The sequence below is a fragment of the Nicotiana sylvestris genome, chromosome 11, assembly GCF_000393655.2.
Source record: "Nicotiana sylvestris chromosome 11, ASM39365v2, whole genome shotgun sequence".
Taxonomy (NCBI): domain Eukaryota; kingdom Viridiplantae; phylum Streptophyta; class Magnoliopsida; order Solanales; family Solanaceae; genus Nicotiana; species Nicotiana sylvestris.
Genome location: NC_091067.1, coordinates 132,987,159 through 133,059,247, shown reverse-complemented (window position 1 = coordinate 133,059,247; position 72,089 = coordinate 132,987,159). Strand labels below are relative to the sequence as shown.

Here is a 72,089-nt window from a genome sequence, read left to right as displayed (position 1 = left end):
ATCGGGGTTCCACTTCTCGGAGAACGGTAGTTTCTCCTCTAGGATGAGGTCGCAGGTCTGTACCCACACAAACCGGCTCATCCAACCCTGATCCTTATCCTTATTGAGGCTTACGAACAAGGCCTTTATCGCTCGGCGTTGGAGCTTGATCAACCCTCAAAAGAGACGAGGTCGATATAACCGTATGAGGTGGCTAAGAGTGAACTCTAGCCCCTCGGCCTTGCTGGAAAAGAAGCGGAGCATGATCACTATACGCCAGAATGAGGGGTGAACCTAGCCGATGGTGACCTGGTACCTCTTGCAAAAGTTGACAATGACTGGGTCGAGAGGACACAATGTGAAGGGGTAAGTGTAGACACTTAGAAACTCCTCCACATAGGTGGTAATGCTCTCTTCAGGAGCGAGAATTTGTACCACGACCTCGGCGCCCCAGTTACAATCTCCCTTCACAGCCTCGAGATGGCCCACTGTTATTGATCAGATGTATCTCGACACGTGTTCACATCGGCCAGGGATCGATGGAGGGTTCTCGACTTAGAAGTCGGATTTTAAGACACAAGGGTCTGGAACATACTCGTGAGGGAGCATTTCCACCGGCGTTTTGTCACTGGCCGGTCGGGAAGAAGGGGAAGAAACTTTCTACTTCTGTGGGATGGTCTTGGAGGTTTTCACCATTGATTCAGGTAGAAGGAAGCGGAGAAAGGTGAAATTTGGTATTTTTAGTACTAACAAAGTTGACTCAATAAGTGGTGAAATATAAGAGATGGAGAGAGTAAGAAACTTAGAAAACTTGGTGGAGATGAAAGTAAAATTTTGATTCAACCAAAGAGCCTGTATTTATAGATTCACGGTGACGGTTCGGTGGTGCTAGTGGCCGACCGTCCACTGGCAAGCATTAATAGTTTGGGGAACTGTACCGACGGGACGTTTCGGTCACCTCGATCGCTTACGTCACGGGGATGACATCATCATCAGGGTCTCCAAAAAATCGCGACTCAAGTCAAGGTCGAGACCTGGCTCGCACACTGATTTGATTTATTTTATTCTCTAATTTATTCATTTATTTTCTTGCTTATCAATAGGTATTGGAGGAAATCACATATCCTTAAAACCACAATATAAGTTTAATTATTATCTGAATTTGAGGGTAAACAATATATTCTCATTTAAAAATATAGGCTTTTACCAAGTCTCGGGCCGACCTGAGCCAATGCGAGATCGAGCTCCAGAGGACCTCGGAGGAGAGGAATGCTTTGAAGCTCCTTTGCGGTCAAAAGGATGAAGAGCTCAGGGATCTTCGAGCAGACTTGGACTAGGCTCGTAAAGAAGAGGATGAGCTGAACAAGCAGGTAAATGTCCTTTTGAGAACATATAGGCTTGACCCAAGAGTGGAGGCTAACACCTCAATGTCTCAGTTGCAGCAAAAGATTGAAAGGATCGAGCTGTTCTGGGGGGGAGTCGATCAAGTTAAAGCTGACTACAATCGGTGGAAAGAGAATATGGACCGCCTAGCTACGAAGAAAGAGATTGCCTTGGTGCGACTGTCATCAGCCGAAGTTCAACTTCGGAGTGCTAAAGATAAGAGCTCAGCCCAAGCCAAAAAGATCGAAGAGCTCGAGGCCGAGCTTGCTGAGGCCAAGGCGGAGGTCGGAAAGGTGAAGGTCTTAGCTGACAAGTCCATAGCCGTGTACCTGGTTGATGCCGAGGCTGCCCAAACTCAGCTGAGGGAGGCCGCCAATCGAGCGCGGTGGAGTAATGATCTGGCCAAGTGCCAATCTCAGATGGAGACCCTCGAGGAAATCCATGCTCGAGGTTTTGACCTCTCCAAGGAGATAGCTCAAGCTAAGGTGCTTGAAGCCGATGCCAGGTTGCTTTCCCCCTTCGATGATGACGATGATGATGAAGGCAGTCTAGGCGGGTTTGATAACGGCGAGGGGGCCGAAGGAGAAGCTTCCCCCAAGGGAGAAATCAGCCTCGGGAATAGTTAGGATTTTATTTTTCATTTTCTCTTTTGTAAGACCTTTGTCGGTCCCTTGTACATATTTTTGCCCATATATATAAAGAAATTTCTCCTTTGGATGCCTTCTCAAAATTTGTCTTCAAACATATTTCGTGCCTTGTACGATTTTAGCACATTTTTATGCTTCAACAATATGTTCGAGGTTTTGGTTTCAAATGACTTGATCGAAGCTACAATAATAATACTGCTTTTATAGCCGGATTCGAGTGAAACCTGAATTCGAAGCGAAAAAACCACCCTTAGGTTTGTTTTGAATGACATAGGATCCTCGATCTGTAGTCGAGTAGGTTCCTGTTCGAATTCGGGATAGTGAGTCGATCGTGGCGTGAATCTCGGAACGGATCAATCCACAGTGGTTAATTAGATGTTAATATGGTTTTCTACTATAATTAGAAGTGTACCTAATTTAGGACTCCTCTATTATATAAAAAGGGATCCCATTCATTTGTAAGAATCGTCATTGTTCATTAACAAGAATATATACACTCGTTACTTTCTTGCTATTTCACTTATTGTTCGTCAGAGTTACTTTATCATTACTATTCTTATTATCCCACCTCGAGACTACCCCAAGTCAAGGTCGAGACCTGGCTCGCACACTGATTTGGTTTATTTTATTCTCTAATTTATTCATTTATTTTCTTGCTTATCAATAGGTACTGGACAAAATCACATATCCTTAAAACCATAATACAAGTTTAATATTATCCGAATTTGAGGGTAAACAATATATTCTCATTTAAAAATAGTAAAACATATTGGAAGGTGCAACCATTTAGTAAGCAAGTATCAAACGGATGACGTAATTCCTGATTTACTCATTTGAGCCATAGGGATTGAGTTTTTCGAGGACACCATATCGCGATTGGTGTATTTTATTTTAATAATAAAGAAAAGAATTATTATTATCTTTACGAGCAGTTATACTGGAGTTTAAATTTCAAAAAGAATTCTATAATAGGTCGAATCTTCATTCTATGTGGGAATATAAACGAATATAGCCAAGAGAATAAGTACAATGAACTGTAAAAATTTACCACGTGAGAGTTCAATCTCACGATATTTCCTCAATAAATAAACCATTAATCACAATATTATTATATTTTTGTATAATTCTTAGGTGTTAGTAAGGTTCTCCAAAAGCAAATCGTTTGCTGAACAAAAGATATTATTATTAAGCGACACAGGAATCAGGCACAATATCTTTTTCTTATTTTTTAACTAGATATATGGATGCCCGTGCTAAGCACGGGCCCAACGGTACAATCTACATGTTTGAGCTCATGTGAGCATGATATAGTTAAAGGATTTTTACCTATCTATACCATATGTCAAACATTATTACCAAAAATGTTCATAATTTGTTATTTACCCCTGTAGTCCACACTTTTACTACAAATTATATACCAATCCAAAAATAGGTAGATTTTGCCATTAAAAAAGCCCTAAAATGAAGGCACCAAATCTGATGTGATTCTGTCAAGGATTTTATTCCAATTTTGAAATGAAGGCGATTTTCATTCCTGATGAAGGCACCAGTTGCGTAATTCTCTCCTTCCTCAACAGAAAGAGATTTCACAAAAAACGCAATCAAATTGTACAATTACTGAAGAGAGACTATATCTGTTCTTCGTCTCAAATTGTACAAAATTGCTCTTCGTCGATATCAGTATTCAAATTGTAGAAACTATATCTCTTCTTCGTCTTTTTTCCTATCAACTACACGAAATCATGTCAAAAATCCCAATAATGCTGAAATCGAATGGTAATTGGGATAACTATGGCAGATTTAGAGATTTTGAAGTTGATGCCATTGTGGTAGATGATAATGCAAACTACGGAATTCTCAGTTCTACAATTGCAGAACAATTATCGATTGATACATCGGATAAAATTATAGAAATCAAATACATTGTGAACGAGAATTGTCCTCCAATGGAGATTAGGAATGATATGGGGGTTCGTGCTTACATGGAAACCAAAAAGGAGAATAAAAACTTAGGTTCGTATCCTTTATGTATAAGCGTAAGAGATTTCAATATGGAATTGGCAATCAACAATGAAAGCACCAGTGCAGGTATGTTTGATTCGACATTGCAGAGAGTTATGGTGTTACTATGTTATCTACAATATTACTACAATTACCTACAATTAAACTACAAAGCTCACATAGTACTGAAAAGGATAAAGCAATGTTGCTTTCAAAATTATCTACATAGAAACTACATTTATGAATTTATTGTTTGCAGGTTCGTCTGGATCCCTAAACTTACTTGAATTTCCATCCTCACCAGCTATAGAGGAATATCAAAGTGAAATAATAACTGAATCTACGCAAACATATATTGAAGAAGGACAAGTTTATCAGGACAAGCAAACAGTAGCTGCTGCAATGAAGAATTATTCAGTGATGCACAAGTTCCAGTTCAGAGTAAAAAGATCCAGTTCATAGAAGGTATGTAGTTATTTGTGGATAATATATCAGCAAAATCAGTGTATGATTGAAGATAGGTGGGTTTTATAAATTGTAGTTAAATTGTAGTCAATTTGTAGTTAATTGTAGTTTTTTCATAAATTTGTGTAAATATTGTATTTCTTTTGTAGCTACTGGCTTATATGTGTTGCTGAAAGCTGTAAATGGCATTTCAAGGCAACGTCAATTAATGATTCGGCAATGTTCAAGATAAGAAGTTTCAGCCGTCAACACACATGCTGCCTAATGGACGAAACATTCATACAGCGCAAACGTACTGCAACAGTACTTGGTAGCATGGTCGTTCCAAAGTATTGTGATCCTAAGACTGTTTACACACCAAAGGACATACAAACTGACATGTTATCCGAACATGGACTGAACCTAAGCTACATGCAAGCATGGAGAGCAAAGGAAAAAAGCTTTACAGTTTTTGAGAGGGAATCCGTGTGACTCCTACAACAAATTACCCAAATATTTTTATATTCTTGAGAAGAATTATCCTGGTTCTGTTGTTAAATTGAAGAAGGCAGCAGATGATTGCTTCTTATACGCATTTGTTGCTCTTTGTACATCAATAAATGGTTGGCAACATTGTAGGCCGGTAGTAGTGGTTGATGGGACATTCTTAAAGTCAGCCTACAGGGGGATTATGCTGACAGCAAGCACCATGGATGCAGCAGGTAAATAATGGAATAATTTTGTACTTATTTGTAGACAGTCTTTAAAATGCAGTTAAATTGTAGTTATGTTGTAGTTATTTTGTAGTTATATAAAAGAATGTAGTTAGCATGTCTATATTTCTCAATATATATTGTAGTTGTTATTTAATCATATTTTATGTCTTAAAAATGTAGGTACTATTTTTCCCTTGGCATATGCTGTGGTTGATTCTGAAAACGACGCGTCTTGGAAGTGGTTCTTTGAGCAATTCAAGGAGGCATATGGTGAAAGACCTTCAATGTGTGTTGTTTCAGATAGGCATGAGAGTATACTGAAGGCAACATCAGTTGTCTATCCGGGATTGGCACACTACTCTTGCATGTGGCATATATGGACAAATATAAGGTCAAAATTCAAGAAGGGACATCTACAATTACATGAATTGTACTTTGCTACAGCACGGTCATACACTATGGATGAATTTAATGAAAGGATGTTGAAGATTGAAGAGGTAGACCTGCGTGTAAAGTCTTACCTATATGATATTGGCTATCATAGATGGTCAAGAGTACATGCAACGGTAAATAGAACTTTTACTATGACGTCAAACATTGCCGAGTCGTTGAATGCTGTAACAAAAGATGCAAGAGAGCTTCCAATATTTGATCTATTTGAGTATATGAGGACTCTTCTTGAACGTTGGACAAAAGAAAAGTTATCGAAGGCAAAGGGTACTTTCACATACCTTGGTCACAAATACAACAAAGAATTGGAAGACAACAGTACATTATCTCAGAAACTAAGGGTAAGATATTTTTTTTTGGTGCAGTAGAATCAAAAAAGTACTAGCTGCAGTTTTTCCAGATTGTAGTTAAACTGTAGTCAAATTGTCGGTAATAATAGTTTGTAGATGAGCTGTAATATATTTGTTGCTGATTTGTAGGTAAATTGTTGATAATCCATTTTAATGATTGATGTATTATTATTTCTGTTTGGTCTTCAATTGTAGGTGAGGGCTTCAACAGATCATATACATACTGTGTTAGATGGTGTGAAGCGGTACATTGTGTGTCTAGAAAACAAGAAATGTAGCTGTGGACAATTCCAACTTGATGAACTTCCATGTGCGCATGCTTTGGCAGCATTAAGGCATAGGAATGAAACATACGAAAACTATTGCTCTCCGTATTACACAAGGAAGAGCCTTCTGCTTACCTATGAAATGCCAGTAAATCCTCTTCCTGATGAAGGCAAATGGGAAGTGCCACAACATATTTTGGATGAGGTAGTAAAGCCACCGGCGGGAGATAAAAGGCAGCCAGGGAGACCTCACAAGGAAAGATATAAAACATTTGATGAAATAAAGTCAAAGAAATACAAGGTGTCATGTGGTAATTGTGGAAGGTGAAGGGCATAACAAAAGAACTTGCAAGAATGCGCCGAAAAAGAAATGAATATCATGTAGTTAGAATAGTTATTCAAAATAAATGTTAGTGAGCTCAAATTATCGGATTTTCTTGTCTAATTGTTTAAGTTTTGAAGATGAATAAGAAGTATAAACATTAATTTGTGTATCTGCACTATTTATGTTTTTATGTATTCTGTCAAGCATCTAAAGTTGTCTTTTTTTTATAGAATAGTTAAACTTTAATATTTACTGTATACAAAAAAACTGATATTAATAAAGAATGCATTCAACGTAAATTGTATCCAGATTGTAGTGAATATGTAGTTTAACTGTGTTAGAACTGTAGTCCTGTTATTCATATGTAGAGGAGTTGTAGTTAAAATGTAGTTTGACGTAGTTTAAATGTAGATAAATTGAATTTTTTTGATAAACCTTGTTGATAAAAGAATGGCTAAATTATTTATATGATTCCTGTATTTATTTTATCTTTCTGTTGTGTAACAAATGACAGTTATATACAGATATTACTTGGCACTTGAAGGTATTTATAAAAATAACTTGAAGATTAAAGTCAAATTGTAAGACAAAGTTGTTGCTGTAAAAATGTAATCAGAGTACTAGAGTATAATGTAATCAACAAAAAGTGTTGTAGAAAACCAAAACGACATATTTCCTACATTGTTTTCCAATTCAACTACCAAATTTCACAGACCAAACTAGGAACACAATAGTCTATTTCTTCTTTCGTTGCACTCTAGTCCTCTCGTTTTTTGCCGGAGCACCCTTCCTCCTTGCTAGCCTGCCAGTAACCTCACTCTCACTGATTGACCCATCTTCTTGCTTCTTTGTTGCATAGTCCCACAGTAGAGCTCCATAGCGTCTACGGTGTTGGTCAATATCAGAAAGATCTTCCTTTGGGATTGCCAAATCTCCAAGGCTAACATACTCCGCAAATGCAGCCACAAATACACCACAATCGCTGCATAAGATGAGAATTTTTCATTATATAACAAATGATTAAAATAAAAAAATTAAACATATAGAAAAGGAGATTATTTTTTTACACTGAGCCTTCCTTTTGTTGTGGAATCTCAGCAATCATCCATTGTATGTCGAGAGGGTCCGTAACTGGTTTTTCGATGTATGCCTTTGTGCTCTTAAAGTTAATGTCTTTACGTTTACCATAGAAACCAGTGCATGACAAATACAGAGGGATAATGATTGAAAACTTGTCAACCAATGTCTCTACTGTTTTATGACGGTTTGCTCTCACCATGGAATCATAAACATAAAGTTGTCTGTCCTTTATGTCAAAAACTAGCAACAACCAATGGAAGTTCTCTACAAGGTTCACAGGCATGAGCACATAGTCAACAAGATCCCAGGCAACATTAGCAAGAATTCTGTACCCAAGAATATATTCTCCAACATCATCCTCGGGTTTAACAACCGAATACCTTTGTTCCGGTGGAGAACTTATGAACTTGTCATAGATTCTTTCAATCTTTGTCTTGAACAAGCAATCCGTGGTTGTGAACCTAGTATTATTGTTGGGGCCATATTTGCCTCTTTTTCGCAGATAATACATAATAACATCAATGTGCTGCCAAAATAGAATAAACATATACAATAAGGTACGGTGTAACCACACTTGTCTACAAGACAGCTACAGATTAACTACAATTTGAATTTATTAAAAACTCTAACAGATTGCTGCAAATTAGCTACACTATAACTACAGAAATATAACAGTTAGTCCAAGTTCCTCACAAAATGTAATTTAATTGTAGTTTGTATGAACCATAGTGAACAAGTACTATATGTACAATTGACCCATCAGACTACAAAACAACTACACATTAACTATATTTATGCACTGTCTACATTTATTCACTATACAGAGGAACAAATGAAACATACCACCTAACTTAAGCTCCCAAAAATCAGCAAGTTCAACCTACAGTTAATATTAATAGGCACAATCACAAGCTCTACAATATTACTACAAGGTAACTACAGTTGTGGTACACGGAGATTCCAAGTCAGTCAAAAGTACCAAAATTCCAGTTTGTACATACAATCATCATCACATATGATACATAAGGTCCATAAAAAGCAAAATTTCACAGCTGAGACATAAATATAGTAACATATATATGTTGTCTACAATATTACTACAATTACACATCATAGCTGAAAATAAACTACAATTACACTACACAGCTGAAGACAAAACAGATATTGTGAATGATTATGTTCTTTATACTTACTGTGTTATTGATGACTTGTCCGGGGTGAGCAAGGTCATAAAACCAGTCCTTCTTATCAATCTTTTCACAACCAAAATCCAACCAAGGCTTGATTTGGTTATCCTTCTTGGAAAAGTAATATTTCCTCCTGTAATAACAAAAAAAAGATGATCAAATACAAAAAATTTACAAAATGAATTACAATTTTAAAGTATAAAAATGGTGAACAGACAGTGTAAAATGAAGCATTCATACCTCCTAGATACTTTATCACTACGAATGTATAACCAGTTGGTGAACCTTTCTGTCAATTCAGGATCTACATTTTCACCTATGACACTTGTGAAGGGGTGTTTGAGGTAAAAATTTTTAGGTCCAACAGATGTGCTGCCTCCAGAACTATACAAAGATGTGAAAGGTGATCGTGCATGTTTTCCCGGTTGCCTTGTTCTACCGGGATGAACAGGGGTTGATTCATCTCGTATGGGCTCGCCATACATGACCAACTGTGATAAGTTTTCTGGCAGCTCAAAGTCATCCAATGTCAAACCTTTGTTTTCAATGCCTTCAGGAACAACTTTTTTATCAATGCCTTCAGGAACAACTTCAGTCACAGTCACACCGTGAATTGGCGACTGTGGAACTTCACCTTCTGTAGATAAGTGTAGATCAATGTAGATATGAACAGTATTATGGAGTTATAGAGAATATAGAGAATATATTACCTGCTTGTTGTGGCTCAGCCACTTCATCAATTACTGGTTCTTCCTCAATATTTCCTTGTAGATGTTCTGGTGAAACATCAGCTTGAATGAATAATTGGGAATGAGAATTGTAGATATATGTAGGAATATGTAGTTAAGGTGTAAATTATTAAAATTTTGCATAAAAACCTTATTGTAATGAAGGAATGGTTCTGTACCTGCTTTATATGCCTCAGCTGCTTCTTGGAAGTCAGGATATAAGTCAACATGTGGTTGAAAATGTTCTGGAGAAATTGTAGCTGCAACACATAGTAAAAAAATGATTAGTATAATTTAATAATGCTGTCTTGAAATTTGTAGATATGTATGCAGGAATTTTGTAGATACCTGTATTGCTTGTGCTTCCATGCAGTTGATCACCAGCATTGAACTGGAATTGCTGGTTGTTATCTCCTTGATGTTGGTAATTATTTTTTGTTGAACTACCAGCAAACTACAATTTTGGGGAATATTTGAGACTACTTTATTCATATGTCTTAATTAGTCTTAGTACAAAATTATATGTAAATTCTTACCTTTGACTCGTCCAAATCAAACCTCTTGTTTATCACATTCATAACACCCTTCAAAGATTGATCTATGAACTCTCGAAGGCTTGAGAGTTCCTCAAAAACATCCTTCCTATAGGCATCTAACTTTACATCAACCTAAAAATTAAATATATAATTAGTTGGTAATCTTATTCTAACTGCTACAGTTACACTACAATTCAACAAACTATAATTGTTATAGATTTATACCACAAATTAACTACAATGTATAACATACTATAATTGTTATGTAATGAAGTCAAAATGTAGCAAATTATGTCAATATATTGTAGTTATTCATAATACCTGCACAATCCCCTTTTCCAACTTCATGAGCTTGCTACTGACAGATTCAATGTCCTCTTGACAATCTGTATATTTGGGTTCAAATGATGGAGAAGCAGCAGTTGGAACATGTGATGGTTGAGCACCATGTTCATCTTCATATTGAATCTTGTCTGGCAGATTAAGCACTCCAAGCTCTTCTCCAGATTCAATCATGTTTGTGAACTGAATGATGAAAATAACAGTTAATTCAAGTGACAAAAAAATGTAGATTCAATGTAGTTATTATGAATGTAATTGTAGCATCATACAAAAGTGGAAAAAAATACCTTGATCCACTCAGGCTTGATCATCTTCTCTTCAATTGCAGTTAACCAAATCTGCCCCTTTGTAGCTGACCATCTTAAAATGCGAGGTATAGATTCAGAACATCTCGTAGCAAGCTCGGTGCTGACGGACGAGCAACACTCATATAGCCACACTTGCAAGGCTAATGAGCATCCCCGTATCAGATAAGAATGTACATGGGGATTAAGACGATGTCGGACAGATTCAATAACCTGCTTGAAGGATTTGATACCCCATGGGTATGACTCAAAATTACCAGACTCTATTAGAAAGAACATAAACTTGTCTATGAAAGTCACATGGTCTTTATCAGAAGGACAAACAAAAAATTCCAACATATAAAGAATGCACAACTTCACCGCATCCACATCGTTTGCCCATGCTTTATTAGTCACTACTTTTTTCAAATGCCATTTCTCAACCCTTTCTTTGTTCGGAAAATATGTATTCATTAAAGGGCTAACATAGGTGGAAGTGTAACCATAGTCTGAAAACTTATTCACACAATTAAGACCAGTTATCAACCCAAATTCTCTCAAGGAAAAATTCAATTTTTCACCCTTAAATAGTACTGAAAAATATGAGTCAGTAGACTTTGTCAATTCATACTTCATCAGAAGATGAAGTGTTTGGTTTTGCATACAGATTTTGGGGAGACCTAATAAGTAACCAAAACAAGTTTTTCTGAAAACCCTTAAAGCATTCGGAGAGAGTAAAGCTTGTATCTGGCTAGGTATGCTAGGATCACACAAACTGTGGAATCTAAGCACACCATAATCAACATTTTGTTGTACAAAGTAAGGTCCATTCTGTAGAAAATATAAAATTAATGAACATTAGTAGTTTGCATAAAAAGGAAACAATAATCTACATATAACTACATGACAAATACAAAATATAACTAGAAGAAAAATAGCCTACCCACACCTATAACTACAAAACAATAACAGAAGAACAATGCACGTGTAAACATTATCTACAGGATGTAACAGTTACTTCAAGTATGTCACATAAATGTAGATTAACTGTAGTTAGAATGAAGTTAAATATATGAGCTATACAGGCTACAATAAAAAATAACATATCTACAATTTAACCATCAGACTACACATCAACTACAAACTAACTACATTTATACACTGTCTAAGAGTCACAGTTCCAATTAAACTACAAAATTGAGACAAAGAATCTACAGGATGTAACAGTTACTTCAAGTATGTCACATAAATGTAGATTAACTGTAGTTAGAATGAAGTTAAATATATGAGCTATACAAGCTACAATAAAAAATAACATATCTACAATTTAACCATCAGACTACACATCAACTACAAACTAACTACATTTATACACTGTCTAAGAGTCACAGTTCCAATTAGACTACAAAATTGAGACAAAGAATCTACAAAATTAGGACAACACCACATTTTACCAAAATACACTTGAACAATCAAAGAAGAACAATGCACTTGTAAACATTATCTACAGAATGTAACAGTTACTTCAATTAACTCACAACATGTAGATAAATTGTATTTAGAATGAAGTTAAATGTAGCAGCAATACAGGTTGCAATGAAAAATACCATCTCTACAATTTAACGATCAGACTACAAATCAACTACAAACTAACTACAGTATACACTGTCTAATAATCACAGTTCCATTAAACCTACAAAATTGTGAAAAATAATCTACAAAATTAGGACAATACCACATTTGGCCAAAAAACACTTGAACACTAAATTAACACTTGAACAACAGATTTTTACAACCAAAATCAAACTACAAAACAGTGAGGAAACATAAATAGTGTTTACCTTTATTGAAATTTTTTCCTTAACCAATTTTGGTACTTTTTTTGAGGGTTTCTTCTTCTTTGGTTTTGATGAAGAAGGAGAGACCTTGTGTTTTTTCACAGATTGAACTTTGGGAGAATCATCTACAAAATCGTCATCTACACTCAACTCTTTCCCCTTGCGTTTCAGTTGATTGTCAACTAGTTTATCAACTCTACCAACATCAACATCGTGCAATTGCTTCTCATTTCCGCACGAATTTGTCTAGGAGATGAAATACCAGTAGTTTGTTTACTTGCATGCGTCGTTTGTGGGTTTTTTGGTGGTGATTTTGGTGTTAAAACACCCAAATCAAAGGTTGGAATATCAGCTAATATAGCTTTTGATGATTTTTTTGGGGAGTGTTGGTTTTTTTCATGATTTAGGAGTTGAAGACAAAGATGGAAGTGAATTCAAATCGTGGGGGATACTATCAACTGAAGGTAATTAAGTGGAGAAGAAAGTGATGGTAATTGTGGGTGAGAAGAGATTGTACGAGAATGGAGGAAAAACTGAAGGTAAATTGTGGGGGCGGGCAACTGAAGGTAAATCGTAGGGGGTGTGGGGGGGGAGGAGAGAGGGAAAGGAAAGAGAAAGTGGGAAGATACAGTCCTATAATTATGCCTAATAAAAATGAACCCTTAATTATATCCCTAATTTGAATTATGGTATAGAAATGGTAATTTGGTATGCTTAAATGTAATAAACACAAACCTTAAACATTGAGGGTAATAAGTTTTGATATATGGTATAGATAGGTAAAAATCCCTATAGTTAAGCCTAATAATTTGAAGAAAACATACTGACTTTATAACAACGTTTGAAAATATGGTCATATTGAAATAACAAAGGTAATTGATCTAAAACAAAAAGGAAACATAACTAATTTAATCAACTGATTCAACTATAAGGATGGAATCATGGAAACCATCCTCTACGTGATCTTGCTCAACTCCAAATCTAAATCGAGAGTATAGAATCCAGAATACCAACAAATATGATAACAATTGATTTTGAAGATTCTTCTCCAACTTCCCCCCTTCTTCTAAACCACGTTAGTGTTGCTTTGAAAGAACTAAATCAGCATACCCGTTTATTGCACTTAAAGATGTAACCATCTCCAACATCCAACCTTCAATGAAAAAGTTGATAATGTAACACAACTTATCTGAGATATTTCAACTTCTTGAAAACAGTTAATAGACATTTTTTCTCATATAATACAGGTGTAAAATCCTGCAATAACATTCATCCATATGGAGTCGCGGCTTAATCTACACAACATTAGAAGGTGAAACAACAAGTCTCACGATTATTGGCACTCTTGATGAATAAACTGACCTATATAAACAATTCACAAAGTAATTCACAGAGATTTTCTTCTTTATTAATATGAATTGGATGCAACATGACCACTTTAATAATTATAATAAAGACATTAAATCCAGATTCAATTCTCAAAGGTAAGGCCACAAACCATAACTTTTCCGCCATAATAGAACAATCTGAAAGGTATTTTCTGGCCTTGTACTCTCTCCATACTTCTTGTGCGTAAACTGACGACTCAGTGAACACATCTTCTCCAAGAATGAAACTCTATAACTTCTATAAGTTTGGCAAGTCAGAATAATGAAGTGTAATTACTTGAGTTCATAGTCATTACAAATTATTTGCAATGACTTCCATCTACCTATCCATCCTTCTTTCCATCTTCTGTCGACATATACTTAGATCAAAGATAGAAGTAAAAAGGCAAGTGAAAAGTAACTTGATAAACACAAAATAAGACAGTTGAATTTGAAACTTGAAAACCGAAACTTATGACCATTCAGAATATCAATGAGCACTTGCATGGTAAAACTCGATAAGTAAATCTCTGTTGGCAAAAGGAAATTGCATGCAATAGAAAAAAGTGCATAAATGGAAATTAGAGAAAGTCACATATAAAAGAACCAAGTGTAAAAGAAAAAAAAACTCCTTGAATGGTTATTCCCAAACTAAAAGTTGCAAATTCCATATAAGAAATTTGCTATTTTTTTTTTGTGTAATTCGAAAAACATAGTTAGTCCTTTCTACAACTTCTCTTTGTCATAAAACTTCTCTTTCTCAACATAGTTCGTACTAATTTAATATGTCAATATATAGAGGACCAACGTATATTCAACAACATATTTCGAACAGTAATTTTGTCACTTATGTTGATATTAGTTTATATGCAAGCTCAATAACATATTCACACCTTTTATCTACATCTCTAACCAGCAGTCCTAAACCAACCTGAAGCCTAAAGTCAATAGATACTCTTCTTATTATTCAACGTAAAAGAGACACATATAACCCTCTTCATTTCAACAGGGGGGAAGAATAATGAAAATAAATGAGATAAAGCATTACCTCCGTCTTTGATGCACAAAATGTCCACTTCAGGTGTTCAACATATGATCCCTTACATTACCCCTGCAACATCTGATGAAAGAATCATCTTTCAGGCTGCTCTGTAGGTACTTGTTTGTGCCCTTTCTTGTGATCTGTAAAAGTCTCTATTGTATTGCACGATTCATTAACTTCATGCATTTTGATCCTTCTTTTTGTCTCCAACAAATCAGAACGTCTTCACTATTCCCTCCTTCCCTCCCTAGAATGGATCAATGGATATCCCTTTCTCATATTGGAGTTATACATTCTGTATGCCTGAAACTATACAGTTGAACAGAATCAAGCTTGAACTGGAAAAAGTAATGCTCAATGCCTCAAACCATAGAGAACTTAAAACTCAAATTTAGAAATTTGACTATTAGACCGGTGAAGCCCACAGAGAAGAATAAACTAAGGATGAGGATACTGAAAACTGATCTATCTAAGATTTGGCGCAGGTTCTAGCTTCTGAAAAGGTAAATCAGTATAAATGAATAAGGAGACACGTATTATAATGCATAATATATGTGTCTTTATGATAATGAATGATTTGTTTCTACATTTATCTCGATATTAAGTTTCCTCAAATTGCCAAACAGAAACTCAATCTAGTAAAATCACCTATGTAGTACCAAAATTCAAGAAAATTAATTTTGGGTGTAAAAGAAATTGAAATTATGAGTTTTAAATGAGGAAGATTTATAAGTTATAGTTATCAGGAGCATCAATTGACCATATCTCAAATTTCATTCAGATTTATATGCAGTGTTTCAGTTGTAAGATGCCCCCTTGGGTTGAGTTTTTTTATAAACTTTCTTGACAAATACACACACACACACACACACACACATATATATAGTCCTTGGAGTGAACAAACATGGGCAGAACACCTTGTAGTGTATTAGCGCTGGTGGAAGAATACTTCTGTTTAGTTCTTTCGGTCCCTTTACAAAACTTATTTGATTACTGATAGAGATGGAATGCCTGAAAAATGTTGTCTAATACAAACGAATATTTCCAATAAAAATATAATATTCTATATGCTTGCATGGAAGTCTGAAACATGAAATAGGATGCAGGGAATAGTACAATCATGGTGCACAAGTTACAAAATTTCAGTATGTATCAGTCAAGCATATTTACAGGAAAATCACTATGAGTTATAACACCAAACAAAAATATAGAATAGCTATATTATCAGCGTACCTATTTACATGTTCCCACATGTCCAACTCCATATTGTCAATATTTTTTCTTCTCTGTTTCTTCTTCTTTTAGGTTGATGTATTCAAATTGCCAATGCTTAAAAAAAGCTCTTCCGTTATCACTTGCCATCCATGAGCAAGAGATGTCAGTGAGGATTCCTGAAAACAAATATCAAACATCTTATGAATGAACTAAAAGGATAATTTCTCAATTCAGCTTTTAGTATATCATATTGATTCCCTGATTAACTGTCACTTGCAAGGAAGAGAGTTGTTTACAATATTTTACTACAGTCAATTATCTCAACTTTTAGACACATATTTTTCATTTTCTTTCCCTCCTACTTTCTATATAAGAATAGTCCTTTTCTTCTCTCCCATTTTTATGGGAGGAGAGGGGCAAAAGTAGTGCAGCATAGTTCCATTTCAATATTGAGATGAACATTGGATCCAAGAAATACAGTGGACTTTAAACTACCAGCAACGACAAAGGAACAGAGAAACAATATTTCAAGTCCAGGTAACTTCGATAAAGATGGAAAACCAAAGCAGAATGATATTAAGGAGGTGAAGCACAAGATAAACCAGCAAGCATAATCTCTAAATTGTCCCTATTTTCTGATGAACTTGCAGCCAAAGATGTAGTAAATTATATCTCAAATCAAGAAGGAATTGTTGTCTTCTAAAGCAGCACACACTATGAACTATCATATTAGATCAACTGTAACAAGAATCAGTCAATAAAAGTATTTTGAAATCATTTAAGTTGTACCTCTGTTGAAGTACGTCTAACGTCATTATTTTCCTTCTAGGGGTTGACTATATCTTGTTGCTTTAGTTGAAAATACAGTAATTTTGAAAAAAACAATTGACATTCTCTTAATAAAATTAGTACTTTGGAAAAGAATCATCTTGTTACTCTTAATAGAAAATTTGCTCTTAACAGTTAACTTCCCAACTCTAAAAAAATTTCAAAGGACAAATCCATCTTTTTTTTCAAATGAATTTAAGACCTATTTTGGCCTCTAAGAAACCATTTTGCAATCCACAGTTCTATAATTCTACCTCATAGTTAACATAATGTTTCATTAACTGATGTAGTAACAGGGTATCTGGCACCGATGTTTTCAATGCCTTTTATAGCCACATACTCCCTTTGGAACAACTACAGTATATACCTTCTCCGTCAATGTTTTTTATTGCTCCATATGGATACCATGCACCATTAGATACTGGAAAAAAAAGAATATTTAATCGTCAAGTTTCTTCAGCAGGTTTTGGTTAATAAAATAAATTTGTATTATATAGTGATCCCTTTCTCTTATTTTTTTCTCCTCTTTTATCTCCTTAATCCTCTTAATCTCTAACTTATCAAAAGATCCTCTTTGTCTCTATGCATCAACTGGCTGTTACAGTACACATCTACAAATTTGTTATATATTTTTTTTAAATGTCATCTTTTATAGCCTAGTAGCTAAAATAAACCACCTATGAAATCTACATATATATATATATATATATATATATATATATATCATTTTTAACAACCTAATAACCATAAGCAGACGCCTTATGAAATCTATCAACTTGGTGCTACAAATTAAAAGACACGTCGTTCATGTACAATTCACCAGACTTGAAGACTCAAATCAAAGTAGTTGAAGTAACAATAGTTATTGAATAAAAATGGCTCTTTAAAATTTTTTGTTCCTCCAAAGAAATGCACCAACCACATAAGTTAGACTATAAATCTTATAAAGCGGTATAATTACCTCCTTAAAGACAATAGATTACTTCCGTCCAAGGAATAGTAACATTTCAAGCTTTCTTACAAATTTTTTAGCCATAAGCTCCTTTTTCGCTTCATGGTCTTTCTCGACGCGGATGACATAGTCCTAATTGACGAGACACGACGCGGCGTAAGCGAGAGGCTAGAGGTTTGGAGACATGCCCTTGAGTCAAAAGGTTTTAGGTTGAGCAGGACGAAGACGGAATACCTCGAGTGCAAATTTGGGGCCGAGCCGACGGAAGCGGGAGTGGAAGTGAGGCTTGATTCTCAAGTCATCCCTAAGAGGGGTAGTTTCAAGTACCTTGGGTCAGTTATTCAGGGGACCGGGGGGATCGACGAGGATGTCACACACCGTATAGGGGTGGGGTGGATGAAGTGGAGGTTAGCGACGGGAGTCCTATGTGACAAGAAGGTGCCACCGTTACTGAAAGGTAAATTTTATAGAGCAGTGGTTAAGCCTGCCATGTTGTATGGGACCGAGTGTTGGCCGGTTAAGAACTCACACATCCAGAAGATGAAAGTTGCAGAGATGAGGATGTTGAGGTGGATGTGCGGGCATACAAGGAGGGATAAGATTAGGAATGAAGATATTCGAGAGAAGGTGGGTGTGGCCCCCATGGAGGACAAGATGCGGGAAGCAAGACTCGGATGGTTCGGGCACATTCAGAGGAGGAACACTGATGCACCGGTGAGGAGGTGTAAGCGACTGGCTATGGTGGGTACGAGGAGAGGTAGAGGGAGACCTAAGAAGTATTGGGGAGAGGTGATCAGGCAGGACATGACGCGACTTAGGGTTACTGAGGACATGACCCTTAACAGGGAATTGTGAAGGTCGAGCATTAAGGTTGTAGGTTATGGGGAAATTGTGAATATTTCTACAACGCACTAGAGTGACACTAGCCAGTTAGGAGTTAGTCTTAGAATGCTACTGATCAGCTACTGATGATGGGCTTTATCTGTTGGTTATTAGTATACTTTACATCTTTCTCGTATTTCCTATATTTCTTATATTGCTGTTATTTTGTTATTTTATGTTATGTTATGGATTTTATGTTATTTTATGTTATTTTATTATGAGTCTATTGATAGTACTAATATAACGTCTCTTGTTGCTTTCTTGAGCCGAGGGTCTCCTGGAAACAGCCTCTCTGCCCCTCGGGCTAGAGGTAAGGTCTGCGTACATATTACCCTCCCAGACCCCACTTGTGGGAGTATACTGGGTTGTTGTTGTTGTTGTTGGTCTTTCTCGATTAGGACCACGGTTTGTATTGCTGTTCTGAATTCTCCCTCAATTTCATACAATTTTTCCCTGTAACCATGCAACATAGAAGTATCTGTTTTAAATCTCGATGTTAAATCATTAACATTAAAAGAAAATTAACCATTCAAAAAATAACCAAAACCCAATACAGTTTTACCCAAATCAAGAAATGCAGATGAAAACAGTGGAATCTAATTAATTAGAAAATAATTAATAAGAATAAGATGAGGAGATAAAACCAAAAATAACGGAATTATATATGGTGAAGATGCTGACAAATCTCATACCAACTTATCAATCAGCAAGATCAGAGAGACGGAGGGAGAAACAGTGACAGGGTAAGTAAACCAAGACAGAAAAAGAGAGCCAAAAATTCATACCAAGATGAACATAGAAGAGAAGCAGAGAGCACGCCCAAGGTTTTGAGGCACTGCAAGGAAATAACTTGATACGTAGTGGCTTATGCAGACACACATATGGAAAATTTCTGAAGTTATATTTACCATTTTACAAATTTACGAAAAGAACAATAAATTGAGAGCTAATCTGCTATTATCCAAAACATGCAAAAATAATAATAATCTAAAATTAGCATTTATTCCCAAATCAACCAAAGAAATGCAGAGCATAAAATGAGAAAAACAGAGGAAATAAAAAAGAAAAGGAGGAAAACATACATCCACAATCCTAGCAAGAGTCTTGGGAGTGAAGAGGAAAGACGATTCTTGTAGTTAGACCCATTTGGGTTCAAACCAATCATATTCTAAGTTCCAAAACCCAAAAAATTGCAACAAAAAAGACAGTAGAATGAAATTAAAGAGAGAAATCACCAAAAGATAACCCATTCGAGAGATAAGAGGAAGAAGAATCGTTAGAAAGATAACATCATAAGAATGAATTAGGGCTCGAATTTTACTGTGTATAAAAATACAGTGACCATCTTCAAAAGACCCCAAATATATCAAGAGAGTTGAAAAAGAAATCAAAAAATTAAAATAAGAGCAAAAGGGAAAGAGGAAGAAGAAAAAGAACAACTTACCAGGAAGAGGGATGGGCTCTGAAATGGTAGCTTTCATCGGATGGAAGAGAAGCCATAAGGGTGAACAAAAATTAAAGCCACGTGGTGTTTCCAATAGGACACCTGTAAGTCATTATTATCACCCCTGACTTTCGATTTAATTACGAAAATGCCTAACCTCTTTAAAACAAAACTCTACGTGTGATTGTACTTTGAACAACCATCCCTAACCCCTTTGATTTGTAGTTGTAAATCTATCTATATAGAATAACACGAGCAAGGCTTTCAAGTGGAACACCCGTTATGGTAACATATGTAATAAATTAAGACAACTCTTCAAAAAAGTTGGAGTTTTTTTCTTCTACCTACAAATCAGCTAAATCAGCAAAAAAAATTGAAATAACCAGCCAATACTCATATCTTTGCCAATCCTCCCACGATTTTAGCTTTTCGGTATTTTTTCCCCTTAATTAACGTGGTTGTTATTAAAAACAAAACAACATGTATCTCTACAAATCAGCAAAATCAGAACAGTTAATACTCCCACATTCATCCCACGATTTTTGGTTTCCAGAATTTGTTCCCTTTAATTAAACTTGCTGTTATTAAAATCAAGGAAAAGATTCCTCCACTTTGTAAGTTCCCGTGTTTTACTCTGTAACTACCATCCACAATTTGCAATTACTTTTTTAAAATTCTTAATACCTACGTTTTTTTTAAAAAAAGGAGGAATAATATCAGTTATTCCAACAAAACAGTCGGCATCTCAAACGCAAAACAATCTCCATTATCCCACGACTGCTCGTGGTCTCAAACGTGCTCTTCCAACTGAAAAATCCCAAATTTATATACACATCTATAACTCCATGATTTATGTGCTTTATATTTTCAAAACCTTTTCAACTTCATATTTCATCTACTACAGTCTGATTGCAATTACTTTGCAAGTATGACCACACAAATTCATGATATCAAACAAATATCATCCAACTCGATGCAATGGAATCTCAAAGTTAGAGTGGTTCGAATGTGGATAATGTCGGATCGCTTTAACCCGCAAATACCGTTTTCAATTGAATTGGTTTTACAAGATTCTAAGGTAACATATTCAACTTTTTCATAGTTTTAAACTTACTAATGTAGTCGCATTCCATATGAAAATTCCTTCTGATGCATTACTTAAATAATTTGACTTCCATATCAACAGATCTTTAACTGATCTGGAATCCATTGTGTCATTTCGTTTTTCACTTCGAATGTTGAGTATACCTTTACACAGTGATTGTCCTTATATTAACAATCAGGTAAGTTGCATCTTTGTACATAATAATAGATTTATTGTTCAAAATAACAGAGGAATTGTTCTGCTATTAAAGAACTATTGTTCAAAATATATAAGTTCGGCAAATATTAGCTACTGCTTGCCTTGGTTACACGATCATCGGATGAACATATACAAACTACGTTTATATATGCAATTTTCAGCTTTGTTTCTGCTAATGTTGCCTTCATAATTGATATACAACAACTGTAGCATTCTGGTTTTTGACATTACATCTTTTAACAACTTTACACAGTGATGAAAGTATATACGCGCTTACATTTGTTGGCTTCATAATTGTGCACTAATAATGAATCTGAATTTGCAGGGTGATCGTATACATGCTACAATCGGAAAGTATATTCTTAAGTTTTTTAGGAACAAGATACATGAACTTCGCTTATATCGTATGAACTACTTTGTAGTCGGACCAAATAATTTGAAGTTGAGGACTACGACACACAAGTTGAAGCTGACATTTACTCAAAAGACATTTGTCGAGGAAACAAATGATCCTTCATTTCATATGAACATCTTTAACTTGCGCCCTTTTCACCAACTAACAAATGAACATGATGTCGATGAGATAGAATTACTCGGTAATATTTTTTTAAATTTTAAATGAAGTTAAAAATGTTATTTCTTAAAGTATGTCACTAACTTTTATATTTATAGATGTTGTTGGTCAGGTTGTGACCTATGAAGATGTTAAGACCTACAATCAAGGAGACGACCAAAGTTTCCTTATTAATGTTGTACTCGAAGATGATCAGTAAGTACTTTTAAAATAGAAAAAATACTTTATTGATAGATTACATATATATGTGTTTATTAACCTTACCATAAAACGTATAGGAGGAACAGGATTATGGCAACATTATGGAGCGAACTTGTGGATCAAATTCAACATCACTTGAATGAATCTGCCGATGAGCCTTTGATTGTTGTTTTCCCGCATATGAAACCTCAAAAATATCGAGGTTTACCATAAATTACATGTATTTTTTTATTTTACTGTATAAATAATTTTAAATTTCAAATTTTTATTCATATTTCATTTGACACACAGGTAATTACTCAGTGCGTAGCTGTTGGTATCAGACAAAGATATGGATAAATTCTATGTTGCCACAGTCTATTGAATTTAAATCCAGGTTTGTGAAGTGTATAATCCTTTTCTATATGTACAGAAAATATAATAATAGTATTTATAAATTACAATTTTTGACTTATGCAGATTACTTGCAGCACGTCAATCAAACATTGAGCGAATCACTCGAACAAGTTCTCAACAAAGTTACTCTGTTAGAAATGAGTTAGACAAAGGAATTGTACTGTTTAAAACTATTAGGGATTTAGTTCAGTGCACGCAAGTGAGTTTAATTTACTTTATCAATTATATTTACCTTATGTTATCTATTTTGCATTTACAATAATTATTTATTTTTTACTCAATAGGAATCCAGCTATTAGATTGCAGCAAAATTTGTTAATTTGGAACTTGACCGGGGATGGTCATACTTGGCATGCAACAAGTGTAGTCGAAAGGTGGAAAAAGTTGGAAATAAATACTTTTATGCCAAATGCAATGAAGAAGAGTCTTCTGTTACTCACAGGTTAGTACTATTTAGTGAAATTTTTAAAATCTTATATCTATAAAAAAATATGCATAAGGTTAATAAAAATTGAGTTGCAGGTATAGGCTTCAAGTTCGTGTTATGGATGGAACCGCTTTTATCTCATTGTTGCTTTGGAATCGCGAAGCTATGCAACTTATAGGGAAGTCCGCAAAAGAACTTAAGGAAAGATTAGTTGAGGTATACTACTAAATTTAATTTGATTAACCATAAATATATTTCTAACTTATGAAATTTGGTGCAGACTTCACTTGCGAATGCTGACTGTTCTTATCCAAGTGAAATGGACGATATTCTTTATAAAAAATTCATGTTCAAGGTTATTGTTAAGCAAGAGAATATTGAGTCGCAGGTCGAAGTCTACAAAGTTCTTAAGTTTACTGATGATGATGACCTTCTAAAGGAATACGACCATACTTTATTCGAAGACAATATGAATGTAAATTTTTTGACAAAATATAAACCTCATCATATATAATTTATGTATAAATACTTTTCCACTTATAGGATGATCGTTCTTTTTTATTTTTCTTTAACAGGATCCACATTTTTTGGATGGACAAAGCTCAAGTGGAGATAAGCTTTTCGGGGTAAATTTCATGAAATTAAAACTTTTACCCCATTTTTTATTGGTTCTGCAACTGCTATTAAATTGTTTTGTTTTTTCAAAGGATCTTATGGCCGAAAGTCAGCTGAAGTCTGTTTTGCAAACTCCCATTGAGAAAAGTGTATCAGAAAGTGGATCGTCGGTGTTAGACGATGGAGATGCTTGCAATGCAAAAATATCCCCTTTGAAGACATATGACAAGAAAACTAGATCCGCTAATAAGGCATCAGCAGATGATGACTTCAATTCTCAACTGTCTAGCAACAAGGTTCGCAGAGTCATAAAGAAAGAAAAGAATCCCTGATTGGTCTTACTGCAATGCGTCTTGCTCTGCACTTATATATTTTGTACTTCTATCGCTTCAATGTTCTGCGTTTTATATGTTATATGGTGAAATGACTCTACCTATGCAACTTCATATTTTCTTTATCAATCATGATGCGATTCTGTTAAAAAACTAAGTGTTGTAGTTGGTAAGATGCAAATTTATAGGTTGCGCTTTTGGAATTTAACAGATGACTTTTTGCTGCCTTGTGAATTTCTTTTATGCAGTTTTAAGTGATTTTTTATATGCATACTCTTTATTTGTTGTCGTGGTGGGTTGATGCACTTTAACGGTGGTTTTAATGGACGCTTAGAGGTGATTCATGGCTGTGGAGCAACTATGCTGGCTTTAGAGCTGCATTTTAAGGGGTAGAGGTGGAGCAATTATTTGTCCATAAAATAAAACGTCCTCATTCCTCAATCATATGTGGTTTACTAAGACATTCAGAGGCCAAAATCATATTTGATGATCAGCATTTGCTCCAACTTGGTGAACGAGCAATCAGTCTTCTATCAAAATGCAGCATTTAACTTTCAGCTTTTTGTTTTCGTCAACATCCTGTTTTTGACTCTACATATTATTAGTTCTGCCATGTAAAGTATATTAGAAAGTTTATAAATTGTGTATGGTTAAACTTTTGGAATTTTCTTTTCGTTAAAATTATCTGTTCATTTGTACAATTATTACATTATATATGAATTGTTCTACTTATTGAGTATGCAGTTGAATGCAGATTTTTCGTTAAGTTTTTGCTCTTTGTATATATAGTTAGAGTCTTTACTTTCAGATTTTGTTCTTTATGATTCGGAGTTATGATGAGCCATGGAATTCCAATTAAGTGAAATTTATGATTAACTGTTGTGTTGTGAGCCAGAACTCCAGTTAACTGAATTGTCAACTCATCTTTGTAGATATAGTTAGAGTCATCCAATGTTATGTTATTGTCCAACCCATCTCCAACTAATGATACTGTGCAGCAAAATATCCTCCTATCAGGATATAAGAAATGTAGATCTTCACAGCAAAGAATCATATAATTAAGCTGCCTAAGTTCTTCACACTAGACTACTAAAACTTTTAGCTTCTGCAGATGAGTGATAATGTATTTGGCCGCATCCGCTGCTTTTACTGCACAAACACATATATAGTTCAGCAAATATGACATAATTGAAGTTAAAAGCAATGCTAAAAGAATTTCTCAAATAATCTTCTTATAGCAGGTATGCAGAAATATTCTTACTCTTCTAATAGGAGGTATGCATCCACAACATGCTTACATATGACATAATTGAAGTTAAAAGCAATGCTACATAATGAAGATGCTCAAACAAAAAACAGTAATCTTTAACAGCACAATATATGTCATGGAGGCCAAGTTAACACACTTAAATCCGCACTTGGACATGCAAATAAATGATGGTTAACACCACTAGATGAATATTAGTTGGCATAGCTTCTGATAGCCTACCAAGTGCTCACTGCTTGCATTCTTGAAACGACTTCTCCTGTCTGAAGGTAAAGACAATCTCCTAATGATATTGACATTTATCTGCCTCTATGGGAGGTGAGTTGGAATGAAAGAAGCAAGGATGGGCACATCATACTCTGAGGTATTGTGTCATATCAATTATCAACTACAAGCTACAGTAGTATGGACACTAGCAGACAAGTCATTGCCATGTAGCAGCGTGATGGTTTTGTGAACTTACTGATATAATGTAAATGGCACCACAGGTAAGAAGCAAGTAGCTAGCTATGTTCCAGACAAGAATGAGATCATTCCTATGCCCATAATACATGTAGAAAGACAATAGCCCAAGCATATGCTGTAGCTTTCACACGAATGAAAACTAGGCTTATTAACAGAACAATCTTGATGAAAGAACTAATAAAATACATGAGTTGTTTGCTGACAGAAGTAATAGCCTAACAGGCAGGCCAATCCTTTCACTCTACACCCACACCAAACTGTAATTAGTAGAAAGTCCACCCACGATTGGAATTTCTTCTCTACAAGTCATAAACAGTGGTTTCTCAACAAATGTTAAGTGTGCAGGTAATACTTTCAAAAGAGAGAAGTCTGGATTGAGCTGATAGAACAATTTTGACTAAGAACACAAAGAAAAATCAAAAACTTGCATCATGAGAAGAAAATTAGAGGCAATTATCCAATAGCAATCAAACTACAATCAACAACAACATGACAACTTATATAGATTAATAGCGTTAACCCTGTTGGATATGCAGCTCCATGGTTGAAATGGAAATTCGGATAATGACTATGTTTCTTTATCGGATGGATGCCAACCTGGAAAGAACAGAGTTCAAGAAACAGCTAGTAAGATTTAAATTTGCCATGATGAGTCATTTTTTCCGGGAGGGAGGATCGTTTGGTAATAGCTTTTTAGTTCCTGCAACTTCACCTGATTCAGAATTCATCAACCTTATTCCTGATTCCTGATACTCGAGTTAACGTTTCAAAATTTGATTTTGCCATGTGCTGCTCCAAATTTGATGATTGAGAAGATCAGTTAAAAATAAAGGAAAAACAATATGCTCCCCATGGTTTCCATCCGTGGGTGAGACTAACCTTTTGGCGAGACTCATGAAACTAAGAGCACTGCAAATCACCTTTTAGCGAGACTCATCAAACTAAGACCCAGTGAAAGATTGAGGTTTTCGACACACACAAACCTTTCAACATTCAATAGTAAACTATTTTTTATTGTCCCATTTCTGCTTTCTTGGAAGAGGATATACACTTATGGATTTTGAGAAGGAGATATGTTCAAGTGAAAGGTAAAAGGGCATGTTGCATACTAATCGTATGTCACCCTGCTCGATCTTACCTTTTTTTTCTCGAGCCTTGCCATTAATAGAAATTTAACCATAATAGAGAATGAGCCAAAAAAACAGCCTTTTCAAATTCACAAGGATGGATATTAACAAATTTTAATGGAATGCACCTCAATCCCAAACTATTTAAGATACACCTGTTCTAATCCCATCAAAGGATCTTATGGTCGAAAGTCAGCTGAAGTCTGTTTTGCAAACTCCATAGAGAAAAGTGTATCAGAAAGTGGATCGTCGGTGTTAGACGATGGAGATGCTTGCAATGCAAAAATATCCCCTTTGAAGACATATGACAAGAAGACTACATCCGCTAATAAGCAATCAGCAGTAGGAGCAGATGATGACTTCAACTTCTCAAACCAAATTCAGTTTCTCACCCCAATTTTCGGACGACTGCATACCTCAACTTCTGTAAGTTTTTTTGATATGTATCCACTGCTTTCATGCTCATACGTTATCTACAGTAATTTTTCTTCTAAAATATTGTCGTAGTGTTGCTTCAAAAATTTTAGATATATATATATATATATATATATATATATATATATATATATATATATATATATATATATATATATATATATTCCTCAAATTCTTCATCATCACACTTACATACTACTGCAGTAAAAAAGATAAAAAAAAACGTGAAGGAAAAAAGAGGCGCATAACCTATGCCCTCTTTTTGTCAACTGCTCTGTATTTTAGGTTTTGTTTGAAGACTGTTCAACTTTTCAAATCTAATTCAGTTTCTCACCCCAATTTTTCAACTCCTGCGTGCCTCAAGGTCAGTAATTTTTTTGGATATGTATGTCGTAGTCCTGGTTTCATGGTTTTACATTTGTTTACATTACTTTTTCTTCTAAAATTGTAGTCAAGTCTGTTGTGGTTACTTCGGAAATACTGCCCTTCGACCTACAGTTTCAGAATTCTATATACTTTGTTTTGCATTCGAATCAACAGAGTGAGGGGTTGCGAAGAAGCTGTACAAAATTCAACTTTACTTTTGCAAAATACTCTTTAACTTCTCGCAACAAATTCACTTTTTACGGCACTTTGACATGGAAGAAAAGAAAAATCTCGGAAGAAAAAATAGAATATGCATACAAAAGCAGAAACATGCTAAATTTTCGTTGAACGATATGAAATTTAACATTTAACATTATATATATCATGAGTAATATTGCAGTTCTTTAAACAATTGGACGTAAATTTGGCGTCTTACTAAATATTTTTGTTCTACTATTTCTTCACTTTCATATATGCATTACATGCTCAAATTTAAGTATAAGTTTTAAAAATATGTGTCCTATATATTATGTTGATCCAGACATCATTGTAGTTTTTATTATGTTGTATATCGTCTTTAGTCCGAATATGCATTATTTGATATATCATTGCATAAATGTAAAATATATTATGTCATATGTTTATCATTTTTTATATGTTTAACCATCCATACATCTTATGCATTTTTAACACATTTAACGTTATATATATTATGATTAATTTTGTGGTTGTTCTAGGTACTTTTGATGTTTAGTCGTACAGGTTTATCGTCTTTATTAGTCGCTTTTACACCTGCTTTACTCAGTTGAAAGTAGATAAAAATCACTATTCTAATCAGCATATGAAATGTAATATATTAACCTTTAAAGGTTGAATTGTGCGCAATTATAGTTTTGGATTCTATGAATTTTGGACATTTCAGTTGCCATTGTCTCTCAACTTTTACATTTTTATTTTTTCAATTCAACATATCAAATATTTATACTACCCTTTAATGTTGGTTATTGTTCTTAAATATCCATATATTATTTTATTATATGGATTTTGATAGTTTCCCGACCTTTTTTCAGTTATAGCAGTTACCTATTAAGCGATTTATGGTTTACAGACTTTGTCCATTCTACTACTATCAGACGGAATGCTATGGAAAATGGAAAAACAGAACAATCATTAACGGACATAACAAATCGTCTGAATTCCCCTCAATTATGTAGTGCATCCATAAAGATCTCTGAACAAGTTTCATCATCTCAGTCTCAGCCACAATATCCAAATTCAACAGAACAACAACATTTTCGATATGATTTTTCACCTTCAAAATTGCAAAGCGATCATCTGTTACAGGATTTAAATGACCAACCATTGTTGCAAGGTAAATATTTGTGTAACTTTGGTTATATCTTAAATGAAAAATTGAGGAAGTCAATAAAAGTGTTGCTATTCTATCAAATAACAAAAATACAATATTTTTAACTTTTTTCCTTTTTTCTCATATGCATAATGGACTGGCCAATAGAATAACTTAAAGTTAAAAGGTAAATTTACTGCCATTATTTGCTTTTGTTTATTTTGTTAAGTAAGACATGTTTGTTATATATATAGAATTATTAATTTGTATGAATTTTCTAAAAGTCGTTCTACTTTTTAAAATTTTATTAAGAGATTTATTTTCTGTTTTGCGATGTTAAACTTTGTTCTTATATAAATATATTTCTTTGGTTGATTAGGCGTAATATATACCATACTTTTAAATGAATATTTGTTAGCCATCTTTTAAATGCTATATATTAAGTTTGTTTACATAGAATTTATCATATAAAAATTGGTTCGATAGCTTTCCTATGTTTTTGCACTTCTAACAATTAGTTTTTTCTTTTTATTTTACTGTTTACTGAATTAGTTGATACTACTATGACAGTGAATGCTTCTGAAAAAGGGAAAATGAATCAATCATTAACGGATATAACACACCGTGTAAATTTCCCTCAATTTAATAGTACCCCCATAAAGAGTTGTGGACAAGTTTCATCATGTTCTTCTCAGCCACAATATCCAAAATCAATGCAACAACATAGTTTGCTATATGGTTCGTCCAGTTCAAATTTGCAGAAAGAACATCTTCTACCTGATTTAAATGAGATACCATTATTTCAAGGTAAATATTTATGTTTAATTTATTTAACTTATTTTTGACATTTGAATAAGTAAATTTTTTCTGCCCCTATGTACATGTCCACATAAATAATGAAGTTTGTAATTTATAAGCATATAACTTATATGCAAAAGTTGAGGAACAGAATTATTTATAAAACTAAACTTTAATTTTCTTCCATTTATTTGCTTCTCTTTATTTTCTCAACTACAACATATTTGCTATTTTACAATTATACTTATATGAGTTTTGTTTTTTGGGTTGTACTTTTGCAATTTTTATTATTTTAAATGCACTCCTACAATTTCAAATTGAGTTTTGCAACATACTTTTTCTTCAATATGAAATTGAGAAAAGGCTAACAATTAATATTTTTGTTTAGAATTTGAAGATGACAACATTGATGCTAATATACCAGGTATGCCATCGAATTTAGCACAACTCATACTCATACATACAACTTTACTAATTTTTAATTTATTCATCAAGGTCAAATGCAATCCAGTGTTCAAATTCATGATGCAAATGAAGATGATGATGTTTTTGAAGGTATTCACATATAAACGTATCAACGTTCCATAATGTCAAAATGTATTAACAGTTCCACATATATTAAATTTTAAATTCTAATAACTAATTATTATTATTTTTAGATGATGAAGTACAGAGCTGGATGACCAATGAAGGTAAGTATGACATAATTTAAAGTTACATATACAACATACTTTTACTTTCTATATAATAAGTACTTTAACTTTATCTGTTTTTTTACTCTCATAAAACCAGAATACTGGGATATAGGAGATGCCAATTATGAATGTGAATATTGTGGGGCATATTTCTGGTTTGAGGAAAGAGTTGAGAAGAAGTATAAAAAAAAAACCCCAATTTTCACTTTTTGTTGTGGTCGTGGTAAAATCAAGCTACCAAATCCAAAGGAGCCTCCATTGATTTTGAAGGATTTATTGTTTGGATCAGGTTAATAGATAAATTTATTTCATTAAAACAACGATACTATAATTTTTGCATATATACATCTTCTTTAACCAAACCTAATTTCATGAAGGTGCAAAAAACAAACATTTCAAAGAGAACATTCGAACATATAATTCTATATTTGCATTTACATCAATGGGAGAGAAGGTGGATTTCTCTGTCAACAAAACAAAGGGACCTAGAACATTCAGATTGTCTGGTCAAAATTATCATCAGATTGGAAGCTTATTGCCTCCGGAAGGATCTTCTCCCAAATTTGCACAATTGTATATTTATGATACAGAAAATGAGGTGGAAAATAGAATTCATGCTATCAGGTTAACATAGAGAATTGCTAAGTCAAAATATTTTAAAATTATATTTTTTTTAAGACGTAAATTTTTAGTTGAAGTCAATATTTTCCTTTACAGCCGTGGTGAAATGAACAGTCAACTTCATGCTGAAATTGTGAATGACTTGAGGCAAATGCTTGATGAAAACAATGTTCTTGCAAAGTCATTTAGAATGGTAAGAGATCAATTTCAAACATATGGGACCTCAAATGTTAGACTTAGATTGATTGGGAAAAGAGGCTATGATGGAAGAAGATACAATTTACTCAGAGGTAGCTGCTTTGATAGTTGGAGATTTTGAACAAACAAGGTCTGACAGAGATATCATAGTTGAAAGCCAATCTGGACAACTACAAAGGATAAATGAATTAAATGCAGCATACTTAGGTTTGCAATATCCATTATTATTTCCGTATGGTGAAGACGGATACCGAGAAGATATTCCTTTAAATGATATTGATGATTCAGCCGGTGGAAGGAAATGTGTTAGCACGCGTGAGTACTTATCATATAAAATTCAAGAAAGGAAGGATGAAGTTCCTTCATTTGTGTCAGCTAGAAGATTATTTCAACAATTCTTGGTAGATGGTTATACAATGATGGAATCTTCTCGATTGAGGTTCATTAGGCTTCATCAAAAACAATTGAGAGCACACTTTTATAATAGGTTACAAGATGTTGTTTTACATGGGGACATAGAACCTTCTTCTCAAGGACAGAGAGTTATACTCTCTTCTAGCTTTACGGGAGGTGCACGTTACATGTTGCAAAATTATCAAGATGCCATGGCAATTTGCAAATGGGCGGGGTACCCTGATTTGTTCATCACATTTACTTGCAACCCAAAATGGCCTAAGATTACTAGATTTATGGAGAGTAGGGGCTTATCTCCAGAAGATCGTCCCGACATTTTAACAAGGGTTTTCAAAATCAAGCTCGATCGCATGATAAAGGATCTACGCGACAATAAGGTTTTTGGAGAAGTAAAAGCAGGTAAAATTTTTATGTTCTACAAAATTATTATGTTTGCACATTCATTTTCTTATATGCTAATATTAAAAATAACTAATATATAAACCTAACAATCTAATTACATCTTTATTCTTCAGTGATATATACAGTTGAATTTCAAAAGCGGGGCTTGCCTCATGCACACATCTTGCTTTTTCTTGTGAATAAATACCCAACTGTCGGAGATATTGATGGAATAATTTCAGCAGAATTACCAGATAAAAAAGTAGATCCTTATTATTATAATGCTGTTATAAATTTCATGATGCATGGTCCTTGTGGTACTGCTAGAAAATCTTCTCCTTGCATGCAAAATGGTAGATGCACAAAGCACTTTCCAAAAAAATTTGTGTCATCAACCACAATTGATGAAGATGGGTATCCAATTTATAGAAGAAGGGATGATGGTAGAACTGCAAATAGAGTAGGTATTGCGTTGGATAATAGGTATGTTGTACCACACAATAGATTTTTATTATTGAAGTATGGTGCACACATTAATGTGGAGTGATGTAATCAATCACGATCCATTAAGTACTTATTTAAGTATGTTAATAAAAGTAATGTTCGTGTCACGACAACTTTTTCTCAAAGTGTAAATAATGAAGACTCGGGGGTGGTTGATGAAATAAATATGTATTGTGATTGCCGATACATATCACCTTGTGAAGCTGCTTGGAGAATTTTTAAATTCTCAATACACCATAGAGAACCATCTGTAGAAAGACTATCTTTTCACCTACCAAATAATCAGACGGTCATATTTTCGGATGATGATCCAATTGATGCAGTTGTCAATAGAACAACCGTTAAGGAATCTATGTTTTTAAGCTGGTTTGAAGCTAATAAGACTTTTGCTGAAGCAAGAGAATTGACTTATGCAGAATTCCCTCTAAAGTTTGTGTGGAAACAAAACCTAAAAAGATGGAAAAAAGAAGAACTTCTGCATTTTCTATTGGGAGAATATTCTTTGTTCCACCTTCCTCTGGCGAGCAATATTACCTTAGATTGTTGTTGAATGTAGTTAAAGGTCCAAAAAGCTATGAGAATTTTAAAAAAAATCAACGGTTCTGATCATGAGACATTTAGAGATGCATGTTATGCTTTGGGTTTATTAGATGATGATAAGGAATACGTGAATGCTATCATGGAAGCAAGTAATTGGGGAATGACATCATATCTTAGGCAATTATTTGCTATGCTACTTTTATCAAATTCAATGTCACGTCCAGAAAGTGTTTGGCAAGCAACATGGCATTTACTATCAGAAGATATCCTTTACGAAGAAAGAAGAATATTGGATCACCCGGGTATGTATTTAATGGTTAAAGTTTCCAGTTATGATATGACAATTTTGAATAATGGCTGATTTGCTTAACTTTGTTACTTAGCTTTATTTTTAATTACTTAATTCATATTAACTTGATTGTTCATTTATTTCTTCTTTTTGGTTTTTCAACTTCATACAAAATTCACTCCACAACTTAAGGTTCGTTAAGCAATATTTTCTTATTTTCATATCTTTTTAATATAACGTTGTGTTTACATCATAGGAATAATATTGGTACTAATTAATGCATTTTCCAGACATAAAAAGTAATAGAAAATTAATGCATTGTGTTTAATGCCCTAAAACTTTGGGAAAGGCTATAATCGCTTTTATGCATTCTCTACTTTATTTGAAAAAAATTCAATTCATTTTTTTAGGATAGCAAATACTGCTTTTTATTTATAGGTTATGAATAATAATATGCATAAAATTAATAATAATTTTTACAAATTAAAAAACCACATGGTTTGAACTATATTATTCGTTCAAATTCTATGTACGTTAAATGTGTTTAAAATTAATGTACACTACTATTGAACAGTATATTTTTTCGTTAATTTTATTTTTAATTTCATGTGGCTAAAGTAAACTTTACCATTTAATTGTATTTAATTATTTTACATTATAATGTTATTTCAGAAGCTTACCTAACAGATGAAGAATTGAAAAATCGTTGTTTGCAAAAGCTTGAAACTTTTTTGAAAGGTTGTCGAAGAATTTTTCTGGATTTTCCAACAATTTCAAGGCCTGTTTATAATACGGGTTAATTGTATTTAATTATTTTACATTCTAATGTTATTTCAGAAGCTCACCTAACAGATGAAGAATTGAAAAATCGTTGTTTGCAAAAGCTTGAAACTTTTTTGAAAGGTTGTGGAAGAAGTTTTCTGGATTTTCCAACAATGCCAATGCCTGTTTATAATATAGAAGAAGTTGATAACAATAATAGATTAATACGGGATAAATTGCGTTATAATAAACGCGCTTTGGCAGAGGAACATCAACAATTAGTAAAGAATTTGACAGATGAGCAAAAGTCAGTTTATGAAAAAATAATAAGAGATGTGAATGAAGACAAAGGTGGGTTTTTCTTTTTATATGGTTTTGGAGGAACGGGCAAGACTTTTATTTGGAGAACTCTATCTTCTGCCATAAGATCTAGAGGAAATATTGTCTTAACTGTTGCATCTAGCGGGATTGCATCTTTGTTGTTACCAAGTGGTCGAACAACTCATTCAAGATTTGTGATTCCTCTAAATGTAACTGAAGATTCAACATGTAATATAAAGCAAGGTACTCCTATAGCAAATTTAATTATTAAGGCAAAGTTGATTATCTGGGATGAGGCACCCATGATGCATAGATATTGTTTTGAAGCTCTTGATAAAACTTTAAGAGATATTCTTAGGTTTAAAGATGCATCCAATTTACACCGACCATTTGGAGGTAAAACAATTATTCTTGGTGGTGACTTCAGACAAATATTACCTGTTATTCCAAAAGGTAGTAGGCAAGATATTGTTAATGCTTCTCTCAATTCTTCTTATTTGTGGCCTCACTGTCAACTGTTAAAGTTAACAAAGAACATGAGATTGCAAGGTAATGAAATAGGGACACATCTAGATGAGTTGAGAGTTTTTTCAGATTGGATTTTGGCAATTGGCGATGGTATAGTTGGTACTTCTGTTGATGGCAATGAAAAAGTCCAAATACCAGATGATCTTTTGATAAAACAATCCATTGATCCAACATCTGCAATTGTAGAAAGTACGTATCCGAATTTCAACAGTCGTTGCAATGATATAGGATACCTACAACAAAGAGCCATTCTTACTCCAACTCTTGATATGGTGGAATCAATCAACGAATATATGATTTCCCTTAATGAAAGTTCTGAGAAATCATATTTGAGTTCCGATACAATCTGCAACTCTGACAGTACTTATTCAGCACTGGGACATATACACACTCCTGAATTCTTAAATACAATTAAATATTCTGGAGTTCCAAATCATGCACTTACGCTAAAGGTTGGTATTCCAGTAATGTTATTAAGAAATATTGATCAGTCAGCAGGATTATGTAATGGAACAAGGTTGATCATAACTAAACTTGAAAATCAAGTTATTGAAGCAAAGGTTTTAGCGGGACAGATGGCTGGACAGAAAGTGTTTATTCCAAGAATGACATTGACGCCATCTGATGCTAGAATTCCATTCAAGTTCCAGCGAAGACAATTTCCAATTATTGTATCTTTTGCCATGACAATCAACAAAAGCCAAGGACAGTCATTGTCTCATGTGAGATTATTTTTTAAAAAATCAATTTTTACACATGGACAACTATATGTTGCTCTTTCTCGAGTGACGAGTAGAAAGGGATTAAAAATATTGGTTTGTGATGACGATGGGAATATAACTACTGAAGCTACAAATGTTGTATTTAAAGAAGTTTTTCGAAATTTAGTCTGACACTCGAAAGATAATCAATATCTTTTTTGAGCTTTAAGTAAAACTTTTGTTACTGAGATTCATTAACCAAGTGCGACAATAGATGTTGACAACATATATGAAGCATGTAATAGGTACGCTTTACTTTTCTGCTCTTTTCTTATATATTTCTCTATTTCTCTATTCTGTATATAAATTAACTTTTTAAAAAATATTACAAATATAGATATGTCATGATTTGCCATAATATGGATTAACAGACTTCTTACATCGCATTTTTGAAGAGGCAATGAATTTCATATACGAATTTGGTTTTAATATGCTAATTCATCAACCGGACATTGTGAAATTTCATCAAATATAATTGGATTAAATAAACTTATGGATGTTTCAGTGTACTGGTAATCGGTCTACTAATTTTTTGGTTTGAAATATAGTTAGTGTGATAAGCATCCACTTTTTTACAAATTAATCAGCTTTATTGTTGGTTCTCATAGCAGATGCATTGGAACGAAGGGAGTAACTTGGCGTCCAGTTGACTATCATGTTACTTGCAGTTCCAGAAGTGAATTTCTTTTGTGTTTCTGTGTGTGTGTGAGAGAGGAGAATAACTAGAAACATATTCAAGTTTAGCTTTGAACTGATTCACATAAATGAGAGTGGGTTGTCCAGATACCAATTAAATGGTTTTTGCAAACAGGTCGTTACAGGGATTGCTTTGCCATCGGGCTCGGATAAGCTTTATTCAGGGAGTACGGACAAGATAGTAAGAGTGTGGGATTGCCAATCTGGACAGGTTCTCCTCATTCATTTCCATTTCAGTTTTTGAAGTTATGAAACACGAAAACTGGTATAGGAAAAATGTCTTTGTCGCTTGAAATCTTGATACTGTATAAAATTCACTGGGAAAACTAGGAAAGAATGTTACTTGCACGTCTCTGCTTCTTTCATGCTAGCTGAACTAATCACTTTTCTCTATTAATTCCTGTTAAAAAGCATGGGAGTCAAGGCTTTGCTTTTTATTGTTGAATTCATGGTGAAAATAAACAAGGAAAAAGATTAGTGCAGAATAGTAATGTTATCTTTTGGTTGCATCAGATCTTAATAGCACATTGCCTCAAAGATAAGGAGTTCCAGTTTAGCATGTTACAAACATATAAATTTAAGCTACTTCCTTGCTGAAGGAAGAAGTAAAATGGAAAGAAAATATTGATTCAGTTTGACAATTTGTAGGAAAACAAGCTGTCAATGGAAAGTGTGAAAGTCTAAGCTACCCAGAGAGGGAAAAAATATTTTTGAAGCTGAATTTAAAGGAAAGACATCTTGGAACTTGTAATATATCATGTCTATGTGATACACATTCTTCCAGATTTCCATTTCAAGATAGTCAATAAATCTCTTCCCTCTGAAAACATTTGGATATGCTAATTGGAAACGATCAAGTTTCTTTCTATAATATATATAAATGAACTATCGGAATATGTATAAACCATATTAACACCATATATTTTATGTTCTTTGTCTTGGCATATTAATAAATACTGTGTATGATCACTTATTCGTTTGAATATCCGAAATTGCAAAAATCTGTAGACACTTATTCACTAATTTTGGATATGTATAATTATTTTGTGACTTGGTAAGTATATGTCTAATTTCAGAAAAGCAGAGTTTTTGCAAATAGTTCGACGTCTAAGCTTTAGTTCTCGACAGCAACCACAAAATACAAGGGAGCGGCGATGCACAAATATGGACGATGGGAAGCTTATTTTTTCCACTTTCTCAGTGCAACAGAAGGGAGACAATTACTAATTTTGAAGTGACCACATATGAAGGGGAATTTAAGCGGTTTCATATGTTCAAAAATTGTCGGGTTTCAATGATGATTTACTAATCGACAATTATAAGTTCCTTACGAGAAAAGAGCAAGACATTCCTCAAATTGTATGAGATATTAAGAACACTTTGGTTAATCAAACACTGTGTTGTGTTTGACAGTGTTGGATCAATAATGTTATAATATGTTTTACTCCCTTCCTGTTGCTCTTTTTCGTCTAAATTATCTATAACCCCCTTTAGTTATTAAAGCTTAATGGCATTATAGTGCTATCATTTCCTGTTTGTTAAGAAAGTTTTGCTTCTTCAACAGTAAAAATTGTCATAACAGTCTGCTGTACTATTTTGGATATTAATCAAAATGACATTATCATTTTTGTTTCACCTGTAGCATACAGTTCAAGGAACTCTTTGTTACGTGTTTTCCGTTTTACGTTATGCGCAATCTTACAAAATCTGCTTTGCTCAAAAATAGCATTTGGCAAGCTTGGGTGTAACAAGATACACGACAACTAATGGACCATATAGCAGACAACTAACGGACCATATTCACGCTTTGCTGCATAGAAGAAAGCATCGAAATCTCCAGTTGGTATAATATCCAGTAGCGAATCTGAGAAATTCTTCAACAGTGGATTTAAGGAATAAACACAGTCCATGTTTTCCGAAAATTCGGTCTCACGCATATCCCCCATGATCTCCCACTCCCACACAACACTCCTGACATCCCAACCATATCCTTCACGTCCCCTTCCCAATCATCCCCACTTTCCCACTATAATAATCCCATCATCTATATTCTATCTATATAAAGAACACAAATATAGAGGGGTCAGACGAAGAAAACATTAGAGAATAACGAAAAAGAGAGCTTTGTCCCATAATATTAGGTAACAATTATCTTTGCAAAGCCTTCTCAATTTGACTACACCATACTTCTCTATTTTACTACAGTATAGTGTATACAAATACTTTTTTAACAAGCCTCTATCATCAATAAAATTCTATTCAATAGACGGCTGTACAACTTGTGACAACTACACCAGTTACGACTGAATTTAACATGGAAGAAGAGAAGAAACAAGGCAGAAAAAATCAAATGGATATACAAAAGTAGAAACAGTTTAAATTTTCTCCCGATAACAATGGTATGAACTTTAATCCACTGTTTACAGATTTGCGATTTGCATAATTGTTGCTTACAGAGGGTCTCTTTGTTCAATGCTTACAAATACTCCATATTTCCTACTTTATTTTTTTTTTCTGATTTTCCTTGGGCTAATTAACAAACCCCATTCTTTATTACAAGTGGAATGGCCATAGAGTGGAAGGAAAAGTTAGAATTAGCAGAAGAGTAATGGCAGTTGTAAATGCAGCGTCGACGTCGATATTATAAAATTTAAAATAATCAAGCTTTTAACAGAATTCTCTTTTGTTATGTAGTGGTGAAGCAGCCTAGGAATGTACTTTTTTTTACGCAGTTGAATATAGTTTATAACGGTTCAGTTGCTGTGATATTTGCTATGCAGTTGCTCTATCAATTTGCACTCTTTAACTTGAATTAGGCTGCTATTGGAATTGCATTTGGCGTATACATAATTACTGGACTTTTGGGTATTACTCTTTCTTTTCACATAAACTTGTCTCATACAAGTTTCAAATTTCCAAAATAGTTACAACGGTTCCAACAATCAAAGCTGTGCAATTTCTCTTAATGTTCAGTTTTTTTACTTTCTTTTTTGATTATCATGGATATTGGATGACTTAAAAGCTCTATCAATGTTCAACGTAGACTTCCATAAGTTATTAGTTAAGTTAATTTTATGTAATCTATTGGAATTTTTTTTTACAATATGGAGTCATATCCTTTTACAATTAATTGTGATATATGTTGTCACATTTATCGGTTTTAGCCATTCTTATTGTTTCCTTTGTCCTATTTCAGATAATAAACAAGGAGAACTTCCAATTACTACAACTGCGACTTCTCGAAGTCAAGGAACGGGACAACGTAGAAGGGTACGTCGTCGCAACATTTATTCGTATAATGATTCTGACTCTAAGGCTGAAGTCATTAGGAATCTCCCAAAGCCAATACAAAATAAGTTAAGGGATCGAAGGGCTGAACGAAGGGAAAAAGAAAAGAAATTTAGAGAGCTTAGGGCTTCACTAGCTAAATATATTGAAAATTATAAGTTTACCCGAGATGCACTAATGCTATTGACCAAAATAAACTATCTGATTGGAAAGTCTTAGCAATATTACTAGATTCACTTGGACAACCTTTAGGTAGTATTTTAACTGATGTTTATCACGAGGTTTGGCCAAGTGAACCTTTTTGGGTTTATGTTCTTAAATTTGAAGCTGAGTGGGAGAACCGTTTGTACAACTATTTATAATTTTTTTAATTAATGAAACTTTGTTATTTGTTTGCAACATTACCTGTCATTTTACTCTTCATTTTTTCTTAAGAGTTTTACATAAAGAACATAAAGGAATAATAATAACTTATTCCTTCAACTAATGCAATTTAACGACATATCCAATGTGTTAAAAAGAGGATTAACATGAAGAGACAAATTAGTTTACGCTGTTTACTTGATTATATATACTCCTCATGTCAAGTAATAATTTACAATCTGTTTTGCTTATTTTCAAATCAAAATTTAATGAGGAATCTAGCTATATTTAGGTAGTTACAAATATTAATTCATCCAAAGTATACTTGCCGTAGAGTATTACTGTACAATTAAGTGTTAAAATAAACGATGAATATTTTTGTTAGTACTGTAACTTTAAAACCTTTGTTAGAAGGATATGAAACTTATGCTAGAAGGAAAGTGTTGAAAATATATTTGCACTTATCTGAGCTCTATAATTTGCTCCTCATAAAATCGAAGTGTTTATATATGAATCACATTTATTTTGCTAAGCCAAAAGTTTAAGCTTCAATAGTGCTCAATTGTCATAGTAAGTGCAGTACTTTGAAGCTTTGAATAATTTTGAAAAATATGAAAAATGAGGCAAAAAACTTTTTATTTATACTTTAGTTTTAGTGGTTTAACATTTCCATATTTTAGAGAAGTGCTTCTATCGAGGATAACGAAAAATTGTCGGTAGGGGTAAAGCTTATTTTTCTTTAAAAAAGTTGTTGGGAGTATTTTTTAGTAGTTACACTTTTTTTTTGGTTATACATTATTTTATACATATTTTTTCTACTGACTATTTCTCATTGGTATTAGTACTACTTGATGCTATTCTGTTGAGAGATTGTCATTGGGTGGGACTAGCATGGTAAGCTCGAGTACAATAAGAGGATGATGGAGTTGAGCTACGGTTTTATTGATTCTCTCAAGACTTGGTTGATGATTTGTCCACAAGAAAATCAAGAAATTATGCAATATTTTTTGGTTGATTATTACTTCATTTCTTAAGAAAATGGGAATACCCTATTTTGGATCTCAAGCATACTTTCAAGGATGACTTTTTCAAGCTATTTTTCGGTCATTATATTTGTCATTGCACATGTTTTATTTGGTACATGCAGGACAGTCCTGCTTTGAAGGATGAAAAATGATCAAGAATAAAAAAACTATGCGGTTTGTGTTGGAAATGCTTAAAATAGAATTTTGTTTGAGTTGGGCGCCTTGATGAAGCTTCGTTTGGGACTGGAACTGAAATTAGATTTAACTGAAATTTTGTTGTTGCCCATTCTAAGTCATGTACCTATCGGGCTTAAAGACCTATTTTTACCCTTTTAAGGCCTTAGTAAGGTTTTGCCGCTTTTTGGATTGAGACTCTTTATGGGGAACATAAGAATGCTCTTTTTTATTTTTATTTTTTTATATATTATTTATATTGAATTTCTTCTAAATTTCAGACAAGTTTTATACTTCACCTTTACATGAGTACATAAGATGAAAGTTCATCTATTTATTTTTTTAATTAATTCTTTTGAATGCGATCAGTAAATTTAGTTTATAATATACGTCGGTTTCTATTATGCCTCATTGCACTATTTTTATTTGCAATGAGCCGCGCATCGCGCGGATACGTTTACTAGTACATTGGGAATAAAACAAGAAGAAAATTAGTTGGAAACTGGATACTCTTCACCATTGGTCAGAGATATTAGGGGTCGTTTGGTAGGGTCAATGTGTATAGAAATAGTACAAAATAAAATGTATTACTCCCTCTGGTCCACAATAAGTGACCAATTTATTTTTGGCACGCCCATTTAGAAAATACTAAATTTTATACAAAAATACCTAGTATCGCTAAACTACCTTTAATTAAGTATTTAATGTGAGGAGTAAGAAAACTTTTTAAGAATATGTACATAAGGGTGATTTTGTAAAACCAAATTGAATGTTTTCTTGATTATATAAATGGACACTTATTTTGGACCAAAATAAAAAAGCAAATTGGTCACTTATTGTGGACCGGAGGGAGTAGTAATGCTCAGATTAGTAATGCTTATATTAGTTATGCTTATATTAGTATGCTAAGATTATTTCGTATCTATATAGGTCAAAATCTGCCCTAAGGGAATTTAGCGTTAAGCGGCGTTAAGAAAAAAGATGCGTCGGGGTCGACCAGGAAGCAGTAGGATTCATGGCCGGTCTGTCAACAAAGGTCGAGGTCGAGCACCAAGGCCAGAACAATAACAGCTAGTTTTTGTAATAAGATATTAATTGAATATTCTCTTCTCTTGTACTATTAGGGTTTGTTAGGGACATGTTTCATATAAATAGAAAATGAGACAATAGTGTAGGGCATGTAACATTGACTGGATAAGAACACTTTTCAGAAGAAGATTCTTTCTCTCTAGCAAATATACAAATTTTACCTTTTGAAATATTCTTACACACATTATCCATATCTTTCCATCAGATCCGAGAATAGTTCGAACATTTGAGGATTTGTCTGTCATTCCTCATTATCAGAAGGAACAATCATCCACTTTACTCATTATTAGGTGAATCATTCCCTCGATTTACATTAATACCATTTATTGCTTGATATTCCTCCATTATTGCTCACATCTTTTGGAATATTAAATGTGCATCATCTTCAGTTTCCCACCGACTTTATCTTACGTTATTCATGCTATCAAGTTCTAATTCTAGAGATATTATCTTTAACTAAGTTTAACCCCTCATTACATAAAATTAAATAGTTTAACCGAAAGTTTATATTTTTTGGTCAAATAATTTGGCGCCGTCTGTGGGGGTTTCCTAGTTAAATTTTTAGTTTCCTGTAGATCTACAACTAGCACAGATTGCTAACAAAAAAAAGAACAAAATTCCTTTTCCTTGTACACACATATCTGATATAGCAGGTAACAAAGAAGAAAGAACGAGGATAATGACCGACCTCACAACCAACCTCTTGAACACCATCAATAAGGTTTCTGAAATAGAAGGTGAGGATATAATGCCTAGCGCCTCCCCCAGGCGAGGCAGGTCACCTCCTCCTCACGGTAGTATCGCAACATCTCGCGGTAAAGGAGCTTCCACATCTGTGGAAGAAACGCCACCAGTAGTAAAAAAGCTCCTCGAGACTTGGCTAACTGATATGCTGACCAACATTCTCTACAAGCCTGCTCGGGATACAATTATATAAAATGCGAGGACTTGTATTACATCAACTAAATGCGAGCAACATAGCTCGTTCCCCCCGGGGATGACAGGTATTAATCACAACATCGTTAATAATGCAGGTGACAGACACCCTCACAGTCTTGAGAAAGATGGGAGAAATGGAAAACGAGAACAAAGCACTTCGGGACCAAATGAGAGAACACCAAGAAAGGGTTAACAAGATACCAGGTGCCCCGAAGCTCTTGCCGAAGAGGGATGCTGGTCGGTTCGTGGAGCAACCATACAGTGATGAAGCTGCCCCGCATGTCATACGAAAGACCTTTAAAATGCCACCCTATCTGAAGATATATGATGGCACAACCGACCGTGAAGACCATGCGACTCACTACGTCACCGTTGTGAAAGGCAATGGCCTCGCCAAGGAACAAGTATCCTCAATTTTGTTGAAAATATTCGGTGAGACCCTCATCAGAGGAACATTGACTTGGTATTCACAGCTGCCCGCGCATTCTATTAAAACATTTGAAAAGATGGCCGACAAGTTTGTAACAGCCCATGCTGGGGCCAAAAAGGCAAAGGCAAGAGTGAACGATATATTTGCTACCAAACAGTCGCTCGGAGTGGGATTAAGGACTTTCTTGCCTGATTCAACTGCGTAAGAATGAGATGCATTATGGTAAACGAGGGGAGCGACACGTGCATTATCCACCCCCGAGTACTTGAACAAATGAAACTCGAGGATAAGATAGTGCTACGTTGCAACACACTAACATACTTTAACAATGCAATTGAAAGAACATCTGGAGAAATCACACTCCCCATCCTGGCCGGTGGCATCACTCTAGAAACTATATTCCATATGATGGATCAGGACACGACGTACAATGCCATAATAGGGCAACCATAGATACATGCCATGAGGGCCATCCCCTCCAACTTGTACCAAGTCATCAAATTTCCAACCCCATGGGGAGTATTCTACATATAAGGAGAACAATACACATCTCGAGATGCTACCACATCGCTTTAGATTGTATGACCAATCAACAAATGAAGGGCAAAGCAAAAGAGGCATAGCAATTAACAGGGCTGAGGTCAAGCTGTGGTGAGAGAAAGGACGTCATCAAAGATCCTGATGTGGTAGAAGCTGCGGAATAGACCATAGAAGACCTCGAACCCGTTCAACTAGATGGCAACGACCACAGCAAGAAAGCTTACATCGGTTACAAGCTTCAAGAACCAGGTAAAGTCTGTCAATTCTTAACTACTAACGCGGACTTGTTTGCTTTTAGCCATGCACATATGCCAGGTATTTCTAAGGAAATCACTACACACAAATTGAACGTCGACCCACTCCACCCCCAGTGAGGTAGGTTAGGTGTAAGTTCAACTCTATGATAAATAATACAGTACGTGAGGAAGTTGAAAAGTTATTGGAAAATGGCTCCGTTAGAGAGTCAAAATAGCCCCAATAGGTTGCAATGTGGTCATGGTGAAAAAGAAAAATGGGAAGTGGCGAATGTGCATAGACTTTATAGATTTAAACAAAGCATGCCCCAAAGATGCATTCCCATTTCCTCATATCGATTAACTCATCGATGCAGCGGCCGAGCACGAACTGCTGAGTTTTTTGGATGCCTACTCAGGCTACAATCAGATCCTCATGGAAGAGGAGGATCAGGAAAAAACAACTTTCATCCCCTATTAAGGAACGTACTGCTACTGAGTCATGCCTTTCGGACTGAAAAAACGCAAGGGCAACGTACCAAAGGTTGGCAACAAAAATGTTCAAGGACCAACTTATCAAGACAATCTAAGTCTACATAGATGACATGTTGGTCAAGTCCAAAAGAAAAGAAGATCACATCGACCACTTGAGAGATACCTTCGAGATACTCAGGCAATACTGAATGAAACTAAACCTCAAAAAGTGTGCATTCAATGTGGCTTCAGGAAAATCTTGGGTTTCTTAGTGTCACAACGAGGCATCAAGGTCAACCCCGACCAGATCAAAGCTATCGAAAGGATACCAAAGCACTTAACCACCAAATAACAGGTTCAGAGGTTGATTGGCCGCATCGCCGCCCTTTCAAGGTTTTCTCACGATCATCTGATAGGTGCCAAAAATTCTTCGGCATATTCAAGAAGGATAACGACCTCTAATGGACCTCCGAGTGCGCCCAAGGCCTAAAGGTGTTAAAGGCTTACTTGTCGACGCCACCAGTGCTTTCAAAACTAGAACCTGGGGAGCACCTCCTCGTCTACCTCATTGTGTCCGAAGTAGCTGTGAGTGCAGTCATGGTCCGAGAAAATAAAGGTATGCAATCTCCCATCTATTAAATTGGAAAAACACTAGTCGAAGCCGAGACGAGGTACCCCCACCTCGAAAAATTGGCCCTGTCCTTGGTCGTAGCTTCACGAAAGCTTAGACCCTACTTCTAGTGCCGCCCTATCTCGGTAGTCATGACTTTTCCCCTGAGAAGTATTTTGCATAAACCCGAGCTACCGAGTTATCAGTCAGGTTAGCCAAATAGGCCATAGAATTAAGAGAGCATGATATCACATATCAACCGCGTATGGAGATAAAGTCACAAGTCCTTACCGACTTCGTCACCAAGTTCAGCCTAAAAATAATGCCTGAGTCGAAAAAGAAGCCGCCCACACTTCTCCCCAAATACAAGATCTATGGATTTTGTACACAAATGATGCTTCAAACGCATCAGGGTCCGGACTGGGACTCGTACTCGAAGTCCCAACAGACGAAGTGATTCTCCAGTTCATAAGGTGCCCGAACATGACTAATAACGAGGCCGAGTATGAGTCCGTGATTGCAGGATTAAGGCTAGCACTCAAGTAGGGGGCTAAATGGGTAAGATTACACTGCGATTCTCAACTCGCCATCAACCAAGTCACGGGGACATTCCAGGTCAAAGAGTAAAGGTTACAAAAATACCAGACCGAGATCTGTAAGCTACTGCCCGATTTACATGAATGTCAGCTCGACCAGATTCCAGAGCGACAAAACATCAAAGCAGACGACCTCGCCAAATTAGCAGTAACCACCAAAAACATCACAAACGGAGAAAGAACGTGGTCACCCTCCTCCACTCATGGATATATCAAATCAAGGTAAGAACCATAAACCTAACTTAGGACTGGCGCAACCATATTGTCATATATTTGCAGGATGGTGTACTCCTAGATGATAAAAAAGAAGCTAAGAAACTTCGTATGCAAGTGGCCAGGTACAATATCATTCATAACGACCTATACAAGAGGACGTATGGCGGCCTCCTGGCGAAATTAGGGTTGGGCATATATCGGGTAAAACCGATAACTCGAACTATTAATTTTTTATTAGGTTATCAGTATCAGGTTATTGGGTTAACGGTTCGATAACGGTTTAGAATTTTTTTACTATTGAGTTATCGGTTCGGGCCTCGATTTACCAATTTTGTTAAAGGGTTAACCGATAACCCAATAAGAATTAATAAAATTACGACTTTATTCTTAAGTATATACATATGCTAGGCTTTAGTTCATTCTCTCCTATTCTTTCTCAACCCCACTCTTCAGTTGCTTCATTTTCATTCTTCATAGACCTTACTAGTTACTCCTAGCATAAGTCTTTAGTATGTTATATGTGAATTCTTCTCTTTTTTGCTTAACTCCGGTGAATTGTCTTTTCTTTTTTGCTTAACTCTAGATTGAGTTATCTTATCGGGTAAATCGATAACCGAACCGATAATGATCGATAATCGATTAACCGATACCCTATAACCGATATCTTATCGGTTTGGTTATCGGTTTATCAAATTTATAAACCGATAACCGATATGCTAAATCGATAATATTCATAACCGAACCGAACCGACCAATGCCCACCCCTAGGTGAAATGCTTAGGCCCAAATCAGACGCGGCGCATCCTTGAAGAAGTCCACGAAGGCCATCGCAGAGCTCATTCCGGCAATCGAGCTCTGGTCAGATGCCTCATACGAGTAGGTTACTACTGGCCCACCATGAAAAAAGAGGTCGCAGATTTCGTGAAAAAATGCGAGAAATGCCAAAAATACGCCCCAATGATTCACCAAGCGGGCAAGCACCTCCACTCATCCACTTCCCCTTGTACGTTCATCAAGTGAGGAATGGACATCGTTGGTCCCCTCCCCGTGGGGCAAAGTAACGTACTGTTTCTTTTGGTTTTAATTGACTATTATTCTAAATGGGTAGTAACAGGAGCATTCGTCCAAATATGCGAACAAGAAGTGATCGCCTTTATATGGAAAAACATCGTATGCCGCTTCGGCTTCCCCAAAGAGATCAATTGTGACAACAAACCCCAATTTACAAGAAAAAAGGTTGCTGAATTTTTTGAGAAGTCGCATATCAAAAGAATACTCTCAACACCGTATCACCCCGGGGGCAACGGGCAAGCTGAATCCTCCAACAAATCAAATATTGAACATCATAAAGAATAAGCTCGAGGACGCCAAGGGACTATGGCCGAAGTTACTACCAGAAGTACTTTGGGCCTACCGAATAATGCCAAAAGACGAGCACAAGAGAGACACCCTACTCATTAGTCTATGGGACTGATGCAGTAATACTGGTCGAATTTAGAGATCCCGGTCTGAGATACTCTCACGAGAGCAGGCCGAGGAACGACAAAATTAGAAGGCAAGAGCTCGAAGAAGTGGAAGAAGGGAGAGATATGGCCTACATAAGGATGATCGCCCAAAAACAACAGGCAGAACTATGTAACAACAAATAGGCAAAAGTCAGACTAGTCAAAGTCGGGGACTACGTGCTCAAAGCTAAAACACAAGCAAGCAAAGACTCACGGGAAGGCAAACTAGGAACAAATTGGGACGACCCATACAAAATCACGGCAACAACAAATAAAGGGTCATTCTAACTAGAAACAATGGAAAGAAAACTACTACCAAACAACTAGAATGTCACCCACCTCAAGTACTTCAACTTCTAAGAAAAAGAGTTTTCCAAGTCGTACTCTTTTTTCCCTCACTTGAGTTTTGTCCCAATTGGATTTTCTCAAGGAGGTTTTTAATGAGGCGACAAGAGGGACACTTCAAGTTGAAGTTCGAATAGACGGAGGCATAGGACAGCTAGTTCATTTCTCAACCTCTCAATGTACTTCTCTAGGTCGACCAATGAAGGGACTAGATAAAATGGGACTGGAATGCCATCCAACACTAGATAGACTGAGACTAGAATGCCAGCCCGAAAAATATGTAAATTTCTCCAAGTGTATGAACAAAGCACAAATGCAGGAAGTTCGCCCACATTTTCCCAAACGCTCAGCCAAAGCAACACCGCCTCAATACTTATTCGGCCCTCGACCATAATTAAATAAGGTTACATTCGACCACATTCGAATTAACTAAATAAGGTTACATTCGACCTCTTTCGAATTAACTAAGTATAAGTTATATTCGACCTCACTCGAATCAATACCTATTCGGCCCTCGGCCATAATTAAATAAGGTTACATTCGACCTCGTTCGAATTAACTAAATAAGGTTACATTCGACCTCGTTCAAATTAACTAAGCATAGGTTATATTCGACCTCACTCGAATAAACACCTATTCGGCCCTCGACCATAATTAAATAAAGGTTACATTTGACCTGGTTCGAATTAACTAAATAAGGTTACATTCGACCTTGTTTGAATTAACTAAATAAGGTTACATTCGACCTTGTTCGAATTAACTAAGTATAGGTTATATTCGACCTGGCTCGAATTAACACCTATTCGTCCCTAGGCCATAATTAAATAAATGTTACATTCGACCTTGTTCGAATTAACTAAATAAGGTTCCATTCGACCTCGTTTGAATTAAATAAATAAGGTTACATTCGACCTCGTTCAAATTAACTAAGTATAGGTTATATTCAACCTCGCTCGAATTAAAGCCTATTCGGCCCTCGGCCATAATTAAATAAAGGTTACATTCGACCTCGTTTGAATTAACTAAATAAGGTTACATTCGACCTCATTCGAATTAACACCTATTCGGCCCTCGACCATAACTTAATACAGGTTACATTCGACCTCATTTGAATTTACACTTATTCAACCCCCGACCATAACTTAATACGATTTACATTTGACCTAGTTTGAATTAACACCTATTTGGTCCCCGACCATAACTTAATACGGGTTACATTCGACTTCATTCGAATTAACACCTATTTGGCCCTCGGCCATAACTAAACACACGACATGTTCGTCCCCATTCGAACCAACACCTACTGGCCCTCGACCATGATCAAAACTAAGTTTTGTTTCGATTTCGTTCAACACACATGAACCAAGTTTTTATGATTAAAGCAACCAAACAACAAAACAAAAGAAAGAGGCATACAAACTCGAATAGAAGGAAAAGAATCAGGTACGAGCAACGAAACTAGCATTTCATACTTATAATATTATTTTTACAAAGGCTAGAACATATGCCCACAAAAAATATGTACACAAGCCTACAAACAAAAAGAAGGAAAAACAAGTAATCGCTGCCTAACCCAGCAGCGCCATCTACTTGATCGACTAGGACATCTCCATCCGTCTCTCCGCCATCGCCATCTCCATCGCCATTGCCATCGAGATACTCGTCCTCATACCAGGAATTATGTTTAATCAGATCCACACCCACATCCTTCTCATCATTATCGGCCTACGGTGTAGCGGGGTCATAGCCACAAGCAATCCGAGCTATATGTGCCTTAGTACGAGCATCCTCGAAGTTGGCCTCAGAAACTTTCTCCGTCGCCATCAGATCTCTAAATATATCTAGTTGGGCCTCGACGTGGACCTATTCTCATACAAATCCCTCGGAATGTCAAGAAAAGCAAAAGTGCGAGAAGAAGACGACTGAGCTAATAACGGTGCCTTCCCGGCCTCAAGGGAAGCAACTCGGTCATTAAGGCTTGAAGCCTATTTCTCCAACTCCCCTATCCGCTCATCAAGTTGCTCCTCTCTGGACTTGGCCGTCTCCAGATCACTCTCCCGCTCAGAACGAAGAACGCGATTACGGCCTCCAAAGCCTCCACTTTTCTCGAAGCCCCCAACCGAGCAATTCAGCCTTCTCTAAGTCTGCTATTTTCTCAACGATCTTGCCACTCAGAGCATCCATATTTATTAGACTCTCTTCGAGCTCGGCCTGTAGTGAGATCACTTAGGCTTGGAGATCGGCACATTGGGCCTCGACCTCCTTGCTCACCTCTAGCTCTTCTTCTTTATCTCTCAACGCCCCCTCAAGGATGCTTAATTTTCGATGACTCTTACGAACTCATCATCTTTCTGTTTCAGCTCGTCTCAGAGGGCCTGGAAGTTGCCGCTCTCACCAAACCGCCTGCAGATCTCGGGGTGTTTTTTACGGTACTCATGATACTTCCGCTCCATCTTCTAGAAAATTGCCTTATGTCTCTCCTCTCGGCGGTCACTCTCGATTTCCAAAATCACAGTCTAAAAAAGAAAACCAAGGGTAAACAACAAGTAAGAATGAAATACAAAGTATATAATTTGAAAGGAAAGTCGAAAAGCTTATCCTAAGGGCGAGGCCGACTATACTCCTTGATAGGGTAGCGTCGTTGATCGGGTCCAACCCGACACCACAACAAAGTGGCAAGAGCAGTCGATGTAGATTTTACCCGAGAAGGTCGGAATCGAATCCATAGGGAGCTAGAATGTTTGGGATTTAGATTCCTACCTAAACTAGTTGCGCGTAGCGCTCTTAATTACATTTCCAATCATATTTGTTTATTTGTTACTTCTAATTTTATGCTAATGAGATGCGAAATTAAACTAAGTATGAATACTTTTAAGGTTTTCTAAATGGTTAAAGAGGCACTAGGGAAGTGGATTTCGCCTAGGTGAATACTTGACGAGATCTAAAGCCTATGGCAAAGTTGTTATGCTGGGGATTGCGATATAGCCAATGCACAAAACTACTCACTCTATACCTCTCGGTAGCTTGAGTGACTTTGCTCTAATTGACTTTCTCAAAACCTATTGGGTGTCAAAATTGTGCAAGCAATATAGGCTCAAGTCGGGTATTACTATCTCTAGGTTTAACCTTTTAATTGGGGCTATCAATCTCTTGAATATAACCCAATTCCTTGTTGGAAAGATTTTTCTAGACTCAAGCTCTCTTTCTCAAGAAAAGCCCAAGTCAAAAAGGCACAAATTAGTGTTTGCAACCATTAATTCAACATGAAAAATACAAATCAGTCCAAATATCAACTACCCATAAACATCTAAGCCTTAAAACAAAAGATCCATCAAATACCCACACTAGGGTTGAGCCACAACCCTAGCTAATGGGTCTAGCTACTCATAATAATGGAAGAAATCAGATATTTAGATGAAGAATAACCCATATAATCTAATTACAAACTAAGAATTGAAGATTCAATGTTAAACTAGCTACAAATTACTCAAAATAGACCAAAACCGTCGTTCACGTGCTCAGCTAAGATAAAGATACCCTAAAAATATGAAAAAGAAGTATTTATACAAGGCCGAATTTTCTGGACAAAAATACCCCTGACGGAGGTATCGCGGTCCGCAAGAAATGGACTGCGGCTGTGGTGAGGCTTTTTGGCTTCAAGTTTTCGTCTCTGAATCTAGCCACCGCGGACCACATAAAATGCATCGTGGTCGAGGTGGATTCACTGCGGACCGCACAAAATGGACCGCGGACCGCAGTGGCTCCAGCTCTCTAAATCCCCTCTCCGCGGCCCGCATAAAATGGATTGCGGCCGCGATGAGGCTACTGCGGCCGCGAAGAATCTACGCTGACCGCAGTGCTTGAGTTTCCAAAATTGTATCTCTCTAATCTTTTCCATCGCGGACCGCAACAAATGCACTACGGTCGTGGTGGGGCTATTGCTGCTGCGGTGGATTTACTGCTGTAGTAGTGCTTTGACTTATTCTTGGTACTTGAGCAGGTTTCATTCCTTTTTGAGCTGGTTTTGACTTCCTTGTCACTTTTTGACCAAACACTGCAAACAAGCACAACATGTAAGCTTTCGGGATTACTTGTATACATTTTTAGTCCAAAACTCAAGCAAAAGGGAGTATAAAATAGACAAGAATCCCTAGTTATCAACTCCCCCAAATTTAAGCTTTTGCTTGTCCTCAAGCAAATAAAGTAAGTCCCACCTCCTTAAGAATACAACCAAGAAAATTCAGCTGACCTAAAGTGACCTCACCTAGCATCAATTGGGACTAACAATTGTCCTCAATTCAACTGAATCATTAACAACATTCAACATTTTAAGCACCATGGTTTTAGTGCAACACAAAAGCATCAAGAGTTGACTCAACTCATCAAGGAAACTCTTTCTACTACTTTGGTCATTGTGAAACTGATCGTAGCAAACTCAACCTCACACAACGGTAGGAAGAGCGGGCGCTAAGACTTTTACCCGAATAGTGGTATCGGGGTCAATTTCCACAGGGAGCTTGGAATGGAGTTGCATATTTGTTCAGACTAGGAATGCGTGCTTGCTCCTAATTGTACTTCTAAAAGTTTTTTGGGGTTTTTGTTTAATAACTACTATTATCAACTACAAATTTAAGCTAATTTATGATGAAGGGATATGTTCTAAGTTGTGATTAATATAGAGAAAGACACTAGGGTCGTGGCATCACCTAGGTGGTTAACTAACGGGTAGAAACTACTAATAATAGATTGACATATTTGGGATCAATGTTATAACCGTTGCACAATTGTACCCACTCTCACACCTCTCGGTAGGGAGAGGGAATTTGCCTAATTGACTCTCTCGAGACCAATTGGGTAGGCCAATTAGACCAAGCAACATGGGTTCAAGTAGGGTGATTACTCTCTCGAGGTTTAACCCGTTAATTGGGACTACCATTTCTCATGGGTCCACCCCAATTCCTTGTTGGGTCAATTTTGGGGTCATAGACTCTCTTTCTCAAGAAGAGTCAAGACCCACTAAGCTAGAATCAATGTTTGCAACCATCAATCCTTAATTAAACCATAAAATTAACCCAAATAACAAACACCCAATATCAATCTATCATTAAGAAGCAACACCCATTAATTACCCACACTAGGGTTGAGCCACAACCCTAGCTAATGGGTTTAGCTAGACATAATTAAAGAAGAAACTGAAGAAATAGAAGATGAAACAACCATATTAATTAATTACTAATGTCAAACTACAATAATCTATGATGAAACCAAGCTATAAATGCCCAAAATAGGCCAAAACATAAGTCTCGCGAGTGCAGCAGCTATCAGATGTACCAAACTTGACCTAAAGATGGTAAAATGTTCTATTTATAGTGGGCTGGAAAAACTGGACAAAAATGCCCCTGCGGGGTTAGTGCGGACCGCACAGAGTTGGCACGCGGCCGCACTGGGTTGCTTGACCTCTGAATCTTGCTCTCTGAAGATGGTGATTCGGATCGCACAAACTTGGAATGCGGCCGCATGAAGACTGGCGCGGACTGCACAAAGTTGTTGAGCGGCCGCATGAATAGTTTTGGCAGCTTCTCTGAACTTCTTGGACGCGGACCGCGTGACCATAGAGTGCGGCCGCATGGAGAGGGACGCGGGCTGCATGAAGTGGGATGCGGCCGCGTGGTTTGCTTCTGGAATATGACACTCTCTGAACTTTTTGGACGCGACCGCATAGCAAGATTGTGCGGCCGCATGAGTGAGACGCGGGCTGCATGGAGAGGGACGCGGGCCGCATGAAGTGGGACGCGACCGCGTGATGTTTGACTTGTAGTTTCACAGTCTCTAAACTCCTATGGTGCGGCCGCATGACATGATGGTGCGGTCCGCTCCAAGTTCTGAATGTTCTTACTTTAATGATCTTTGGCACTTGAGCAGGTTTCACTCCGATTTGAGCCAATCTTTGACGATTTGTCACTTTATAGCTCAAACCTGCAATCAAGTGCAATCTGTAAGCATTTTGGGACTATTTTGTAGCAAATTACACTCAAAGCACAAGCAAGTATGGGTATAAAACATGTTAAAATCCTATTTATCAACTCCCCCAAACTTAAACTTTTGCTTGTCCTCAAGCAAACAAAATAAGACCCACCCCTCAAAGGCAACATCCAAGCAATTTCAGCTTATCCTAAAGTAACCTCAACAAGCATCAATTGGGACTAACAATTGCCCTCAATGCGAATGCATCATTAACACATTTAAACTTTGAAAACTTGTGGATCAAGTGTGACACAAGAGCATCAAGAGTTGACACATTTCATCAAAGAACTTTTCTCAATTACTTTGGTCATTGTGGAACCCAAACTCACACATCCTCAACTCTCCCTAAGTGAACCTCACCTTTTAAAGTATTGACACACAAACCGAGGTTGATGGATTTTCACTAATCTCTCTCAAGGAAGAGGCCACAAGTCCGGCTCTAAGTACAATATGCTTGCCCCTTATGTAAGTATCCACTAATGTAGGTTCCCTTCAACTCAAAATCATGTAGGGCTTTTGTGGAGTCATTGTGAAGGCTTTTGGGTAAGGGTAGGACATATTTTTGTTCAAGTGGGTTCAATCTTCCCTTAAGCACTTCTTTTGATTCATTTTGGCACACTTTCTTGACTCATTTGAGTATTCACTTCTTTTTCAAGGGGTTAGAGAGACACATTGTCACCCTTTCTTATGCAATTCAACACATTTCTCCTTTTTCTACTTTTTTTCCACACCCTTTTTCACTTTTGTTTTCTTTGAATCCCCTTTCTGACCTTATTCATTTCGGCCTTTCTTTTTGTCTTATCTTTTCTTTCTTTTTCATTACCTTTCTCTTCTTTTGCTTTTATACCTTTTACCACATTGTTTCCTTTCTTGTCCCCCCAAAACTTAAACATTTGCCATCTACTCAAGGAAAGATTTGGCTGCCAAGAGAGGGTATCATTAAGAACGGGTATAGGCTTGTAGCTTTGGTTCTTGAAAGAAGAAGGTTCAAGGCTCAAAAGGGTTAACTAGGGATCATTTCATTGGTAGGTCATGGAATTGTTCAATCTTAGCATTTTGGATCAAGGAGAGCCTACAATCACTTCTCAAGCCAAATTTCACCTAGGATTTCGCCTCAACAAACATTCGGGGCAAGTTCTAGACCATCGGCTCGGGACTTGGACTCGCAAATCGAATTCTCACCACACACACTCAAGGATTGCTAAACATATTGAGTCGAGGGCCCACAACGACCTTAGTTACGATTCAAGCGCACAATGGTCCAATACGACCACATGATGACTGTTTGGTCAACACAAGAGTCTCAAGGCCACGACTTTCACCATCTTGAGTACCACATTATGTCTTTGACCATGGGATCAAAGGCAAATGTGTTAGGCCCAAGTGAAGCTTTGCCTGAGGTAACCTTGACTGCAAAACTTGAAAATAATAAAAATAAATAAATCAAAAATGGACTCAAACCCTTAAGAAGGTTGTCATGCCATCTATCATTGGGAAGAGCCACCCGGTTCGCACAATACTCTACCCTTGGAAAGAACCGTGACATTAAGAAAACCAAGGGCTTATTGCAAATGCCAAAACAAAACAAAAAGGCTACGAGCCTACTATGAAGCTAAAAACGAAAAATTTTAACGAAAATAAAAAAATCGAATGAATATGTACAATGGGGGAGTAGAATATGTACAATGGGGGAGTAGAATATACAGAGGGGGGGGGGGAATGGATATGTACATAAAGTAGAAAAGTAACTAGAACGAAAAGTTATATACAGGCCAACTATCAACTAGCAACATAAGCTAAGAGTCTAATAAATATGTACAGTCATTCCAAATGTATCAATCATAAAAATAGTAGGGCGCACCCCCACGAATAAAAGCTGGCATTGTCCCCAATGCCAACTGCCAAAATAAGCATATAAATAGAGAAAGGATATAGCGTGGCTCCTCAAGCCTGATCCGTCGTCATGGGCTGATCAGTGGTCCCCTGATCCTCTGTACTGGCGTGAACCTCAGACTGGTTCCCGGCCTGCTGCTGCTCTGCTGCTGGGACAGGGGCCGGGTCATGGACCGACTGAATATCTGGTGGAGCACTGGAAATATCCTCCTGAACCTGTGCTACCTCAATCACAACACCCTCAGTACTAGGAAACTTCCTCTTCTTCCTTGGGTGCCTAGGCTCCTCCTCCTACTGTGGCTCCGGTACAACTACAGCTGGTGGTGGTGCTGACTCATCAAAGAACAAGTCTAAAGGCAGCTGGTCTGCCATTAGCTTGTCAACCTCAGCTTGGAGCACCTTCACCTCTTCCTTAGATGTCCGGGATTTTCTCATCTTCTTGTGTTCTCTGGCAAGCTCCTTTAGAGCTTTGCCCTGTGCATCAACTACCTTTGTCAAGGCAGCCTGAGTAGCCAAAATCTCCTCCTGGTTGGCCAGGAGTGTCTTCAATGTATCCTCAATGGACTGAGGAATCTCAACGGTGGCTGGAGCAGATTGGGCCGCAACTGTGGTAGCCAAAGTGGACAACTTGGATGTCGAGACTGACATCCAGTTGTTCAAACTGGCTAATGTCTTTGCTAACTGCTGGTCCATGAAGGGGTTGGATTTGGAGGTGGGAACCACTGGGCCAGTTGAAGAACTGGGACCCGTAGAGGAGGATGGGATGTCCGGAATAGTAGTGGCAATAAGAGTAGGTGGCTCAATAGAAGACTCTACTGCAACTGGCTCCTCAGACTAGCCAGTCGGGGCAGAGGTGGATGCTTTTCCCTTCTTATCCCCCTTCGGGTTGTCTAGCCCCTGAATACTAAACCATGAAAACGGGGACACCGGCCGGACTCCAACATCGAAGGGGTATTTCTTCACCTTTGCATCTTCAAAGTACATTGTGAGGGTGTTCGGGTAGGGGTAGTTTCTGTCCGTATCAATGCCAATGGATGTGATCACATTGTACATAACATTGCCCACATTAATGGGGAAACCTGCCATAATGGGCGCAATGAGAACCGCTAGGGCGATTGGAATGGTCTGGTCATGGGACGAAGGGTTAAACCCGTTGCATACAAAAGTTAGCCATCCTCTCGCCTCAAAATTGAGGTCCTTTCGCAGTATTTTCTTCCCCACCTGAATCCACTCCGGAACAGTACCGGCTGAGCTAAGAACTGTGCTACCCAAGGACGAGCTTCCTCTTTCAACTCTAACTTCTCTCTGTACTGAGAGTCATCCTCGTCATTGAAACCTAAATACTCGTTCAACGCCTCTCCCGAGAACACTATCTTCTTATCCCGCACTTTGGTTGCAATTGACCCTTCTTTGGTGTGGGCCACATTGCTGTAGAATTCCTTCACCATATGTTCATTTGCATCGACCAGCTCATCTTTGAAGAAATCCCACCCCACTCTAGTAATAAATTGTTCATGGACTCGGGGAAGGTAGGGTAACAAATCCCTGGTGACTACTCTTCTTTCTGGAATCACCTTCTTCTTGGGCCACACTTCCCGGAATTTATGAAAGGCCACCTTGCTGACAAATATGTCCTACCATACAACTAGGTTTCTTGTTCTTTCAATTCCCCCAACTCTAAGTACCCCAATGTCCGGGACCTCCTCATTACTCTTGTTTTTATCTTCTGCACCCTCCCCGGATTCTGAAGCTGTGGGGGAGGTGGAGTATTTGGCACTGCCTGCTTCTGAGCCCTCAGACGACTCAGATTGTATAACAGTTGGAGCTTTAGCTGGGCCTGTGGGGGCTTTCCCCGAATCAGTTGAGACATCCTGGGAGGGGAGGTACTCACTCCCCGACTGCTCTTCATCACTCATCACCTGCTTTCTTGTTTTTAGCTTTGGTTGGGGAGTGAGTTTCTTCAATTTTGCTTTACCTCCCCGGGAGGGGTCAGCTCCTCGTCCGGGTTGTTTAGCTCCACGCCTTCGTTGTTTAACCATTTTCTGCACACAAATAATTCTAACATTGTTAGTTCAGGCAATTGCAGAGTTTAAGTACAGAACAGAAACACAGACAGAGAACAGGTGATAGCAGTGCGGACCGCACAAACAAGGCATGCGGATCACACTGACCAAATTGGGAAATGAACACCTCTCTGATTATGAACCATGCGGACCGCATGAACAAGGGGTGCGGCCGTGTGGGGGCCAACGCGGTCCGCACAAACTGGTCATGCGGCCGCATTGGCCATACTATTAAAAACTGGTGCCCTCTGAACCTCACCCACGCGGACCGCGCAAACATGGGATGCGGCCGCGTGGGGCATGGAGCGGACCACACAAACAAGGCGTGCGGCCGCACTGGGAAGTATCAACCTTTAGGCTCAAGGCTTACGCGGACCGCGTAACAGAATGATGCGGCCGCGTAAAAGGCATGCGGACCGCATAATCAGGGAGTGTGGCCTCGCTGGGCTTTCAGTACAAGGGCAATTAGGGTTTTACAAAAAACTCAAGTCTTTCACGTTTTAGCATCCTACTTTGTCCCTACTCATTTATAACATGCCCATAATTTCAAAGAACAACAAGAACAATATAAAACTATCCTAATCATGAAACGATGAAGAACAAAAAAAAACGAAGAAGTTATGACTAGGGAAACATGTATAAAGTTTAAATTAATACTAAGTAAAGACTAATGTGAGAGATATGTTACCAAGAAAATGAAGAAATGCTCTTGATATTAACACTAAGAAGGGTCTCTGATGTGAACAGTAACTTTTAGGGCTCAGGGGTCAATTTTTGCGAAAAGTTCTAATGAAGACCCTAATGGTCTATTAATAAGAAACACCGCGGGGCCCAGCACTTACCATCCAGTGCGGCCGCGTGAACACGACCGCGGGCCTCGCTGGGACTTTACCATTTACCTGGTGCTGAAACGAAGGCACGCGGACCACATGAGATGGGTTGCGGCCGCATGAGAACCACGCGGGCCACTCAAAGTGGGACGCGACCGCGTGAACGCAGTACAAAGATTGATCATTCTTGGCCTTCACCGGTGCGGATCGCACAAGCAAGGATGCGGCCGCACTAGCCATCTTCAGAAACTTGGCAATATTTTCTTTGGTTGGTGCGGACCGCACAAAGTGGGATTGCGGCCGCACGGTCACTGTTCAGAGACGGTGCACTTTTTGCACAGTTGTTTTGCACTGGTTCAACCACAATTCCTGCAACATCTCACAAACCATTAGCTCAAAAATCCTAATCTACAACAGAAATCAAAAAGAAAGAAAAAGACATGGGTTGCCTCCCAAGAAGCGCCTGATTTAACGTTGCGGCACGACGCATGTTACCATCAAAGTCACTTCAAATGAATGAGTGCCACCACGTGGATGTCATCAAACTTTCCCAAGTAATGCTTGACACGATGCCCATTGACCCGAAAAACTTCACCATTTTTGTTCTTGAGATCAATAGCACCAAATGGGGTTACACCAACAACTTCAAATGGACCACTCCATTTAGACTTAAGCTTTCCCGGGAATAACCTCAACCGGGAGTTGAACAGAAGAACCATGTTACAAACTTTGAATTCCTTCCCTCGGACATACATATCGTGAAGGTACTTCATCTTGTCCTTGTACAAGGACGAGCTGGAGTAGGCATGAAATCTAAACGCATCTAGATCATTGAGTTGCTCAACCCGGAGATTCACAGCGACATCCCATTCTAAGTTCAATTTTCTCAAGGCCCACATAGCTTTATGCTCCAATTCCACCGGAAGATGACAAGCTTTCCCAAACACCAACCGGTACGGAGACATACCAATCGGGGTCTTGTAAGCTGTTCGATAGGCCCAAAGAGCATCATCTAATTTCTTCGACCAATCGGTCCTATTGGCATTGACAGTTTTGGACAAAATACTCTTGATCTCTCGGTTGGAAACCTCAACTTTTCCACCCGCTTGAGGATGATAAGGAGTGGTCACCTTGTGATTTACACCATACTTGGCAAGCAATAAATCAAAAGCCCGATTGCAAAAATGAGAACCACCAACACTAATGATAGCACGTGGAGTGCCAAACCTTGTGAAGATACTCTTTTTCAAGAATGCCACCACACTTCGAGCTTCGTTGTTGGGAAAAGCGATGGCTTCGACCCATTTCGACACATAATCAACTGCTACCAAGATATAGGTATTCCCACACAAACTCACGAACGGCCCCATACAGTCGATACCTTACACATAAAAAATGTCCACCTCTAGAATTGTGTTGAGAGGCATCTCATCCTTTGTTGAAATCCCACCGGCTCGTTGGCATTCATCACATCTCTTGACAAAATCATCGGCATCTTTAAATAAGGAGGGCCAATAGAAACTGCAACTAAGCACCTTAGAAGCCGTCCTCACCCCGCCATGATGGCCACCATAGGGAGAGGAATGACAAGCCTCCAAAATACTCAATTGTTCTTCTTCCCGGACACATCGGCGAATCACACCATCGGTGCAAATCTTGAACAAATATGGCTCATCCCAATAATAATCCAAACTATCCCGCTTGAGCTTTTTCCTTTGGTTAGAAGGGATCTCATACGGGATTATACCGGTCACAAGATAATTTGCCACATCGGCAAACCACGACATATCATGCATAGATACCGCAAGGAGTTGTTCATCCGGGAACACATCATTGATCTCAAGGCCGTCAGAAGGCCTCCCCTCTTCCTCCAAGCAGGACAAGTGGTCCGCCACTTGATTTTCACTTCCTTTCCAGTCCACAATTTCTAGATCAAACTCTTGAAGAAGTAGCACCCATCTCATCAACCTTGCTTTTGAATCTTTCTTGGTCATCAAATACCTAAGGGCGGCATGATCGGTATGGATAATCACTTTGGCCCCCATAAGGTATGGTCAGAACTTTTCCATGGCAAACACAATAGCTAGCAACTCCTTCTCGGTGACTGTATAGTTTCTTTGAGCTTCATTCATCGTCTTGCTTGAGTAGTACACCGGATGGAACATCTTGTTGATCCTTTGGCCCAAGACCGCCCCTACCGCAACATCACTAGCGTCGCATATGAGCTCAAATGGCAAGCTCCAATTGGGTGCGTAATGATAGTTGTCAACTTGTGTTTTAGAAGCTCGAACGCCTCCATGCATTTCTCATCAAAGACAAACTTGGCCTCTTTCTCTAACAACTTGCACAACGGGTTAACTACCTTAGAGAAATCTTTGATGAACCTTCGGTCGAAACCCGCGTGCCCCAAAAAGCCCCTCACCCCTTTGACAGAAGTAGGGGGAGGTAACCTTGAAATGATTTCAATCTTGGCTTTGTCCACTTCAATACCTCTCTTTGAAATCTTATGACCCAATAAAATACCCTCTTCTACCATAAAATGACATTTTTCCCAATTGAGAACTAGGTTTATATCTTCACATTGGGCCAACACACGATCCAAATTTGTCAAGCATTCTTCAAAGGAGTCCCCCACCACGCTAAAATCATCCATAAAGCCCTCCAATATATCTGCCACCATGTCGGTGAAAATTGCCATCATACATCGTTGAAAGGTCGTTGGGGCATTACACAATCCAAACGGCATCCTCGAAAATGCGAATGTGCCATAGGGAAAAGTAAAGGTCGTCTTTTCCTGATCTTCCGGGGCAATGAGAATCTGATTGTACCCTGAATACCCATCTAAAAAGCAATAGAACGACCAACCCGCAAGACGATCAAGCATTTGGTCGAGGAACGGCAACGGGAAATGATCCTTTCGAGTCACCTTGTTAAGCTTTCTATAGTCTATACAAACTCTCCACCCCGTCACCGTCCGAGTAGGAACCAACTCATTGTTAGCATCATCCCGCCCTTCTTCGGTACGCATTGCACCAGAGAAGTCCATGAGCTGTCAGAAATAGGATACACCACACCGGCGTCAAGCCACTTGATAACTTCCTTCTTGACCACTTCTTGCATAGCCTCGTTGAGTCTCCTTTGGTGTTCAAGTGAGGGCCTCGCATCCTCCTCCAATATGATCTTATGAATGCAAAAGGCGGGGCTTATACCCCGAATATCTGCCAATGTCCATCCGATCGCCCTCTTGCACTTTTGTAGAACCGCCAAAGTGGCGTCAACCTACACGTTAGTCAAGCAAGACGAAAGAATAACATGCAAAGTGAAATTAGGGCCCAAGTATTCATACCTGAGGTGAGGAGGAAGTGGTTTCAACTCCAACACCGGTGGCTCCTCAATAGATGGCTTGGTTGGGGGAATTTTGTGATTCTCAAGATCCAAGGATAACTTCCTAGGCTCATAAGAATACGAGCCCATACCATGCAAAGCGTTTACACATTTAACTCTCCCGGCATCATCATCAACATCCATGTTCAAGAGCACGACCTCAAGTGGGTCCTCAACATTCACCATTGCGCTTGTGTCATCCACTATCACCGCTGTGACAATGTCAACAAACGAGCATACCTCGGTGCTATTTGGTTGCCTCATAGATTTGCACACATGGAACACCACCTTTTCATCACCAACACAGAAGGTCAACTCTCCCGCTTCGACATCTACCAAAGCCTTTCTAGTAGCCAGGAAAGGTCTTCCAAGGATAATTGGCACCTCAAAATCCACCTCACAATCCAAGATAACGAAATCGGCCGGCAATATGAACTTATCAACACGAACAAGGACATCATCAATAATTCCCAAAGGCCACGTAATTGACCGGTCCGCCATTTGAAGCCTCATAGAAGTTGGACGAGGTTGTCTGATTCCCAAGGTCTTGAAGACTGAATATGGCATTAAATTGATACTTGCCCCCAAGTCACAAAGGGCTTTTGCAAAGTCGGCAGTTCCAATGGTACATGGGATAGTGAATGCACCGGGGTCCTCAAGTTTCGGAGCCATAGAATGCACAATTGCGCTCACTTGATGGGTCATCTTGATTGTCTCACACTCCATTGATCTCTTTTTTGTAACCAACTCTTTCATGAACTTTGTGTACCCCGGCATTTGCTCGAGTGCCTCCACCAAAGGCACGTTGATAGTCAAACTCTTCATCATCTCAATTAATTTCTTAAATTGGTTGTCACCTTTTTGCTTGGCCAACCGTTGAGGATAGGGCGGAGGAGGCCGAGGTAAGGGTGCTTTGGTTTTGGGCACCACTGGCTCGGGCATATCAATCACGTGTTCCCTAGATGGGTTCACGACCTCTTGCATCTCCTCTTCAACATCATGAATATCAATCCACACATCATCTCTCACACTTGGTTCAACTACATCTTCAACCACCAAAGGCATTTCATTATCTCGTAACTCATCTTCATCTACCATAACTTGGTTTCCTCTTGAGGCATGCACATCACCGCCTCTTCCACTTCGCGTTGTCACCTTCATCACATGATTATTGTGCCCACCCTTGGGGTTTACTACCGTATCACTTTGTAGAGCACCCTTTTGGCGAGTATTTAAAGACTGAGAAATTTGGCCAAGTTGTACTTCCAAGTTACGGATAGAAGTGTTGTGGGAGGCCAATTGAGCTTCAGAGTCTTGGTTCTTCTTTATTATTTGCTCAAACATAATTTCAATTCTACCAAATTCATTTCCCGAAGAACTAGACCCTTGAGATTGAAACGACGGCGGGTTGTTCGGTTGTTGAAACATCGGAGGCCTTTGAAAGCCTTGCCCCCGATTTCCTTGGCCACCATTGTTATTCCACCCACCTTGCCCATTGTTGTTGTTGTTTCCGCTCCAATTCCCTTGATTACCCGAATTTTTGCTCCCCAATTTCCTCCTTGGTTGTTGTTATTGTTCCAATTACCACCTTGTTGATTGCCCCAATTTCCTTGGGGTCTCTATTGTTGGTTCCCTTGATTACCTCTATTCCCTTGATAGTTGTTGATGTATTGGACTTCCTCACTTTGATCATCATAGCATTCATTCGAATAGCCACCACCATTATCATAGTTATCAAATTTCCTTGAGGTTGTTGCCCTCTTTGCCTCCTTTTCATCATATTCACTCCTTCCATGGCGTTGACTTGGCGCGGGTTTTGAACTTGTTGTAACTGCACTTTAGCCAACTGATTCATTATTGTTGTAAGTTCGGCAATAGCTTGGCCATGATCATGTAACTCCTTAAGCAAATGTATGATGTTATGATCACCTTGAGGCACATTAGCCTGGCTTTGCCATGCCGACGATGTGTCGGCTATCTCATCTAACACATCACAAGCTTCATTGTAAGGAAGCTTCATAAAATTTCCTCCCGCCAGTTGGTTCGCAATACATTGGTTAGTTGTGTTGATGCCCCTATAGAATGTTTGTTGGATCATCACATCAGTCATATCATTGTTAGGGCATTCTTTCACCATTGTTCTAAACCTCTCCCATATCTCATGTAACGGTTCAGTCGGCTCTTGCTTGAAGGCTAGAATCTCGTCCTGTAGAGCCGCCATGTGACCTGGAGAGAAAAACTTAGCGATAAACTTGTCCGCCAACTCATCCCATTTAGTGATGGAATGATTAGGGAGCCTCTCCAACTAATCTAACGCCTTCCCCCGAAGTGAGAACGGGAAAAGTCGAAGTCTTAATGCATCATCCGAAACATTTGTCTGCTTGCTACCCCAACAAGTATCCACGAAGCCCTTCAAGTGTTTATAAGCATTCTGATCAGCGGCCCCCGTGAAATAACCTCGTTGTTCGAGCAAGGTGAGCATCACATTTGTAATCTGGAAGTTCCCCGCCCAGATTTGGGGAGGAACTATTGCACTTGCGTACCCTTGATTGGGTAGAACTCTTGGTGCCACTCTTGGTAGAGGTGGAGGAGGGTCTGGTATATTCTCATTTGCATTGGCATTTGCATTGGCATGTCGACCTTTCCTAGGAGATTGAGGTAATACGTCTTCTTGTTCTAGATCCTCAACCTCCTCCCCCACGACCACGTTGCCAAGAGGGTCATTTGCGTTTAAAGCCATGTGTACCTTAGTGAATTGACACAAATAAAATTAGTAGAAAGAAGGAAAGAGAAGCAAAATACAAAACTAGCTACACAAATAGTCAACACCATAAGCTCCCCGGCAACGGCGCCAAAAAGTGATCGCAGCAAACTCAACCTCACACAACGGTAGGAAGAGCGGGCGCTAAGACTTTTACCCGAATAGTGGTATCGGGGTCAATTTCCACAGGGAGCTTGGAATGGAGTTGCGTATTTGTTCAGATTAGGAATGCGTGCTTGCTCCTAATTGTACTTCTAAAAGTTTTTTGGGGTTTTTGTTTAATAACTACTATTATCAACTACAAATTTAAGCTAATTTATGCTGAAGGGATATGTTCTAAGTTGTGATTAATATAGAGAAAGGCACTAGGGTCGTGGCATCACCTAGGTGGTTAACTAACGGGTAGAAACTACTAATAATAGATTGACATATTTGGGATCAATGTTATAACCGTTGCACAATTGTACCCACTCTCACACCTCTCGGTAGGGAGAGGGAATTTGCCCAATTGACTCTCTCGAGACCAATTGGGTAGGCCAATTAGACCAAGCAACATGGGTTCAAGTAGGGTGATTACTCTCTCGAGGTTTAACCCGTTAATTGGGACTACCATTTCTCATGGGTCCACCCCAATTCCTTGTTGGGTCAATTTTGGGGTCATAGACTCTCTTTCTCAAGAAGAGTCAAGACCCACTAAGCTAGAATCAATGTTTGCAACCATCAATCCTTAATTAAACCATAAAATTAACCCAAATAACAAACACCCAATATCAATCTATCATTAAGAAGCAACACCCATTAATTACCCACACTAGGGTTGAGCCACAACCCTAGCTAATGGGTTTAGCTAGACATAATTAAAGAAGAAACTGAAGAAATAGAAGATGAAACAACCATATTAATTAATTACTAATGTCAAACTACAATAATCTATGATGAAACCAAGCTATAAATGCCCAAAATAGGCCAAAACATAAGTCTCGCGAGTGCAGCAGCTATCAGATGTACCAAACTTGACCTAAAGATGGTAAAATGTTCTATTTATAGTGGGCTGGAAAAACTGGACAAAAATGCCCCTGCGGGGTTAGTGCGGACCGCACAAAGTTAGCACGCGGCCGCACTGGGTTGCTTGACCTCTGAATCTTGCTCTCTGAAGATGGTGATTCGGACCGCACAAACTTGGAATGCGGCCGCATGAAGACTGGCGCGGACTGCACAAAGTTGTTGAGCGGCCGCATGAATAGTTTTGGCAGTTTCTCTGAACTTCTTGGATGCGGACCGCGTGACCATAGAGTGCGGCCGCATGGATAGGGACGCGGGCCGCATGAAGTGGGACGCGGCCGCGTGGTTTGCTTCTGGTATATGACACTCTCTAAACTTTTTGGACGCGACCGCATAGCAAGATTATGCGGCCGCATGAGTGAGACGCGGGCCGCATGGAGAGGGACGCGGGCCGTATGAAGTGGGACGCGGTCGCGTGATGTTTGACTTGTATTTTCACAGTCTCTGAACTCCTATGGTGCGGCCGCATGAGTGAGACGCGGTCCGCACCAAGTTCTGAATGTTCTTACTTTAATGATCTTTGGCACTTGAGCAGGTTTCACTCCGATTTGAGCCGATCTTTGATGATTTGTCACTTTATAGCTCAAACCTGCAATCAAGCGCAATCTGTAAGCATTTTGGGACTATTTTGTAGCAAATTACACTCAAAGCGCAAGCAAGTATGGGTATAAAACATGTTAAAATCCTACTTATCAGAAACCCAAACTCATACTCCTTCCATAAGCAAACCTCACTTTTAGGTTGTAGCGCTCAGAACGAGGATTGTGGAAAACATACTCATATCTCAAAAAGAAAGGTCACAAGTCCGGCTCTAAGTACTATAAGCTTGCCCCTTATGTGAGTCACCACTAATGCAAGTTTCATTCAACTCAAGATCATATAGGGCTTTTGTGGAGATATAGAGAAGGCTTTGGTTCAGGGTAGGAAATATTTGGTCTAAGTAGGTTCCATCTTCCTTTAAGCACTTCATTTGCTTTATTTTGGCACACATTCTCTTGACTTTTTGGGTCATTTACTTCTTTCTTAGGGGTTAGAGAGACATACTTTCACTCTTTCTTGTTCATTTCAAACATTTTTCTCCTTTCTAAACTTTCCACACCTTTCATCTCTTTACTTTTATTGAATCCCTTCATTTCTTCTACATTGTTCATTCTTTTTGAATTTTTGATTTTCTTTATTTTTCTTTGTGCCTTTTCTTTTCTTCATTTTGTACCTTTTACCACTTTGTTGCATTCCTCGTCTCTCCCCCCAAACTTATTCTTTTGCCTTGTGCTAAGGAAAGATCGGGTGCCAAGAGAGGGTCTTTTTAGAACGGGTAAAGGCTTGTATCATGGTCTTTGAAAGAAAAAGGGCTATGGCTCAAAAGAGGTTGACTAGGGATATTATCATTGGTAGGCTATGGATGTTTTCAATATATCATTCGGATCAAGAAGAGCCTATAATCACTTCTCAAGTCAAACTACACTTAGAATTTCACCTAGACAAACATTCAGGGCAAGTTCTAGACTAATGGCATGAGACTTGGACTTGCAATTCAAATTCTCACCACACAAGCTATAGGATTGCTAAAGAGATAGAGTCGGGGGCCCAAAAAAACCTTAGCTAATATTTGAGCAACACAAATGGTCCCGAAAAACCACTTGATGATTATCGACCAACACAAGAGTCTCAAGGTCACAACTGTCACCATCCTATACATACCAATTTGTTTTTGACCATAAGATCAAAGGCAAATGTGTTAGGCCCAAGTGAAGCTTTGCTTGAGGCACTATTACTCATTAGCTACTATTTACACAAAAAAAAACAGACTCAAACCCTTAAGAAGTTTGTCATGCCATCCATCATCGGGAAGAGCCACCCGATTCACACAAATTCCACCTTTGGAAAGAACAGTGGCATTAAGAAAACCAAAGGCTTATTGAACGCAAAACTCAAAATAAGAAGCTATAAAAATGAAGTAAGAAGCTATGAAAGAAAATGCGGAAAGTACATTGAATATGTACAATAGGGGATTTAAACGAATATACATAAGAGGGGATGAATATATACATCAGAAAGTAACTTTATATATAGACCAAGGTTGCAAAATACGAAAAGTGAAGTAAACTGGTAAAATTATGTACATACCAAAAGTGAAAAAGCATAACAAAAATGAAATAGTATCATATTTACAATCCGACATCATCAAAATAGGGCTACCCCCTCAAATGAAAGCTAGCATTGTCCTCAATGCTAACTAGCCAAAAATAGATCAAGAATAAGTTAGAGAGTAAAGAAAAACTCCCTGTTGGTCCTCCGTCTGCATGGGATCATGGGCCTCGGTCCCTGGGTCCAGTGACTACTCGGGAACCTGTGACTGGATCTCGGTATCCTGTGCCTACACTGGGACCTGAGGCTAGCTAGAGGAACCTCCCTGCGGGTCCTCCAACTCTATCACTGCATCATCAGTCTATGGGATCACTCTCCTCCTCTTTGGTGCCCTCTCCATCTCTTGCTCCTACTCCGGCTAAGTATGAGCTGCTGGAGGCTACTCATGCAACAGTAGTTCCAATGGTAGATGGTCAACAGTCTTAATCTTCTCCACTTCTACCCTCAACTCCTTCATAGACTCCTTTGAAGCTCGAGTCTTTCTCAGCTTCTTTGTCTCCTTTGTCAGCTCCTTAAATGCCTTCCCATGAGTACCTACAGCCTCCAATATCAACTGTTGGTTCTCTAAGAGCTTCTTCTGGTTGTCCAGAAGCTCCTTGAGAGTCTCCTTCACTGAAGCTGGAATCTATGGCTGTGGGGGTACGGACTGGGCTGCCATCGAGCTAGAAAGCACAGACAACTTAGAAGTAGCTGCCTGCATCCAGTTGTTGATACTGGCAAGGGTTTGGCTCAAACGGTGCGCAGTCAAAGGGTAGGCTGTGGATGAGGGAATATTTGGAGCGGTGGAAGTAGAGGGTTCTGGGGCAATATCTGGTGTAGCTGAGGGAGGCTAAGCAGACGGGACTACTACTACTGGCTCTTCAGACTGGCTAGTAGAGGTAGTGGCTTTTCCTTTAGGATCTTTGGCTTTAGGGTTGTCATCACCCTTTAGGCTATACCAGGAAAAAAGCATCTTTTGTTTTACCTTCACATCAAACTTCCTTTTCTCCACATCCTGGTCCTCAAAGTACATTGTTAGGAAATTTGGGAAAGGGTATGATCTATCACCTTCATTGACTACCCGTGTGATCACCCTAGACATAATATTCTCGATGTTGATCGGGTACCCCGCCATGATAGAAGCTACCAATATTGACCGAAAGACAGGCAGAGAGTTCTCATGAGTAGTGGGGTCCAGCGTGCTGCATACGAAAGTCTCCCACCCCTTTGCCTCGAAGATTAAAGTTTTCCACAGAATTTTAACCCCTAATGTCAACCAAGCTGGGGTGGTGCCCGGGAGTGCCAGGTATTCTGCCAACCACGGACGGGCTGCCTCATCCAATGTTACCTTTTCTAAGTATAATGATTAATCTTCCTCCGGAAAGCCCAGGTAGTCATTAATTGTCTTCCTATCAAACTTCACTGTCAGATTCCACACCTTAGTCACTTTAGTGCCCTTTTTGATGTGGGCAACATTAGTGTAGAACTCCTTAACTAAGTGCTCGTTTGCCTCCTCAACTTTTCTTGTAAAATATTCCCAGCTCGGTCTCTCTCTGAATTGCCTCTTCATATTAGGGTTGTGAGGCAGAAGGTCCCTCTCAATGAATTGTCACTCAAGAATCAACTTCCTCTGAGGCCACCACTCTCGAAACTTGTGGTATGCTATCTCACTAACAAATCTATCCTGCCAAGCCTCCGGGTTTCTAGTTCTCTCCACCCCCCGGTTTGGGGTTCTCTCCCTTCTTCTTCAGCAATGGGATCCTCCCCGGGTGTTAAAGCTATGGGTGAAATAGATGTTGCACTGTCACTGCTCTCTGCTGAGTCCTCAGATGACTCAGAAGAAATTTGAACTGAAGCTTGAGCAGTAGGAGAGCCCGGAGGTATGGGCACATCTCTCAATCTAAACCTCCCCAGGAGGTCAGGAACATACTCCGGCACTGAATCATAGTCAGATGCCTCTCGGGAGGGTACATACTCACTTCCCTCTGAATGGGAAGCAGCTCTATTTGCAGCCTTGATTTGCTTTCTTGTATCTCCAATTGCTTTCCGGACTTGGGGGGTCAATTTGATCATTCCTCGTCCCCTACCCTGGGAGGACTCTCCTTTTCCTTTCTATTTTTCACCACCTCCTCTTGATTTAACCATTTTCTGCAAATGAAATTCAGTTAAAGTTTGTTAGTATCACAGTACCAAAAGAAACAGTGAAGAATATACATGAAAATAGCTGACTGTGAACCGCATAAAAAACATTGCGGCTGCAAAGGCACCACCGCGGGCCGCATAAAATAGCACCGCAAATCGCAGTGGAGTGGGGTTCAGACTACCCACTCTCTGAGTCAAGTCGCCGCGAATCGCAAAAAATTGTGTGCGGCCGCGTTAAGGCACCGCGGTCCGCAAAAAATCAACCGCGATTGCGGTCCTTAAAATTTGACCCCTCTGAAGTTTACCATCGCGGCCGCGGAGAGGCCTCGTGGACCGCAAAAATCTACCGCGGTCGCGGTAAGAGATACTCAGCAACACCAACCTAGGGTTTCAAAAATTTTCTCAATTTTAGCCTTAATCCATATATTATCAACCCACTAGATAGTCAATCATTATTTTTAACTAATTAACCCTAATCTAAACAACATTATGCAACCCTAAGCTAAAAATTGAAAGAAAAGGAAAGATAAAGAAGTACAAACTAACGAATTAAAAGAAAATAAAATAAAATTAAAGATTAGGGAAAGATTTGAAGTACCAGAGATGAGATGTAATACAGATGCTTGATAATTAGTGTTTGAATTTGTGCATTTAGGGCGTGATGAACAGTACTTTTTCTATTTAGAGAGCAAATGAGCAAAAAGTGTAAATGAAGGTCTGAGGTCCTATTTATAGAAAAAGGACCTGGGACTCACGCTACCTACCCACCGCGGTCCGCATAAAGTGCACCGCGGACCGCGGTACTGAACCACAAGAAGCACTGGCAAGGATGTCACCGCGGACCACAAGAAATGCTCCACGTCCGCGGTGACAACTTCAGAGAACCTCCACTTTTTATCATTCAACACTGCAGACCGCAATGAAATTTTGCCCCCACAATAAGGCCATTGCGACCGCGAAAAATGCAATGCGGCAATGGTCCAAACTTCAGAGAGTGCAACATTTTTCCAATTTGGTTCTGCACTGCATCAAAACAACCCTACACACATCTCACAACCAGTTAGTACAACAGCAAATCCTACACTAACAAGAAAATCAAATAAAAACAAAAAGAAAGACACATGGGTGTCGCGCCCCCTTCTTCCAACCCCTTTTTGATGGGGGAAGAGGTCCGGGTTTCGACATTCACGGGGTGTGATGACTCATTTCCTTTTAGGAGTTGGGTATTTGAAGAGTCACCACCTAACGGATTATGGTGCGTTACGGCACCTAGAGCGATTAACTCTTGAGTTGGTTTGCATTACCAGAGATTAGGGTGAGAGCTCA

General features: G+C 37.9%; 4 protein-coding genes across 24 annotated transcripts; 3 read left to right on the top strand and 1 right to left on the bottom strand.

Annotated features, from left to right (window-relative positions):
- Positions 1–5,835: 5,835 nt before the first annotated feature.
- LOC138881664 (uncharacterized) lies at positions 5,836–6,564 on the top strand. The gene is made up of 2 exons (XM_070161912.1): positions 5,836–5,961; positions 6,166–6,564. The coding sequence occupies exons 1-2, from the start codon at positions 5,836–5,838 to the stop codon at positions 6,562–6,564; spliced, it is 525 nt and encodes a 174-aa protein (XP_070018013.1).
- A 6,800-nt stretch (positions 6,565–13,364) lies between these two features.
- On the bottom strand, positions 13,365–20,479 carry LOC104241705 (uncharacterized). 21 transcript variants are annotated; one of them, XR_011403446.1, is made up of 6 exons: positions 19,925–20,280; positions 17,970–19,295; positions 17,376–17,429; positions 16,199–16,356; positions 14,972–15,274; positions 13,365–13,709 (listed from the first exon to the last, which is right to left on the bottom strand). XR_011403446.1 is itself a non-coding variant. In XM_070162298.1 (5 exons), the coding sequence occupies exons 1-4, from the start codon at positions 20,340–20,342 to the stop codon at positions 16,235–16,237; spliced, it is 282 nt and encodes a 93-aa protein (XP_070018399.1). In that variant the 5' UTR covers positions 20,343–20,357; the 3' UTR covers positions 13,906–15,274; positions 16,199–16,234. The 21 variants fall into 21 exon arrangements, 4 of the variants coding, with proteins under 4 accessions (XP_070018399.1, XP_070018397.1, XP_070018398.1 ...); XR_011403441.1 differs by lacking the exon at positions 13,365–13,709 and having other exon boundaries at positions 13,906–15,274; positions 19,628–20,280; XM_070162298.1 differs by lacking the exons at positions 13,365–13,709; positions 17,970–19,295; positions 19,925–20,280 and adding exons at positions 19,628–19,677; positions 20,287–20,357 and having other exon boundaries at positions 13,906–15,274.
- Positions 20,480–21,301: 822 nt separating this feature from the next.
- On the top strand, positions 21,302–26,616 carry LOC104225267 (replication protein A 70 kDa DNA-binding subunit B-like). Its single transcript, XM_070161911.1, has 12 exons — positions 21,302–21,364; positions 21,915–22,185; positions 22,262–22,358; positions 22,442–22,566; positions 22,656–22,740; positions 22,824–22,959; positions 23,060–23,202; positions 23,283–23,403; positions 23,468–23,662; positions 23,763–23,813; positions 23,895–24,085; positions 26,403–26,616. The coding sequence occupies exons 1-12, from the start codon at positions 21,302–21,304 to the stop codon at positions 26,614–26,616; spliced, it is 1,692 nt and encodes a 563-aa protein (XP_070018012.1).
- Positions 26,617–31,519: 4,903 nt separating this feature from the next.
- LOC104234792 (uncharacterized) lies at positions 31,520–44,163 on the top strand. Its single transcript, XM_070161910.1, has 8 exons — positions 31,520–32,267; positions 32,384–32,732; positions 33,170–33,315; positions 33,404–33,595; positions 34,255–34,320; positions 34,420–35,915; positions 36,766–36,861; positions 43,624–44,163. Exons 1-8 carry the CDS (start codon positions 31,520–31,522, stop codon positions 44,161–44,163), a joined length of 3,633 nt encoding a protein of 1,210 aa, XP_070018011.1.
- The last annotated feature ends 27,926 nt before the right edge of the window (positions 44,164–72,089 follow it).

What these genes read in the sequence shown, in the direction of transcription:
- LOC104225267 (XM_070161911.1), top strand. Translation starts at nt 21,302, where the DNA reads ATGTCGGATCGCTTTAACCCGCAAATACCGTTTTCAATTGAATTGGTT. An exon ending in GAAACCTCAAAAATATCGAG is followed by an intron (nt 22,567 to 22,655) that starts GTTTACCATAAA and finishes TTTGACACACAG; the next exon opens with GTAATTACTCAGTGCGTAGC. An exon ending in TCTATTGAATTTAAATCCAG is followed by an intron (nt 22,741 to 22,823) that starts GTTTGTGAAGTG and finishes TGACTTATGCAG; the next exon opens with ATTACTTGCAGCACGTCAAT.
- LOC104241705 (XM_070162296.1), bottom strand. Translation starts at nt 20,007, where the DNA reads ATGATTGGTTTGAACCCAAATGGGTCTAACTACAAGAATCGTCTTTCC. An exon ending in CTCTTGCTAGGATTGTGGAT is followed by an intron (nt 19,678 to 19,924) that starts GTATGTTTTCCT and finishes ATTTCCTTGCAG; the next exon opens with TGCCTCAAAACCTTGGGCGT. An exon ending in AAAAAACATTGACGGAGAAG is followed by an intron (nt 16,357 to 17,375) that starts GTATATACTGTA and finishes ATTTGTTTTCAG; the next exon opens with GAATCCTCACTGACATCTCT.
- LOC104234792 (XM_070161910.1), top strand. Translation starts at nt 31,520, where the DNA reads ATGGAAGAAGATACAATTTACTCAGAGGTAGCTGCTTTGATAGTTGGA. An exon ending in TTTTGGAGAAGTAAAAGCAG is followed by an intron (nt 32,268 to 32,383) that starts GTAAAATTTTTA and finishes TTTATTCTTCAG; the next exon opens with TGATATATACAGTTGAATTT. An exon ending in GGTATTGCGTTGGATAATAG is followed by an intron (nt 32,733 to 33,169) that starts GTATGTTGTACC and finishes TGACTTATGCAG; the next exon opens with AATTCCCTCTAAAGTTTGTG.
- LOC138881664 (XM_070161912.1), top strand. Translation starts at nt 5,836, where the DNA reads ATGAGGACTCTTCTTGAACGTTGGACAAAAGAAAAGTTATCGAAGGCA. An exon ending in CATTATCTCAGAAACTAAGG is followed by an intron (nt 5,962 to 6,165) that starts GTAAGATATTTT and finishes CTTCAATTGTAG; the next exon opens with GTGAGGGCTTCAACAGATCA.